Raw genomic sequence first — 72,089 nt, 5'->3', positions numbered from 1 at the left:
TGGAAAGTATCTTAGAAGAAATAATTGCTGAAAAATTCCCCAAACTGGTAGAGGAAATATTCTAACAGACCACGGAAATACACAGAACCCACAACAGAAAGGAACCAAGGAGGACAACAGCAAGACACATAATAAATAAAATGGTAAAGATCAAGGACAAAGAAAGAGTTTTAAAGGCAGCTAGAGAGATAAAGGTCACCTATAAAGGAAAACCCATCAGGCTAACATCAGACTTCTCGACAGAAACCCTACAGGCCAGAAGAGAATGGCATGATATATTTAATACAATGAAACAGAAGGGCCTTGAACCAAGGATACTGTACCCAGCACTTCTATCATTCAAATATGACGGTGGGATTAAACAATTCCCAGACAAACAAAAGCTGAGGAATTTGCTTCAGACAAACCACTTCTACAGAACATCTTACAGGGACTGCTCTAGATGTGAACACTCATAGAAAGAGCACAGCACAAAACACCCAACATATGAAGAATCGAGGAGGAGGAATAAGAAGGGAGAGAAGAAAAGAATCTCCAGAGAGTGTATATAACAGCTCAATAAGCTAGGTAAGTTAGGCAGTAAGATACTAAAGAGGCTAACCTTGAGACTTCGGTAAGCACGAATTCAAAGCCTGCAATGGCAATAAGTACATATCTTTCAATAGTTACCCTAAATGTTAATGGGCTGAATGCACAAATCAAAAGACACAGAGTAATAGAATGGATAAAAAAGCAAGACCCATCTATAGGCTGTTTACAAGAAACTCACCTCAAACCCAAAGACATGTACAGACTAAAAGTCAAGGGATGGAAAAACATATTTCAAGCAAACAACAGCAAGAAGAAATCAGGGGTTGTAGTACTAATATCAGACAAAATAGACTTCAAAACAAAGAAAGGAACTAGAGATAAAGAAGGACACTACATAATGATAAAGGGCTCTGTCCAACAAGAGGATACAACCATTCTAAATATATATGAACCCAATACAGGAGCACCAGCATATGTGAAACAAATACTAACAAAACTAAAGGGGGAAATAGACTGCAATGCATTCATTCTAGGAGACTTCAACACACCACTCACCACAAAGGATAGATCCACTGGGCAGAAAATAAGTATGGACACGGAAGCACTAAACAACACAGTAGATCAGATGGATCTAATAGACATCTATAGAACTCTACATCCAAAAGCAACAAGATATACATTCTTCTCAAGTGCACATGGAACATTTTCCAGAATAGACCACATACTATGCCACAAAAAGAGCCTCAGAAAATTGCAAAAGATTGAAATCCTACCAACCAACATTTCAGACAACAAAGGCATAAAACTAGTAATAAACTGTACAAAGAAAGCAAAGAGGCTCACAAACACATGGAGGCTTAACAACACGCTCCTAAATAACCAATGGATCAATGACCAAATCAAAATGGAGATCCAGCAATATATGGAAACAAATGACAACAACACTGAGATCCAACTTCTGTGGGATGCAGCAAAAGCAGTCTTAAGATTAAAGTATATAGCAATCCAGGCATATTAAAAATGGAAGAACAATCCCAAATGAATTGTCTAATGTCACAATTATTGAAATTGGAAAAAGAAGAACAAATAAGGCCTAAGGTCAGCAGAAGGAGGGATATAATAAAGATCAGAGAAGAAATAAATAAAATTGAGCAGAATAAAACAATAGCAAAAATCCATGAAACCGAGAGCTGGTTCTTCAGGAAAATATACAAAATAGGTATGCCTCTAGCCAGACTTATTAAGAAGAAAAGAGAGTCAACACAAATCAACAGTATCAGAAATGAGAAAGGAAAAATCACGACGGACCCACGGAAATGCAAAGAATTATTGGAGAATACTATGAAAACCTATATGCTAACAAGCTGCGAAACCTAGGAGAAATGGACAACTTCCTAAAAAAATACAACCTTCCAAGACTGACGCAGAAAGAAACAGAAAATCTAAACAGACCAATTACCAGCAACGAAATTAAAGGGGCAATCAAAAACCTAAAAAAGAACAAAACCCCTGGGCCAGATGGATTTACCTCGGAATTTTATCAGACATAAAGGGAAGACATAATACCTATTCTCCTTAGAGTTTTCCAAAAAATAGAGGAGGAAGGGATACTCCCAAACTCATTCTATGAAGCTAACATCACCCTAATACCAAAACCAGGCAAAGACCCCACCAAAAAAGAAAACTACAGACCAATATCCCTGATGAACGTAGATGCAAAAATACTCAACAAAATATTAGCAAACCGAATTCAAAAATACATCAAAAGGATCATACACCATGACCAAGTGGGATTCATCCCAGGGATGCAAGGATGGTACAACATTCGAAAGTCCATCAACATCATCCACCACATCAACATAAAGAATGACAAAAACCACATGATCATCTCCATAGATGCTGAAAAAGCATTTGACAAAGTTCAACATCCATTCATGTTAAAAACTCTCAGCAAAATGGGAATAGAGGGCAAGTACCTCAAAATAATAAAGGCCATCTATGATAAATCCACCGCCAACATTATATTGAAAAGCGTGAAGCTGGAAACATTTCCTCTGAGATCGGGAACTAGACAGGGATGCCAACTCTCTCCACTGTTATTTAACATAGTACTGGAGGTCCTAGCCACGGCAATCAGACAAAATAAAGAAATACAAGGAATCCAGATTGGTAAAGAAGAAGTTAAACTGTCACTATTTGCAGATGAAATGTTACTGTACATAAAAAACCCTAAAGACTCCACTCCAAAACTGCTAGAACTGATATCAGTACACAGCAAAGTTGCAGGATACAAAATCAACACACAGAAATTTGTAGCTTTCCTATACACTAACAATGAACCAACAGAAAGAGAAATCAGGAAAACAACTCCATTCACAATTGCATCAAAAATAATAAAATACCTAAGAATAAACCTAACCAAGGAAGTGAAAGACTTATGCTCTGAAAACTACAAGTCACTCTTAAGAGAAATTAAAGTCTACACTAACAGATGGAAAGTCATCCCATGCTCGTGGCTAGGAAGAATTATTTGGCCATACTGACCAAAGCAATATACAGATTTGATGCAATCCCTATGAAACTACAAGCAACATTCTTCAATGAACTGGAACAAATAATTCAAAAATTCATATGGAAACACCAAAGACCTTGAATAGCCAAATCAATCCAGAGAAAGAACAATAAAGTAGGGGGTATTTCACTCCCCAACATCAAGCTCTACTATAAAGCCATAGTAATCAAGACAATTTTTTACTGGCACAAGAGCAGAGCCACAGAACAATGGAACAGACTAGAGAATCCAGACATTAACCTAGACATATATGGTCAATTAATATTTGATAATGGAGCCATGGACATACAATGGCGAAATGACAGTCTCTTCAACAGATGGTGCTGGCAAAACTGGACAGCTACATGTAGGAGAATGAAACTGGACCATTGTCTAACCCCATATACAAAAGGAAACTCAAAATGGATCAATGACCTGAATGTAAGTCATGAAACCATTAAACTCTTGGAAGAAAACATAGGCAAAAACCTCTTAGACATAAACATGAGTGACCTCTTCTTGAACATATCTTTCCGGGCAAGGAAAACAACAGCAAAAATGAATAAGTGGTGCTATATTAAGCTGAAAAGCTTCTGTACAGCAAAATACACCATCAATAGAACAAAAAGGAACCCTACAGTATGGGAGAATATATTAGAAAATGACACATCCGATAAAGGCTTGACGTCCAGAATATATAAAGAGCTCACATGCCTCAACAAACAAAAAACAAATAACCCAATTAAAAAATGGGCAGAGGAACTGAAAAGACAGTTCTCCAAAAAAGAAATACAGGTGGCCAACAGACACATAAAAGATGCTCCACATCGGTAATTATCAGAGAAATGCAAATTAAAACTACAGTGAGATATCACCTCACACCAGTAAGGATGGCTGCCATCCAAAAGACAAACAACAACAAATGTTGGCGAAGCTGTGGAGAAAGGGGAACCCTCCTACACTGCTGGTAGAAATGTCAGTTAGTTCAGCCATTGTGGAAAGCAGTATGGAGGTACATCAAAATGCTCAAAACAGACCTACCATTTGACCCAGGAACTGCAATCCTAGGAATTTACCCTAAGAATGCAGCAATCAAGTATGAGAAAGATCAGTGTACCCCTATGTTTATCACAGCACTATTTACAATAGCCAGGAATTGGAAACAACCTGTATGTCCATCGATAGATGAATGGATAAAGAAGATGTGGTAAATATACACAATGGAATACTACTCAGCCATAAGAAAAGAGCAAATCCAATCATTTGCAGCAACATGGATGGAGCTGGAGGGTATTATGCTCAGTGAAACAAGCCAAGCGGAGAAAGAGCAATACTAAATGATTTCACTTATCTGTGGAATATAAGAACAAAAGAAAAACTGAAGGAACAAAACAGCAGCAGAATCACAGAACTCAAGAATGGACTAAAAGGTACCAAAGGGAAAGGGACTGGGGAGGATGGGTGGGTAGGGAGGGATAAGGAGGGGGAGAAATTGGGGGTATTAAGATTAGCATGCATAGGGGGGTGGGAGAAAAGGGAGGGCTGTACAACACAGAGAAGGCAAGTAGTGATTCTACAACATTTTGCTATGCTGATGAACAGTGACTGTAAAGGGGTTTATAGGGGAGACCTGGTATAGGGGAGAGCCTAATAAACATAATATTCATCATGTAAGTGTAGATTAGTGATACCAAATCAAAACAATACAAAACAAAATAAAAGGGCATTTCCTGTGTGGTAACCTACAATGAGTTCTACAAAAGGGTATAAAGGGCATATAAAAGTGTAGGCAAAGGGTCTGTTTGTATTTATACAGAGGATCAAAATCTAATTGGGCTACCCTGAAAATGAACTAAGATACGATATGAAAAAGAACTTCCAACATCAGCACACTCTGTAAGACTCATGCCAAAAGATGATCATCAGAAAACCCCAACAAAGATCCACGCACTGCTACAGCTGTAGATGCACTCATCCCACCAGTTCCTGATCTTGCCATGGGAATGAAGAAGGAGATATCTAAGCTGGCCTGTGCATACAGTAAAACAACAAATTTGACTGGACCTATACTGTTGGAACTCAAACAATAATTAGGAGAAGTGCAAATTGTAGTGCTCCAATGTCTTACAAATACAGACTATTTTCTGTTAAAAGAACATAAGGGATGTGAACATTCCACAGGAATGGATTGTTTTAATTTGTCTGATTTCTCTCAGACTGTTCAAGTTCAGTTGGACAATATCCACCATATCATAGATAAGTTTTCACAAATGCCTAAGGTGCCTAACTGGTTTTCTTGGTTTCACTGGAGATGGCTGGTAATTACAGGTATGCTTTGGTTATGTAACTATACTCCTATTATGTTAATGGGTGTGTGCAATTTAAGTAGTAGCTTAAAACCTATACATGCTGGAGTTACTCTACAAGAAGATATGTCAAAGAAATAGTAAATCTTCCAATGTTTTCTTCCACCTGCTACTTCTATAGCTTTCTTCTTCATTCCTAATTACAACCCTTAAATAGAATTCGTGCCTCATATCAAATTTACCGAGTATCATAACTCTTCCAACTGGTAAAGATACCTCAAGGCAAATGCTGGGCATAGAAGCTACAGGGCATAAATATGCAAAGAAATAAAAAGCTCACCATTTCATACAATAAGGCTTCTCTCTCACTTACCAACTTTACATTTCCCTGTATGGCCCCAGAAGATGACTGGTTAGCCAGAGACGGGTTAGATTCCTCAAGGGAGGAACAACCTAAGACAGGCACAGTCACAGTGGGGTCATCAGGCGAGAAATTGGGGATCAACAGAGGTGAGGCTTAGAACCTCACCCCCCCTGTTCTGAGAGAAATCTTCTTCATATGTGGATGTTTTATTGCCCTTGTCTAGCTTGGATTAACACATAGTCTACAGGCACTCACCTGATCATCTACATTTGCTCTCTTACAACACTAAACTATGTTTTCTACCTTTATCTTGTATCTACCTACCACTTCAGCATTTTATTAAAATTAGTAATAATAAAGAGAGAAATGTGGTATCCACATATAAATCAAGTGTAAAATCAAATGAGTATTCATATTTGAACTGACTGTTTATAGTTCATAATGCATGAGCAAAACCAAAGGTTTCTGTGATGGCTACCCTTGTACTGTTCACCATGTAAGAACTTATTCACTATGTAAGAATTTGTTCTCCATGTAAGAACTTGTTTGTTATGCCTCAGAAGATTGGAGACTGATGAAAATTAGGCTTGGGGTGGATTAATGATTGTGCATTGAGCATTGACTCCCCTATACAGAATTTTATTGTTGTTAACAACCTTTTGATCAATAAATATGAGAGATGCCCTCACAAAAAAATAAAAAAATAAAAAAGTACAAACTTCCAATGGTAAAATAATAAGTAACCTGGACATAACGAATATAGTCAAGATATTGTAACAGCTTGGTATGGTAATAGCTGGTACCTAGAATTGTCATGTATATAAATGTTGAATCTCTATGTTGTACACCTGAAACTAATGTAATACTGTGTGTCAACTACCCTTCAATAAAAAATAATTATCTACAAAAAAAAAATATATATATATATGTATATGCTGGGTGCAGGAAAAATATGGTGGCATGAGAAGTGAAGCAGAAACCTCCTTCCAAAACCACATATAAAACAAAATTACAGCAAATACAACAAATCCTGAAAGAGCAACCCAAAAACTGCAAAAGAGACAGTGTACAACTCGGGAAAAAGAAGACCTCAGAGAAAAGGGTAAAGTAGCAAAGCTGTGAGCTGGTGGGACCCAAGCCCTACTCCTATGCCAGCTCACAGGCAGGAGAAAGAGAAATGAAGCAGGGAGGGAGTAGAAGCCCAGGACTGTTAAGCACCCTGGAGAACTGCTCTGGGAGCATGAACCCACCTAAGATAGTGCTCTGGAGATTAGTGAGGTTAGAAATCAAAGAACAGGCAGAATACTCAGAGAGACTGAGATTCCAGCCACTTGTTGAGAAAAAGTAAGCATGACCAGAAACTCCAGGACAAAAGAAAGGTGGATACTTTGAAAGACATCCCAACAGCAGGACGGGTGTTGAAGGGGCAAAGATTACACAGAACTTGCTGCTCAGGAGAAAAGACAAATGGACAAAATTATCCTGGCACATTCCCAGCAGGTTGGGAACTTTCAGGATCTTCAGATACTCCATCCCCTTGACTGACAATGCAGATCCAAGGTCCCCCACTGTGGTATGCAGACTGCTGCTCCATCCTACTGACAGCCACTTTTCCAAACAGCTGCTGTCCCTTCCATCACGACAGGCCAAATGGAGGGTGACCCTGCCTATAGCAGATACAGGGGCATAGTGCAGAGGCTCCTTCCTGCATGCTCAGTTAACTGGCCCTGGCAGTGGAGGCATGTACTGCAACTGAGAAGCAGGAGAGCTCTTTTCTCCTGGCAGGTGCTGGTGATGTGTACCTGAAACCCATACCATTGCTTCAAGTGCAGGTCAGCTCCAGAGAATAGAGCTTATGGTACTAGAGGGTGGCTCCTACACAAAGTTATTAATCCATTGGAATCACTAGAAATATGAAACAGCAAAAAAAATTGTACAAACAAAAATTCACCAGACACCAGAAAAAGGGATAAGTGAAACCGAAATCACCAGCATTCTTTTTTTCTTTTTAAACATAGTTATGTATTTATTTGTTAAAGCAGGGCAAAGAAATCCAGTGCCTGTGAAGCAACTTTGGAATGGGTGGACATAAGCCTCTCAAAGGAGAACACATTTAAACTGATACCCGTCTGCTAAAAAGGATCAAACCAAGTTAATACTTTATGTAAGAGCATTCCAGCAGGGAAATAGCTCCGGCAATTCTGATAGGAGGAACATGGTTGATGTGTGTGAAGAGCATTAAAAAGGCAAGAATACCCAGAAAGTAATCAGAAGGAAGCCTAGAACAAGGTAAAGTCCAATAGAATTGAGGCTGGGATCCAGTAAGCCCTTGAAGGTCATGAGCATTTGAGTTAAATCCAAGGTGATGGGAAGCTATGCAAGGATTTCAGGCAGGAACTACAATATAATTACATCCTCCTCATTATTCCTGAAAGCCCAGGGCTGTGGAAGATGTCTGGTTTGTAAATTACCAAGGAGTATCAACCTATCTTTAGTTTTATACCACATAAAGTTTGACTCCCAAGGTAAAATTTGTAAACTAAATGATATTATTCTTATACTGTGACCTGGGGAGGAGGAAATATTCAGTGTATCAATTTCAAGTGCCTCTATCTGAGAAGAAAATCTAATGTACTCTAGCTGAAAGAATGGCAGAGCATCTTGTAAATATTTCTCCAGTGTATAATTCCCTACTTGGATGAGTTTTAACCTTGACTCAAACCTCAGTCCATTTTAGCCAAAGGAAAATAGAATACAAATTACAATTTCCTTTGAAAATAAAGGGAAAGTGTTATTCTACAATAAATGCAGAAGCCTGTGCTCTGTCATCGTTCTCTTACCAAGAGATCATTGTAGAATGACAGCTGTGGTAGCAGGGCATTTCTTGGTCAGTCCATGGTCTGCTGAAACAGAGCTATTAGGGAAACAAATGATTCTTTCTAGCATCTTGGCACGAGCATAGTTTTGATGCAGCTATATTATTCTGGAGCCTCCATTGGTATCCAGGGACTCTTCTCGAGTGTTTTAAAGACAAACCAGTGACAAAGGTTATCAACTAGAATCATCAAAAATCATCTACCCTCGGCTCTCATTTACCCAGCTTCAATAACGGGTATTTTGATGCATCTACCTTTATTAATTAGAATCACTTAACTGATTAAGTGTATACTAACACTGTATTAACATACTTAGCATTCCATACATCTATGATTCCTAATATTTTATGTTCAGATCACTCTTTCTTAATAAACAAATTAAGGTATCTCCATGCTCTATAATAAAGGAAAATATACTTTCAGACTCCAGTTAAATTTACTCTAAAATTATTAAATAAATATGGCTATTTTTAAATAAAAGAAATTTTCAGAATGATCTACCTTCACAATTGGGGAATTTTAGAGAGAGAGAGAAATTAGGTGTAATAGAGGCCAGGATTTATGAAATGGACCAGAAATAATAAGCTGAATTGAAGCACACAAATTTTATGTGACCAGACAACATTCTCTGTATTCACACCTCTAACCAAGGCAATGTTCCAGACAGGAGTAGGCCTGGGTCAAGCTGCCTACAGTATTTAAACCAAGCATGCCTGAGAAGCTTCTCAGAGGATATGAGCAAACATTGCATGGCATGGCAGCTGTTTAAATTAGAAAATTTCTTTTAAAAAGCAAGGAAACAAAGAGAAAACAGATTTTCTGATTCTAAATTTTTCATGATGGATTCTAGGAATATGTCCTTCAGAATACACATCCCAGGTGACTCTAAGTCAGCCTTGCCCAGTCATATCCGAGATTATCCCTCCTTTCAAAAAATGCCTATCAAAGAGATTTTTTTTTGAGAAGGCATATCTCATATTTATTGATCAAGTGGTTGTTAACAACAATAAAATTCTGTATAGGGGACTCAATGCACAGTCATTAATCAACCCCAAGCCTAATTCTCAACTGTCTCCAATCTTCTGAAGCATAATAAACAAGTCTTACATGATGAACAAATTCATACATAGTGAATAAGTTCTTACATGGTGAACAGTGCAAGGGCAGTCATATCACAGAAACGTTCGGTTTTGATCACGCATCATAAATTTAAACAATCAAGTCAGATATGATTATCCGTTTGATTTTTATACTTGATTTATATGTGAATCCCACATTTCTCCCTTATTACTATTATTATTATTTTTTAAATAAAATGCCGAAGTGGTAGGTAGATGCAAGATAAAGGTAGAAAACATAATTTAGTGCTGTAAGAGGGCAAATGTAGATGATCAGGTCTGTGCCTATAGACTAAGTATTAATCCAAGATAGACAAGGATGACAAAACATCCACGGATGCAGAAGATTTCTCTCAAAACAGCGGGGGTGAGGTTCTAAGCCTCCCCTCTGTTGGTCCCCAATTTCTCTCCTGATGGCCCCCAGGAGACTGTGCCTGTCTTATGTTTTTCCTCCCTTGAGGAATCTTACCCGTCTCTGGCTAACCAGTCATCTTCTGGGGCCATACGGGGGAATGTAAAGCTGGTAAGTGAGAGAGAAGAAATATTCTTTGAAAAGGTTAGTTTTTTACTTCTTTGCAGTTTTATGCCCTGTGGCTTCTATGCCCAGTATTTGTCTTGAGGTATCTTTACCACTTGGAAAAATTATGATACTCGGTAATTTTCTATATGAGGCACTAATTCTACTAAAGGGTTGTAATTAGGAAGGAAGAAGAAAAGCTATAGAAGTAGCAGACGGAAGAAAACATGGGAAGATTGATTATTTCTTTGACATATCTTCTTGTAGAGTAACATAAGCATGTACAGGTTTTAAACTACTAACTAAACTGCACACAACATTAACATAATAGGAATACAGCTACATAACAAAAGCCGACTTAAAATTACCAGCCATATCAAGTGAAACCAAGAAAACCAGTTAGGTACCCTAGGCATTTGTGAAAATTTATCAGTGATATGATGGATATTATCTAACTGAATTTGAATAGTTTGAGAAAAATCAGACTGATTAAAACAACACATTCCAGGGAACTGTTCACATCCCATATGTTCTTTTAGCAGTAGATAGTCTATAGTCGCATGATTTTGAAGCACTGCAACATTCACTTCTCCTAATTCTTGGTTGAGTTCCGACAGTATAGACCCAGTCAAATTTGTTGTTTTACTGTATGCACAGGCCAGCTTAGATATCTCCTTCTTCATTCCAAAGGCAAGTCCAGGAACCGGTGGGATGACTGCAGCTACAACTGCAGCAGCGCCATGATCTTTGTTGAAGTTTTTTGATGTTCATCTTCTGGAATGACACTTCCAGAGGATGGTGATGTTGGAAGTTTTTCTTCATATCGTATCTTAATTTGTTTTCTGTGTAGCCAAATTAGGCTTTGATACTCTGTATAAACAAAAACAAACCCTTTGCCCACACTTTGATATGACCTTTATACCATTGTGAAGAACCTCTTGGAGATCACCACACAGGAGCTGCTTTTTTTTTTTAAGAGAAAGGAATATTATCAGAACAATGTACTTCCATAACTGAACATCTGACACCCATTGAAAGATCAAAATTAAGGATATGTAAAGCATGCATTAATTGTTGATTTGTAGTTAGTTTTATCCTATCAGGGAGTAATCCCCCTTTTTTTTCTCTTTTTTTGTTATCATTAATCTACAATTACATGAAGAATATTATGTTCACTAGGCTCTCCCCTATACCAAGTCCCCCCAACAAACCCCTTTACAGTCATTGTCCATCAGCATAGCAAAATGTTGTAGAACCACTACTTGTATTCTACATCTTTCACAGCCCTCCCCTTTCTCCCACCACCCCCATTATGCATGCTAATCATAATACCCCCTTTCTTCTCCCGCACCTTATCCCTCCCTACCCACCCATCCTCCACAGTCCCTTTCCATTTGGTACCTTTTTTTTTAAATAATTATTTTTTATTGAAGGGTAGTTGACGCACAGTATTACATTACATTAGTTTCAAGTGTACAACACAGTGGTAGAACATTTATATACATAATTCTAGGTTCCAGCTATCAACCTACCAAGCTGTTACAATATCTTGACTATATTCCTTATGGTATACATTACATTTTGGTTACTTATTTATTTTACCATTGGAAGTCTGTCCTTTTTTTTTTTTTTTTGTGAGGGCACCTCTCATATTTATTGATCAAATGGTTGTTAACGACAATAAAATTCTGTATAGGGGAGTCAATGCTCAATTCACAATCATTAATCTACCCCAAGCATAATTTTCGTCAGTTTCCAATTTCTGAGGCATAACAAAGGAGTTCTTACATGTAGAACAAATAATTACATAATGAATAAGTTACATAGTGAACAGTACAAGGGCAGTCATCACAGAAACTTTCGGTTTTGCTCATGCATTATGAACTCTAAACAGTCAGTTCAAATATGAATAATCATTTGGTTTTTATACTTGATTTATATGTGGATACCACATTTCTCTCTTTATTATTATTATTTTTAATAAAATACTGATGTGATAGGTAGATACAAGATAAAGGTAGAAAACATAGTTTAGTGTTGTAAGAGAGCAAATGTAGATGATCAGGTGTGTGCCTGTAGACTATGTGTTAATCCAAGCTAGACAAGGGCAATAAAACATCCACGCATGCATAAGATTTCTCTCAGAACAGGAGGGGTGAGGTTCTAAGCCTCACCTCTGTTGATCCCCAATTTCTCACCTGATGGCCCCCCTGCGACTGTGCCTGTCTTAGGTTGTTCCTCCCTTGAGGAATCTTACCCGTCTCTGGCTAACCAGTCATCTTCCGGGGCCATACAGGGAAATGTGAAGTTGGTAAGTGAGAGGGAAGCCTTATTGTTTGAAAAGGTTAGCTTTTTACTTCTTTGCATATTTATGCCCTGGGGTTCTATGCCCAGCATTTGTCTTGAGGTATCTTTACCACTTGGAAGAATTATGATACTCGGTAAATTTGATATGAGGCACGAATTCTATTTAAGGGTTGTAATTAGGAAGGAAGAAGAAAAGCTATAGAAGTAGCAGGTGGAAGAAAACATGGGAAGATTGATTATTTCTTTGACATATCTTCTTGTAGAGTACTTCAGCATGTATAGGTTTTAAGCTACTACTTAAATTGTGCACACCCATTAACATAATAGGAGTATAGTTACATAACCAAAGCATATCTGTAATTACCAGCCATCTCCAGTGAAACCAAGAAAACCAGTTAGGCACCTTAGGCATTTGTGAAAACTTATCTGTGATATGGTGGATATAGTGCAACTGAACTTGAACAGTCTGAGAGAAATCAGACAAATTAAAACAACCCATTCCTGGTGACTGTTCACATGCCATATGTTCTTTTAACAGTAAATAGTCTGTAGATGTAAGACTTTGGAGCGCTACAATTTGCACTTCTCCAAATTCTTGTTTGAGTTCCAACAGTATAGATCCAGTGAAATTTGTTGTTTTACTGTATGCACAGGCCAGCTTAGATATCTCCTTCCTCATTCCCATGGCAAGTCCAGGAACTGGTGGGATGAGTGCATCTAAAGCTGTAGCAGTGCGTGGATCTTTGTTGGGGTTTTTTGATGATCATCTTCTGGCATGAGTCTTCCAGAAAGTGCAGATGTTGGAAGTGCTTTTTCATATCGTATCTTAGTTCATTTTCAGGGTAGCCCAATTAGGCTTTGATCCTCTGTATAAACACAAACAGACCCTTTGCCTACACTTTCATGTGCCCTTTATACCCTTGTGTAGAAATCGTTGGAGGTTACCACACAGGAACTGCCCCTTTTTTTTTTGCTTTGTTTTTGGTATCACTAATCTACACTTACATGACGAATATTATGTTTACTAGGCTCTCCCCTATACCAGGTCTACCCTATAAACCCCTTTACAGTCACTGTCCATCAGCATAGCAAAATGTTGTAGAATCACTACTTGCATTCTCTGTATTGTACGGCCCTCCCTTTTCTCCTAACCCCCCATGCATGTTAATCTTAATACCCCCCTACTTCTCCCCCCCTTATCCCACCCTACCCACCCATCCTCCCCAGTCCCTTTCCCTTTGGTACCTTTTAGTCCATTCTTGAGTTCTGTGATTCTGCTGCTGTTTTGTTCCTTCAGTTTTTCCTTTGTTCTTATATTCCACAGATAAGTGAAATCATTTGGTATTTCTCTTTCTCCGCTTGGCTTGTTTCACTGAGCATAATACCCTCCAGCTCCATCCATGTTGCTGCAAATGATTGGATTTGCCCTTTTCTTATGGCTGAGTAGAATTCCATTGTGTATATGTACCACATCTTCTTTATCCATTCATCTATCGATGGACATTTAGGTTGCTTCCAATTCTTGGCTATTGTAAATAGTGCTGCGATAAACATAGGGGTGCACTGATCTTTCTCATACTTGATTGCTGCATTCTTAGGGTAAATTCCTAGGAGTGAAATTCCTGGGTCAAATGGTAAGGCTGTTTTGAGCATTTTGATGTACCTCCATACTGCTTTCCACAATGGTTGAACTAACTTACATTCCCACCAGCAGTGTAGGAGGGTTCCCCTTTCCCCACAGCCTCGCCAACATTTGTTGTTGTTTGTCTTTTGGTTGGCAGCCATCCTTACTGGTGTGAGGTGATACGTCATTGTAGTTTTAATTTGCATTTCTCTGATAATTAGCGATGTGGAGCATCTTTCAATGTGTCTGTTGGATATCTGTATTTCTTTTTTGGAGAACTGTCTGTTCAGTTCCTCTGCCCATTTTTTAATTGGGTTATTTGTTTTTTGTTTGTTGAGGCATGTGAGCTCCTTATATATTCTGGACGTCAAGCCTTAATCGGATGTGTCATTTTCAAATATATTCTCCCATACTGTAGGGATCCTTCTTGTTCTATAGATCGTGTCTTTTGCTGTACGGAAGCTTTTCAGCTTAATATAGTCCCACTTACTCATTTTTGCTGTTGTTTTCCTTGCCCGGAAAGATATGTTCAAGAAGAGGTCACTCATGTTTATGTCTAAGAGGTTTTTGCCTATGTTTTCTTCCAAGAGTTTAATTGTTTCATGGCTTACATTCAGGTCTTTGATCCATTTTGAGTTTTTTTTGGTATATGGGGTTAGACAATGGTCCAGTTTCATTCTCCTACATGTAGCTGTCCAGTTTTGCCAGCACCACCTGTTGAAGAGACTGTCATTTCGCCATTGTATGTCCATGGCTCCTTTATCAAATATTAATTGACCATATATGTCTGGGTTAATGTCTGCATTCTCTAGTCTGTTCCATTGGTCTGTGGCTCTGCTCTTGTGCCAGTACCAAATTGTCTTGATTACTATGGCTTTATAGTAGAGCTTGAAGTTGGGGAGTGAGATCCCCCCTATTTAATTCTTCTTTCTCAGGATTGCTTTGGCTGTTCGGGGTCTTTGGTGTTTCCATATGAATTTTTGAATTATTTATTCCAGTTCATTGAAGAATGTTTGCTTGTAGTTTCATAGGGATTGCATCAAATCTGTATATTGCTTTGGGCAGGATGGCCATTTTGACGATACTAATTCTTCCTAGCCTAGAGCATGGGAAGAGTTTCCATCTGTTAGAGTCCCCTTTAATTTCTCTTAAGAGTGACTTGTAGTTTTCAGAGTATAAGTCTTTCACTTCTTTGGTTAGGTGTATTCCTAGGTATTTTATTATTTTTGATGCAATTGTGAATGGAGTTGTTTTCCTGATTTCTCTTTCTGTTGGTTCATTGTTAGTGTATAGGAAAGCTACAGATTTCTGTGTGTTGATTTTGTATCCTGCAACTTTGCTGTATTCCGATATCAGTTCTAGTAGTTTTGGGGTGGAGTCTTTAGGGTTTTTTATGTACAGTATCATGTCATCTGCAAATATTGACAGTTTAACTTCTTCTTTACCTATCTGGATTCCTTGTATTTCTTTATTTTGTCTGATTGCCGTGGCTAGGACCTCCAGTACTATGTTAAATAACAGTGGAGAGAGTGGGCATCCCTGTCAAGTTCCCGATCTCAGAGGAAATGCTTTCAGCTTCTCGCTGTTCAATATAATGTTGGCTGTGGGTTTATCATAGATGGCCTTTATTATGTTGAGGTACTTGCCCTCTATTCCCATTTTGCTGAGAGTTTTTTACATGAATGGATGTTGAACTTTGTCAAATGCTTTTTCAGCATCTATGGAGATGATCATGTGGTTTTTGTCATTCTTTTTGTTGATGTGGTGGATGATGTTGATGGACTTTCGAATGTTGTACCATCCTTGCATCCCTGGGATGAATCCCACTTGGTCATGGTGTATGATCCTTTTGATGTATTTTTGAATTCGGTTTGCTAATATTTTGTTGAGTATTTTTGCATCTACGTTCATCAGGGATATTGGTCTGTAGTTTTCTTTTTTGGTGGGGTCTTTGCCTGGTTTTGGTATTAGGGTGATGTTAGCTTCATAGAATGAGTTTGGGAGTATCCCTTCCTCCTCTATTTTTTGGAAAACTTTAAGGAGAATGGTTATTATGTCTTCCCTGTATGTTTGATAAAATTCCGAGGTAAATACATCTGGCCCGGGGGTTTTGTTCTTTGGTAGTTTTTTGCTTACCCTTCAGTATCGTTGCTGGTAATTGGTCTGTTTAGATTTTCTGTTTCTTCCTGGGTCAATCTTGGAAGGTTATATTTTTCTAGGAAGTTGTCCATTTCTCCTAGGTTTCGCAGCTTGTTAGCATATAGGTTTTCATAGTATTCTCCAATAATTCTTTGCATTTCCGTGGGTCCGTCGTGATTTTTCCTTTCTCGTTTCTGATAATGTTGATTTGTGCTGACTCTCTTTTCTTCTTAATAAGTCTGGCTAGAGGCTTATCTATTTTGTTTATTTTCTCGAAGTACCAGCTCTTGGTTTCATTGATTTTTGCTATTGTTTTATTCTTCTCAATTTTATTTATTTCTTCTCTGATTTTTATTATGTCCCTCCTTCTGCTGACCGAAGGCCTCATCTGTTCTTCTTTTTCCAATTTCGATAATTGTGACATTAGACCATTCATTTGGGATTGCTCTTCCTTTTTTAAATATGCTTGGATTGCTATATACTTTCCTCTTAAGACTTCTTTTGCTGTGTCCCACAGAATTTGGGGCTTAGTGTTGTTGTTGTCATTTGTTTCCATATATTGCTGGATCTCCATTTTGATTTGGTCATTGATCCAATGATTATTTAGGAGCGTGTTGTTAAGCCTCCATGTGTTTGTGAGCCTCTTTGCTTTCTTTGTACAGTTTATTTCTAGTTTTATGCCTTTGTGGTCTGAAAAGTTGGTTGGTAGGATTTCAATCTTTTGGAATTTTCTGAGGCTCTTTTTGTGTCCTAGTATGTGATCTATTCTGGAGAATGTTCCATGTGCACTTGAGAAGAATGTATATCCCGCTGCTTTTGGATGTAGAGTCCTATAGATGTCTATTAGGTCCATCTGCTCTACTGTGTTGTTCAGTGCTTCCGTGTCCTTACTTATTTTCTGCCCAGTGGATCTATCCTTTGGGTTGAGTGGTGTGTTGAAGTCTCCTAGAATGAATGCATTGCAGTCTATATCCCCCTTTAGTTCTGTTAGTATTTGTTTCACATATGCTGGTGCTCCTGTGTTGGGTGCATATATATTTAGAATGGTTATATCCTCTTGTTGGACTGAGCCCTTTATCATTATGTAGTGTCCTTCTTTATCTCTTGTTACTTTCTTTGTTTTGAAGTCTATTTTGTCTGATATTAGTACTACAACCCCTGCTTTCTTCTCACTGTCGTTTGCTTGAAATATGTTTTTCCATCCCTTGACTTTTAGTCTGTACATGTCTTTGGGTTTGAGGTGAGTTTCTTATAAGCAGCATATAGATGGGTGTTGCTTTTTTATCCATTCTGTTACTCTGTGTCTTTTGATTGGTGCATTCAACCCATTAACATTTAGGGTGACTATTGAAAGATATGTTCTTATTGCCATTGCAGGCTTTAAATTCGTGGTTACCAAACGTTCAAGGTTACCCTCTTTAGTATCTTACTGCCTAACTTAGCTCGCTTATTGAGCTGTTATATACACTGTCTGGAGATTCTTTTCTTCTCTCCCTTCTTGTTCCTGCTCCTCGATTCTTCATATGTTGGGTGTTTTGTGCTGTGCTCTTTCTAGGAGTGCTCCCATCTAGAGCAGTCCCTGTAAGATGTTCTGTAGAGGTGGTTTGTGGAAAGCAAATTCCCTCAGCTTTTGTTTGTCTGGGAATTGTTTAATCCCACCGTCATATTTGAATGATAGTCGTGCTGGATACAGTATCCTTGGTTCAAGGCCCTTCTGTTTCATTGTATTAAATATATCATGCCATTCTCTTCTTGCCTGTAGGGTTTCTGTTGAGAAATCTGTCGTTAGCCTGATGGGTTTCCCTTTTGAGGTGACCTTTTTCTCTCTAGCTGCCTTTAACACTCTTTCCTTGTCCTTGATCTTTGCCATTTTAATTATTATGTGTCTTGGTTTTGCCTTTTTGGATCCTATCTGTTGGGGGTTCTGTGTATTTCCGTGGTCTGTTCGATTACTTCCTCCCCCAGTGTGGGGAAGTTTTCAGCAATTATTTCTTCTAAGATACTTTCCATCTCTTTTCCTCTCTCTTCTTCTTCTGGGACCCCTATAATATGGATATTGTTCCTTTTGGATTGGTCACACAGTTCTCTTAATATTGTTTCATTCCTGGAGATCCTTTTGTCTCTCTCTATGTCAGCTTCTATGTGTTCCTGTTCTCTGATTTCAATTCCATCAATGGCTTCTTGCATTCTATCCATTCTGCTTCTAAACCGTTCCAGAGTTTGTTTCATTTCTGCGATCTCCTTTCTGGCATCTGTGATCTCCTTCCTGACTTCATCCCATTTCTCTTGCATATTTCTCTGCATCTCTGTCAGTATATTTATGATTCTTATTTTGCATTCTTTCTCAGGAAGACTGGTTATGTCTGTCTCCTTCTCTGGTGTTGTCTCTGTGATCTTTGTCTGCCTGTAGCTTTGCCTTTTCATGGTGAAAGGAATAGTCTGCAGAACTGGGACGAGTGACGGCTGGATGGACTTCCTTTCTTGTTGGTTTGTGGCCCTCCTCTCCTGGGAGAACAGCGACCTGTAGTGGCTTGTGCTGCGCAGCTGCGCACAACAGGGTTTCTGCTTCCTGCCCGACTGCTCTGGAGTTAATCTCCGCTTTTGCTGTGGGCGTGGCCTAGCTTGGGCAGCTACTCCAAAATGGTGGGGTCGCGTTGAAGCAGGAGCTGCTGGGAGGCTATTTATCTCCGTAAGGGGCCACCCTGCTCCCTGCAGCCCAGGGGTTAGGGTGCCCAGAGATCCCAGATTCCCTACCTCTGGATTAAGTGACCCGCCCTGCCCCTTTAAGACTTCCAAAAAGCACCCGCCAAAACAAAACAACGACCACCAAAAAAAATAATAATAATAATAATTTTAAATTAAAAAAAAATAAAAAAAGTTTTTAATTAAAAAAAAAAAAAAGGTGGTCGTTCGTTTTTCTTTATTCTCCGGTGCCAGCCTCAGGCCTCTGCTCACCGGTCTTTCTGCCCTTTTTCCCTAGTATTGGGGTCCCTATCCCTTTAAGACTTCCAAAAAGCGCTCGCCAAAACAAAACTGCAAAAAAGCAAAAAAAAATATGGTCACGCGCTTTTCTTATGTCCTCTGTCGCCCAGCCTCCAGTGCCTGATCACTGTTTTTGCTGCCCTGTTTTCCTAGTATCGAGCGCCCTGCACTGTGGCCCGGATGGCTGGGTCTGGGTGTTTGGCAGTCCTGGGCTCTGTCTCCCTCCCCCTCTGCCTGCTCTTCTCCCACCGGGAGCTGGGGGGAGGGGCGCTCAGCTCCCGCGGGGCCGGAGCTTGTATCTTACCCCCTTCGCGAGGCGCTTGGTTCTCTCAGGTGCGGATGTGGTCTGGATATTGTCCTGTGTCCTCTGGTCTTTATTCTAGGAAGGGTTGTCTTTGTTATATTTTCATAGATATATGTGGTTTTGGGAGGAGATTTCCGCTGCTCTACTCACTCCGACATCTTCGGCCCCTCTGTAATTTTTCCCTTTGGTACCTTTTAGTCCATTCTTAGATTCTGTGATTCTGCTGCTGTTTTGTTCCTTCAGGTTTCCTTTGTTCTTATACTCCACAGATGAGTGAATCATTTGGTATTTCTCTTTCTCCGCTTGTTTATTTCACTGAGCATAATACCCTCTAGCACCATCCATGTTGTTGCAAATGGTAGGATTTGTTTACTTCTTATGGCTTAATAATGTTCCATTGTGTATATGTACCATATCTTCTTTTTCCATTCATCTGCTGATGGACACTTAAGTTGCTTCCAATTCTTGGGTATTGTAAATAGTGCTGTGATAAACATAGGGGTGCATATGTTTTTTGAAACTTGAGTTCTACATTCTTAGGGTAATTCCTAGGAGTGGAATTACTGGGTCAAATGGTAAGTCTACTTGAAGCATTTTGAGGAACCACCATACTGCTTTCCACAATGGTTGAACTAATTTACATTCCCACCAACAGTGTAGGAGGGTTTCCCTTTCTCCACAATCTCATCAAAATTTGCAGTTGTTTGTCTTTTCGATGATGGCGATCCTTACTGGTGTGAGGTGATATCTCATTGTGGTTTTAATTTGCATATCTGTGATGATTAGCAATGTGTAGCATCTTTTCATGTGCCTGTTGGCCATCTGAATTTCTTATTTGCAGAACTGTCTATTCAGCTCCTCTGCCTATTTTTTAATTGAATTCCGTGCTTTTGTTTGTTGAGGTGTGTGACCTCTTTATATATTTTGAATTTCAATCCTTTATCAGATCTCTCATTTATGAATATATTCTCCCATACTGTAGGGTACCTTTTTGTTTTATTGATGGTGTCTTTTGCTGTACAGAAGCTTTTCAGCTTAATATAGTCCCACCTGTTCATTTTTGCTTTTGTTTCCTTGACCGGGTAGATATGTTCAAGAAGAGGTCACTCATGTTTATGTCTAAGAGATTTTTGCCTATGTTTATTTCTAAGAGTTTTATGATTTCATGACTTACATATAGGTATTTGATCCATTTCGAATACACTTTAGTGTGTGCTGTTAGACAGTGGTCCCTTTCCATTCTCTTACATGTATCTGTCTAGTTTTGCCAGCACCATCTGTTCAACAGACGGTCATTTCCCCAGTGTATGTCCATGGCTCCTTTACCAAATATTAATTGAACATATATGTTTGGGTTAATGTCTGGGGTCTCTAATCTGTTCCATTGGTCTGTGGCTCTGTTCTTGTGCCAGTACCAAATTTTCTTGATTACTATGGCTTTGTAGTAGTGCTTGAAGATGGGGAGTGAGACCACCCACCCTATTATATTCTTTCTTCTCAGGATTGCTTTGGCTATTCGCGGACTTTGGTGTTTCCATATGAATTTTTGAACTATTTGATCCAGTTCATTGAAGAATGTTCCTGGTAATTTGATAGTGCTTTCATCAAATCTGTATATTGCTTTGTGCAGGATGGCCATTTTGACGATATTAATTCTTCCTAGCCTAGAGCATGGGATGAGTTTCCATTTATTAGTGTCCTCTTTAATTTCTCTTAAGAGTGTCTTGTAGTTTTCAGGGTATAGGTCTTTCACTGCTTTGGTTAGGTTTATTCCTAGGTATTTTATTTTTTTGATGCAATTGTGAATGGAGTTGTTTTCCTGATTTCTCTTTCTATTGGCTCATTGTTAGTGTATAGGAAAGCCACAGAATTCTGTGTGTTAATTTTGTATCCTGCAATTTTGCTGTATTCCACTATCAGTTCTGGTAGTTTTGGAGTGGAGTCTTCTTTGGAGTTAACTTCTTCTTTACCAATCTGGATTCTTTTATTTCTTTGTTTTGTCTAATTGCTGTGGCTAGGACCTCAAGTACTAAGTTAAATAACAGTGGGGCGAGTGGGCATCCCTGTCTTGTTTCCGATCTCAGAGGAACAGCTTTCAGCTTCTCGCTGTTCAGTATGATGTTGGCTGTAAGTTTATCATATATGGCCTTTGTTATGTTGAGGTACTTTCCTTCTATACCCATTTTGCTGAGAGTTTTTATCATGAATGGGTGTTGAATATTGTCAAATGCTTTTTCAGCATCTATGGAGATGATCATATGTTTTTTCTCCTTCTTTTGGTTGATGTGGAGGATGATGTTGATGGATTTCCGAATTTTGTTCTGTCCTTGCATCCCTGGGATGAATCCAACTTGGTCATGGTGTATGATCCTTTTGATATATTTCTGAATATGGTCTGCTAATATTTTATTGAGTATTTTTGCACCTACATTCATCAGGGATATTGGTCTGTAATGTTCTTTTTTGTTGGGGTCTTTGCCCGGTTTTGGTATTAGGGTGATGTTGGCTTCAAAGAATGAGATTGGGAATATTCCCTCCTCTTCTATTGTTTGGAAAACGTTAAGGAGAGTAGGTCTTATGTCTTCTCTGTATTTGTGATACAATTCCGAGGTAAATCCGTCTGGCCCGGGGGTGTTGTTCTTGGGCAGTTTTTTGATTACCGTTTCAATTCCTTTGCTCGTAATAGTTTTGTTTAAATTTTGTGTTTCTTCCTTGTTCAGTCTTGGAAGGTTGTATTTTACTAGGAAGTTGTCCATTTCTTCTAGGTTTTCCAGCTTGTTAGCATATAGGTTTTCATAGTAGTCTTTAACAATTCTTTGTATTTCTGTGGAATCTCTCATGATTTTTCCATTCTCGTTTCTCATACTGTTGATGTGTGTTGATTCCCTTTTTCTCTTAATAAGTCTGTGTGGAGGCTTATCTATTTTGTTTATTTTCTCAAAGAATCAGCTCTTGGTTTCATTGATTTTTTCTATTGTTTTATTCTTCTCAAGTTTGTGTATTTCTTCTCTAATCTTTATTATGTCCCTCCTTCTCCTGACTTTAGGCCTCATTTGTTCTTCTTTTTCCAGTTTTGATCATTGTGATGTTAGACTATTCATTTGTGATTGTTCTTCCTTCTTTAAGTGTGCCAGGATGGCTATATACTTTCCTCTTAAGAGTGCTTTCACTGCGTCCCACAGAAGTTGGGACTTTTTGTTGTTGTTTCATATATTTCTGTACATTCCTTGATCTCTATTTTAATTGGTTCATTGATCCATTGATTATTTAGAAGCATGTTGTTTAGCCTCCATGTGTTTGTGAGACTTTTTGTTTTCTTTGTAGAATTTATTTCTAGTTTTATACCTTTGTGGTCTGAAAAGTTGGTTGGTAGAATTTCAGTCTTTTGGAAATTACTGAGGCTCTTTTTGTGAGCTAATATGTGATCTATTCTGGAGAATGTTCCATGTGCACTTGAGAAGAATGTGTATCCTGTTTCTTTTGGATGTGGAGTTCTATACATGTCTATTAGATCTATCTGTTGTAGTGTGTTGTTCAGTGCCTCCGTGTCCTTTCTTATTTTCTGCCCAGTGGATCTATCCTTTTGGGTGAGTGGTGGGTTGAAGTCAACTAAAATGAATGCATTGCATTCTATTTCCTCTTTTAGTTCTGTTAGTATTTGTTTCACATATACTGGTGCTCCTGTGTTGGGTGCATATATATTTAGAATGGTTATATCCTCTTGTTGGACTGAGCCCTTTATAATTACGTAATGTCCTTCTTTATCTCTTGTTACTTTCTTTGTTTTGAAGTCTATTTTGTCTGATACTAGTACTGCTACACCTGCTTTTTCCTCCCTGTTGTTTGCATGAAATATCTTTTTCCATCCCTTGACTTTTAGTCTGCGCATGTCTTTTTGTTTGAGGTGAGTTTCTTGTAAGCAGCATATAGATGGGCGTTGCTTTTTTATCCATTCTGTTACTCTGTGTCTTTTGTTGGGTGCATTCAGTCCATTTACAGTTAGGGTGACTATAGAAAGATATGTACTTATTGCCATTGCAGGCTTTAGATTCGTGGTTACCAAAAGTTCAAGGTTAGCTTCTTTAGTATCTTACTGCCTAACTTAGCTCGTTTATTGAGCTGTTATATACACTGTCTGGATATTCTTTTCTTCTCTCCCTTCTTATTTCTCCTTTTCCATTCTTTATATGTTGGTTGTTTTATTCTGGGCTCTTTCGTGTTTCCTTTAACTGCTTTTAGTGTGTAGTTTATTTTATTTTTTGCCTTTAGTTAGTATTTGGTTTGTCTGCTTTCTTTGCTGTGATTTTATTTTCTCTGGTGACCTCTGTTTAGTCTTAGGAGTGATCCCGTCCAGAACATTCCCTCTAAAATACCCTGTTGAGGTGGTTTGTGGGAAGCAAATTCCCTCAACTTTTGCTTGTCTGGGAATTGTTTAATCCTTCCTTCATATTTAAATGATAATCGTGCTGGATACAGTATCCTTGCATCAAGGTCCTTCTGTTTCATTGCATTAAATATATCATGCCATTCTCTTCTGGCCTGTAAGCTTTCTGTTGAGAAGTCTGATGATAGCCTGATGGGTTTTCCTTTAGAGGTGACCTTTTTCTCTCTAGCTGCCTTTAAAACTCTTTTCTTGTCCTTGATCTTTCCCTTTTTCATTATTATGTGTCTTGGTGTTGTCCTCCTTTGGTCCTATCTGTTGGGATTTCTGTGTATTTCCTTGGTCTGTTCTATTATTTTCTCCTCCAGATTGGCGATGTTTTCAGCAATTATTTCTTCAAAGACACGTTCTATCCCTTTTTTCCTCTCTTCTTCTTCTGGTACCCCTATAATACGGATATTGTTTCTTTTGGATTGGTAACACAGTTCTCTTAATATTGTTTCATTCCTGGAGATCCTTTTATCTCTCTCTGTGTCTGCTTCTAAACGTTCCCGTTCTCTGGTATCTATTCCATCAATGGCCTCTTCCATCTTATCCATTCTGCTTATAAATCCTTTCAGAGATTTTTTCACTTCTGTAATCTCTTTCCCGGCATCTGTAATCTCCCTCCGGACTTAATCCCTTAGCTCTTGTATATTCCTCTGCATCTCCATCAGCATGTTTATGATTTTTATTTTGAATTCTTTTTCAGGAAGACTGGTTAGGTTTGTCTCCTTCTCTGTTGTTTTCTCTGTGATCTTTGTCTGCCTGTAATTTTGCCTTTTCATGGTGATAGAGAAAGAATTTCGCTTCTTGTTGGTTTGTGGCCTTACTTTCCTGGGAGAAGAGCGACCTCTAGTGGCTTGTGCTGGGCAGCTGCACACAGAAAGGGCTTCTGATTCTTGCCTGGCTGCAATGGAGCTTATCTCCGCTGTTGCTGTGGTCATGGCCTGCCTTGAGCCGCTGCTCCGATATGGTGGAGCCACGTTGGAGGGGGAATGGCCTGGAGGCTATTTATCTCCGTGAGGGGCCTCCGTGCTCCCTGCTGCCAAGGGGGTTAGATAGCCCAGAGATCCCCAGATTCCCTGCTGCTGGACTAAGTGTCCCAGGACACTTCCATTTGGCAGTGAGGTCCCAGTCTCTTGAAGACTTCCAAAGAGCACTCACTTTTCTTTGTCCCGGTTGGAACGTCTGCAGGGACCCACTCACAGTTCTTACTGTCCTGTTGCCCTAGTATCCAACACCCCACCAATGCACTGTGTCTGTGCTCAGGTGTGGATGGCTGGGGCTGGGTATTTAGCAGTCCTGGGATCCCTCTCCCTCCCTACTTCGACTCCTCTCCTCCTGCCGGGAGCTGGCGTGCGGGACACTCGGCTCCGGCCGGTCTGGGGCTTGTAACTTACCCCCTTCGTGAGGCACTGGGTTCTTGTATGTGTGGATGTGGTCTGACTCTTGTCCTGTGTCTCTTGGTGTCTCTTTTAGGAAGAGATTTCTTTGTTGTATTTTCAAAAATATATGTGGTTTTGGGAGGAGATTTCCACTGCTCTACTCATGCCGCCATCTTGGCTCCGCCCACGTCAAAGAGATTTTTATTATTTATCCTAATCTAGATACTTTCTGGTTATCAATGCTTTGCTCTATGTCTAGTATAGTCTGCTATAGATTTCCTAAAAATCATGTGTTTTGGAATTTCCCATAAATATTCTTTTTATTTACTTATTTTGGTAGCATTTATCTACAATTACATGAAGAACATTATGTTTACTAGGCTCCCCGCTTCACCAAGTCCCCCCTATGTACCTTTTCACTGTCACTGTCCATCTGCGTAGTAAGATGCTGTAAAATCTCTACTTGTCTTATCTGTGTTGCACAGCCCTCCCCGTGCCCCCAATGCACTATACATGCTAATCATAATGCCCTCTTTCTCCTTCCCCCCCTTATCCCTCCCTTCCCACCCATCCTCCCCAGTCCCTTTCCCTTTGGTAACTGTTAGTCCATTCTCGGGTTCTGTGATTCTGCTGCTGTTTTGTTCCTTCAGTTTTCCTTTATTCTTATACTCCACATATGAGTGAAATCATTTGGTACTTGTCTTTCTCTGCCTGGCTTATTTCACGGAGCATAATACCCTCTAGCTCCATCCATGTTGTTGCGAATGGTAGGATCTGTTTTTTTCTAGTGGCTGAGTAGTATTCCATTGTGTATATGTACCACTTCTTATTTATCCACTCGTCTACTGATGGACATTTAGGTTGCTTCAATTTCTTGGCTCTTGTAAATAGTGCAGCGATAAACATAGGGGTGCATCTGTCTTTTTCAAACTGGAGTGCTGCATTCTTAGGGTAAATTCCTTGAAGTGGAATTCCTGCGTCAAATGGTATTTCTATTTTGAGCATTCTGAGGAACCTCCATACTGCTTTTCACAAAGGTTGATCTAATTTACATTCCCACCAGCAGTGTAGGAGGGTTTCCCTATCTCCACAACCTCGTCAACATTTGTAGTTGTTTGTCTTTTCGATGATGGCGATCCTCACTGGTTTGAGGGGATATCTCATTGTGGTTTTAATTTGCATATCTCTGATGATTAGCAATGTGGAGCATCTTTTCATGTGCCTGTTGGCCATCTGAATTTCTTATTTGGAGAACTGTCTATTCAGCTCCTCTGCCGAAGATTTAATTGGATTCCTTGCTTTTTGTTTGTTGAGGTGTGTGACCTCTTTATATATTTTGGATGTCAATCCTTTATCGGATCTGTCATTTATGGATATATTCTCCCATACTGTAGGGTACCTTTTTGTTCTATTGATGGTCTCTTCTGCTGTACAGAAGCTTTTCAGCTTAATATAGTCCCTCTTGTTCATTTTTGCTTTTGTTTTCCTTGCCCGGGGAGATATGTTCAAGAAGCGGTCACTCATGTTTATGTCTAAGAGATTTTGCCTATGTTTATTTCTAAGAGTTTTATGGTTTCATGACTTACATTTAGGTATTTGATCCATTTCGAGTATACTTTAGTGTATGTGGTTAGACAGCGGTCCTGTTCCATTCTCTTACATGTATCTGTCCAGTTTTGCCAGGACCATCTGTTAACTAGACTGTCATTTCCCCAGTGTATGTCCATGGCTCCTTTACCAAATATTAATTGACCATATATGTTTGGGTTAATGTCTGGGGTCTCTAATCTGTTCCACTGGTCTGTGGCTCTGTTCTTGTGCCAGTACCAAATTGTCTTGATTACTATGGCTATGTAGTAGAGCTTGAAGTTGGGGAGTGATATCCCCCCCCTTTTATTCTTTCTTCTCAGGATTGTTTTGGCTATTCGGGGACTTTGGTGTTTCCATATGAATTTTTGAACTATTTGTTCCAGTTCATTGAAGAATGTTCCTGGTAATTTGATAGTGCTTTCATCAAATCTGTATATTGCTTTGGGCAGGATGGCCATTTTGACGATATTAATTTTTCCTAGCCTAGAGCATGGGATGAGATTCCATTTATTAGTGTCCTCTTTAATTTCTCTTAAGAGTGTCTTGTAGTTTTCAGGGTATAGGTCTTTCACTTCTTTGGTTTGGTTTATTTCTAGGTATTTTGTTCTTTTTGATGCAATTGAGAAAGGAGTTGTTTTCCTGATTTCTCGTTCTATTGGTTCATTGTTAGTGTATAGGAAAGCCACAGAATTCTGTGTGTTAATTTTGTATCCTGCAACTTTGCTGTTTTCCACTATCAGTTCTAGTAGTTTTGGAGTGGAGTCTTCTTTGGAGATAGCTTCTTCTTTACCAAACTGGATTCCTTGTATTTCTTTATTTTGTCTAATTGCCATGGCTAGAACCTCCAGTAATAAGTTAAATAACAGTGGGGCGAGTGGGCATCCCTGTCTTATTTCCGATCTCAGAGGAAAAGCTATCAGCCTCTCGCTGTTCAGTATGATGTTGGCTGTATGTTTATCATATATGGCCTTTGTTATGTTGAGGTACTTTCCCTCTATACCCATTTTGCTGAGAGTTTTTATCATGAATGGGTGTTGGATTTTGTCAAGTGCTTTTTCAGCATCTATGGAGATGATCATGTGGTTTTTGTCCTTCTTTTTGTTGATGTGGTGGATGATGTTGATGGGTTTCCGAATGTTGTACCATCCTTGCATCCCTGGGCTGAATCCAACTTGTTCATGGTGTATGATCCTTTTCATATATTTTTGAATTCGTTTTGCTAATATTTTATTGAGTATTTCTGCACCTACATTCATCACGGATATTGGTCTGTAATTTTCTTTTATGGTGGGGTCTTTGCCTGGTTTTGGTATTAGGGTGATGTTGGATTCACAGAATGAGATTGGGAGTATTCCCCCCTCTTCTATTGTTTGGAAAACGTTAAGGAGAGTAGGTCTTATGTCTTCTCTGTATTTGTGATACAATTCCGAGGTAAATCCGTCTGGCCCGGGAGTGTTGTTCTTGGGCAGTTTTTTGATTACCGTTTCAATTCCTTTGCTCGTAATTGGTTTGTTTAACTTTTGTGTTTCTTCCTTGTTCATTCTTGGAAGCTTGTATTTTTCTAGGAAGTTGTCCATTTCTTCTAGGTTTTCCAGCTTGTTAGCATATAGGTTTTCATAGTAGTCTTTAACAATTCTTTGTATTTCTGTGGAATCTCTCGTGATTTTTCCATTCTCGTTTCTCATTCTGATGATGTGTGTTGATTCCCTTTTTCTCTTAATAAGTCTGTGTAGAGGCTTATCTATTTTGTTTATTTTCTCAAAGTACCAGCTCTTGGTTTCATTGATTTTTTCTATTGTTTTATTCTTCTCAAGTTTGTGTATTTCTTCTCTAATCTTTATTATGTCCCTCCTTCTCCTGACTTTAGGCCTCATTTGTTCTTCTTTTTCCAGTTTCGATAATTGTGATGTTAGACTATTCATTTGGGATTGTTCTTCCTTCTTTAAGTGTGCCAGGATGGCTATATACTTTCCTCTTAAGAGTGCTTTCACTGCGTCCCACAGAAGTTGGGACTTTTTGTTGTTGTTTCATTTATTTCTGTACATTCATTGATCTCTATTTTAATTGGTTCGTTGATCCATTGACTATTTAGAAACATGTTGTTTAGCCTCCATGTGTTTGTGAGATTTTTTGTTTTCTTTGTAGAATTTATTTCTCGTTTTATACCTTTGTGGTCTGAAAAGTTGGTTGGTAGAATTTCAGTCTTTTGGAAATTACTGAGGCTCTTTTTGTGAGCTAGTATGTGATCTATTCTGGAGAATGTTCCATGTGCACTTGAGAAGAATGTGTATCCTGTTCCTTTTGGATGTGGAGTTCTATACATGTCTAATAGATCTATCTGTTGTAGTGTGTTGTTCAGTGCCTCCGTGTCCTTTCTTATTTTCTGCCCAGTGGATCTATCCTTTTGGGTGAGTGGTGGGTTGAAGTCTCCTAAAATGAATGCATTGCATTCTATTTCCTCTTTTAGTTCTGTTAGTATTTGTTTCACATATGCTGGTGCTCCTGTGTTGGGTGCATATATATTTAGAATGGTTATATCCTCTTTTTGGACCGAGCCCTTTATAATTACGTAATGTCCTTCTTTATCTCTTGTTACTTTCTTTGTTTCGAAGTCTATTTTGTCTGATACTAGTACTGCTACACCTGTTTTTTTCTCCCTGTTGTTTGCAAGAAATATCTTTTTCCATCCCTTGACTTTTAGTCTGTGCATGTCTTGGTGTTTGAGGTGAGTTTCTTGTAAGCAGCATGTATATGGGTGTTGCTTTTTTATCCATTCTGTTACTCTGTGTCTTTTGATGTTAGCATTCAGTCCATTTACAGTTAGGGTGACTATTGAAAGATATGTACTTATTGCCATTGCAGGCTTTAGATTCGTGGTTCCCAAAGGTTCAAGGTTAGCTTCTTTAGTATCTTACTGCCTAACTTAGATCGCTTATTGAGCTGTTATATACACTGTCTGGGGATTCTTTTCTTCTCTCCCTTCTTATTTCTCTTTTTCCATTCTTTATATGTTGGTTGCTTTATTCTGTGCTCTTTCGTGTTTCCTTTAACTGCTTTTAGTGGGTAGTTGATTTTATTTTTTGCCTTTAGTTAGTATTTGGTTGGTCTGCTTTCTTTGCTGTGATTTTATTTTCTCTGGTGACCTCTGTTTTGTCTTTGGAGTGATCCCGTCTAGAACATTCCCTCTAAAATACCCTGTAGAGGTGGTTTGTGGGAATCAAATTCCCTCAACTTTTGCTTGTCTGGGAATTGTTTAATCCTTTCTTCATATTTAAATGATAATCGTGCTGGATACAGTATCCCTGGATCAAGGCCCTTCTGTTTCATTGCATTAAATATATCATGCCATTCTCTTCTGGCCTGTAAAATTTCTGTTGAGAAGTCTGATGGTAGCCTGATGTGTTTTCCTTTAGAGGTGACCTTTTTCTCTCTAGCTGCCTTTAAAACTCTTTTCTTGACCTTGATCTTTCCCTTTTTCATTATTATGTGTCTTGGTGTTGTCCTCCCTGGGTCCTATCTGTTGGGAGTTCTGTGTATTTCCGTGGTCTGTTCTACTATTTTCTCCTCCAGATTAGCCAAGTTTTCAGCAATTATTTCTTCAAAGACACTTTCTATCCCTTTTTCTCTCTCTTCTTCTTCTGGTACCCCTATAATACGGATATTGTTCCTTTTGGATTGGTCACACTGTTCTCTTAATATTGTTTCATTCCTGGAGATCCTTTAATCTCTCTCTGTGTATGCTTCTATGCGTTCCTGTTCTCTGGTTTCTATTCCATCAATGGCCTCTTCCATCTTATCCATTCTGCTTATAAATCCTTCCAGAGATTGTTTCACTTCTGTAATCTCTTTGCCGGCATCTGTATTCTCCCTCCGGACTTCATCCCTTAGCTCTTGTATATTCCTCTGCATCTCCATCAGCATTTTTATGATTTTTATTTTGAATTCTTTTTCAGGAAGACTGGTTAGTTCTGTCTCCTTCTCTGGTGTTGTCTCTGTGATCTTTGTCTGCCTGTAATTTTGCCTTTTCATGGTTATAGAGAGAGTGTGCAGAGCTGACCCGAGTGACGGCTGGAAGAAATTCGCTTCTTGTTGGTTTGTGGCCTTCCTTTCCTGGAAGAAGAGCGACCTCCAGTGGCTAGTGCTGGGCAACTGCACACAGAAAGGGCTTTTGATCCTTGCCTGCCTGCTATGGAGCTTATCTCCGCTGTTGCTGTGGTCATGGCCTGCATCGGGCTGCTTCTGTGATTTGGTGGAGCCACGTTGGAGGGGGAATGGCCTGGAGGCTATTTATATCCGTGAGGGGCCTCCGTTCTCCCTGCTGCCCAGGGGGTTAGAGTGTCCAGCGATCCCCAGATTCCCTGCTGCTGGACTATGTGTCCCAGGACACTTTCATCTGGCAGTGAGGTCCCTGTCCCTTTAAGACTTCCAAAGAGCACTCGCTTTTCTTTTCCCCAGGTGGAACGTCGGCAGGGACCCACTCACAGGTCTTACTGTCCTGTTGCCCTTGTATCCAACACCCCACCAACGCAATGTGTCTGTGCTCTGGTGCGGACGGCCGGGGCTGGGTATTTAGCAGTCCTGGGATCCCTCTCCCTCCCTACTTTGACTCCTCTCTTCCCGCCGGGAGCTGGGGTGAGGGACGCTCGGCCCCGGCCGGTCTGGGGCTTGTAACTTACCCCCTTCGCAAGGCACTGGGTTCTTGTAGGTGTGGCTGTGGTCTGACTCTTGTCCTGTGTCTCCTGGTGTCTCTTTTAGGAAGAGTTTTCTTTGTTGTATTTTCAAAAATATATGTGGTTTTGGGAGGAGATTTACACTGCTCTACTCATGCCGCCATCTTGGCTCAGGCCCCTTCAAAGAGATTTTTATTATTTATCCTAATCTAGATACTTTCTGGTTATCAATGCTTTGCTCTATGTCTAGTGTAGTCTGCTTTAGATTTCCTAAAAATCAAGTGTTTTCGAATTTACCATAAATATTCTTTTCATTTACTTATTTTGGTAGCATTTATCTACAATTACATGAAGAACATTATGTTTACTAGGCTCCCCGCTTCACCAAGTCCCCCCCACATACCTTTTCACTGTCACTGTCCATCTGCGTAGTAAGATGCTGTAAAATCGCTACTTGTCTTCTCTGTGTTGCACAGCCCTCCCCGTGCCCCCAATGCCCTATATATGCTAATCATAATGCCCTCTTTCTCCTTCCCCCCTTATCCCTCCCTTCCCACCCATCCTCCCCAGTCCCTTTCCCTTTGGTAACTGTTAATCCATTCTCGGGTTCTGTGATTCTGCTGCTGTTTTGTTCCTTCAGTTTTCCTTTATTCTTATACTCCACATATGAGTGAAATCATTTGGTACTTGTCTTTCTCTGCCTGGCTTATTTCACGGAGCATAATACCCTCTAGCTCCATCCATGTTGTTGCGAATGGTAGGATCTGTTTTTTTCTAGTGGCTGAGTAGTATTCCATTGTGTATATGTACCACTTCTTATTTATCCACTCGTCTACTGATGGACATTTAGGTTGCTTCAATTTCTTGGCTCTTGTAAATAGTGCAGCGATAAACATAGGGGTGCATCTGTCTTTTTCAAACTGGAGTGCTGCATTCTTAGGGTAAATTCGTTGAAGTGGAATTCTTGCGTCAAATGGTATTTCTATTTTGAGCATTCTGAGGAACCTCCATACTGCTTTTCACAAAGGTTGATCTAATTTACATTCCCACCAGCAGTGTAGGAGGGTTTCCCTATCTCCACAACCTCGTCAACATTTGTAGTTGTTTGTCTTTTCGATGATGGCGATCCTCACTGGAGTGAGGGGATATCTCATTGTGGTTTTAATTTGCATATCTCTGATGATTAGCAATGTGGAGCATCTTTTCATGTGCCTGTTGGCCATCTGAATTTCTTATTTGGAGAACTGTCTATTCAGCTCCTCTGCCGAAGATTTAATTGGATTCCTTGCTTTTTGTTTGTTGAGGTGTGTGACCTCTTTATATATTTTGGATGTCAATCCTTTATCGGATCTGTCATTTATGGATATATTCTCCCATACTGTAGGGTACCTTTTTGTTCTATTGATGGTGTCTTTTGCTGTACAGAAGCTTTTCAGCTTAATATAGTCCCACTTGTTCATTTTTGCTTTAGTTTTCCTTGCCCGGGGAGATATGTTCAAGAAGCGGTCACTCATGTTTATGTCTAAGAGATTTTGCCTATGTTTATTTCTAAGAGTTTTATGGTTTCATGACTTACATTTAGGTATTTGATCCATTTCGAGTATACTTTAGTGTATGTGGTTAGACAGCGGTCCTGTTCCATTCTCTTACATGTATCTGTCCAGTTTTGCCAGGACCATCTGTTAAACAGACTGTCATTTCCCCAGTGTATGTCCATGGCTCCTTTACCAAATATTAATTGACCATATATGTTTGGGTTAATGTCTGGGGTCTCTAATCTGTTCCACTGGTCTGTGGCTCTGTTCTTGTGCCAGTACCAAATTGTCTTGATTACTATGGCTATGTAGTAGAGCTTGAAGTTGGGGAGTGATATCCCCCCCCTTTTATTCTTTCTTCTCAGGATTGTTTTGGCTATTCGGGGACTTTGGTGTTTCCATATGAATTTTTGAACTATTTGTTCCAGTTCATTGAAGAATGTTCCTGGTAATTTGATAGTGCTTTCATCAAATCTGTATATTGCTTTGGGCAGGATGGCCATTTTGACGATATTAATTCTTCCTAGCCTAGAGCATGGGATGAGATTCCATTTATTAGTGTCCTCTTTAATTTCTCTTAAGAGTGTCTTGTAGTTTTCAGGGTATAGGTCTTTCACTTCTTTGGTTTGGTTTATTTCTAGGTATTTTGTTCTTTTTGATGCAATTGAGAAAGGAGTTGTTTTCCTGATTTCTCGTTCTATTGGTTCATTGTTAGTGTATAGGAAAGCCACAGAATTCTGTGTGTTAATTTTGTATCCTGCAACTTTGCTGTTTTCCACTATCAGTTCTAGTAGTTTTGGAGTGGAGTCTTCTTTGGAGATAGCTTCTTCTTTAACAAACTGGATTCCTTGTATTTCTTTATTTTGTCTAATTGCCATGGCTAGAACCTCCAGTAATAAGTTAAATAACAGTGGGGCGAGTGGGCATCCCTGTCTTGTTTCCGATCTCAGAGGAAAAGCTATCAGCCTCTCGCTGTTCAGTATGATGTTGGCTGTATGTTTATCATATATGGCCTTTGTTATGTTGAGGTACTTTCCTTCTATACCCATTTTGCTGAGAGTTTTTATCATGAATGGGTGTTGAATTTTGTCAAATGCTTTTTCAGCATCTATGGAGATGATCATATGTTTTTTCTCCTTCTTTTGGTTGATGTGGAGGATGATGTTGATGGATTTCCGAATTTTGTTCTGTCCTTGCATCCCTGGGATGAATCCAACTTGGTCATGGTGTATGATCCTTTGATATATTTTTGAATTCGGTTTGCTAATATTTTATTGAGTATTTTTGCACCTACATTCATCAGGGATATTGGTCTGTAATTTTCTTTTTTGTTGGGGTCTTTGCCTGGTTTTGGTTTTAGGGTGATGTTGGCTTCATAGAATGAGATTGGGAGTATTCCCTCCTCTTCTATTGTTTGGAAAACGTTAAGGAGAGTAGGTCTTATGTCTTCTCTGTATTTGTGATACAATTCCGAGGTAAATCCGTCTGGCCCGGGGGTGTTGTTCTTGGGCAGTTTTTTGATTACCGTTTCAATTCCATTGCTCGTAATTAGTTTGTTTAACTTTTGTGTTTCTTCCTTGTTCAGTCTTGGAAGGTTGTATTTTTCAAGAATTTGTCCATTTCTTTTAGGTTTTCCAGCTTGTTAGCATATAGGTTTTCATAGTAGTCTTTAACAATTCTTTGTATTTCTGTGGAATCTCTCGTGATTTTTCCATTCTCGTTTCTCATTCTGATGATGTGTGTTGATTCCCTTTTTCTCTTAATAAGTCTGTGTAGAGGCTTATCTATTTTGTTTATTTTCTCAAAGTACCAGCTCTTGGTTTCATTGATTTTTTCTATTGTTTTATTCTTCTCAAGTTTGTGTATTTCTTCTCTAATCTTTATTATGTCCCTCCTTCTCCTGACTTTAGGCCTCATTTGTTCTTCTTTTTCCAGTTTCGATAATTGTGATGTTAGACTATTCATTTGGGATTGTTCTTCCTTCTTTAAGTGTGCCAGGATGGCTATATACTTTCCTCTTAAGACTGCTTTCACTGCGTCCCACAGAAGTTGGGACTTTTTGTTGTTGTTTCATTTATTTCTGTACATTCATTGATCTCTATTTTAATTGGTTCGTTGATCCATTGACTATTTAGAAGCATGTTGTTTAGCCTCCATGTGTTTGTGAGACTTTTTGTTTTCTTTGTAGAATTTATTTCTCGTTTTATACCTTTGTGGTCTGAAAAGTTGGTTGGTAGAATTTCAGTCTTTTGGAAATTACTGAGGCTCTTTTTGTGAGCTAGTATGTGATCTATTCTGGAGAATGTTCCATGTGCACTTGAGAAGAATGTGTATCCTGTTCCTTTTGGATGTGGAGTTCTATACATGTCTAATAGATCTATCTGTTGTAGTGTGTTGTTCAGTGCCTCCGTGTCCTTTCTTATTTTCTGCCCAGTGGATCTATCCTTTTGGGTGAGTGGTGGGTTGAAGTCTCCTAAAATGAATGCATTGCATTCTATTTCCTCTTTTAGTTCTGTTAGTATTTGTTTCACATATGCTGGTGCTCCTGTGTTGGGTGCATATATATTTAGAATGGTTATATCCTCTTTTTGGACCGAGCCCTTTATAATTACGTAATGTCCTTCTTTATCTCTTGTTACTTTCTTTGTTTCGAAGTCTATTTTGTCTGATACTAGTACTGCTACACCTGTTTTTTTCTCCCTGTTGTTTGCATGAAATATCTTTTTCCATCCCTTGACTTTTAGTCTGTGCATGTCTTGGTGTTTGAGGTGAGTTTCTTGTAAGCAGCATGTATATGGGTGTTGCTTTTTTATCCATTCTGTTACTCTGTGTCTTTTGATGTTAGCATTCAGTCCATTTACAGTTAGGGTGACTATTGAAAGATATGTACTTATTGCCATTGCAGGCTTTAGATTCGTGGTTCCCAAAGGTTCAAGGTTAGCTTCTTTAGTATCTTACTGCCTAACTTAGATCGCTTATTGAGCTGTTATATACACTGTCTGGGGATTCTTTTCTTCTCTCCCTTCTTATTTCTCTTTTTCCATTCTTTATATGTTGGTTGCTTTATTCTGTGCTCTTTCGTGTTTCCTTTAACTGCTTTTAGTGGGTAGTTGATTTTATTTTTTGCCTTTAGTTAGTATTTGGTTGGTCTGCTTTCTTTGCTGTGATTTTATTTTCTCTGGTGACCTCTGTTTTGTCTTTGGAGTGATCCCGTCTAGAACATTCCCTCTAAAATACCCTGTAGAGGTGGTTTGTGGGAATCAAATTCCCTCAACTTTTGCTTGTCTGGGAATTGTTTAATCCTTTCTTCATATTTAAATGATAATCGGGCTGGATACAGTATCCCTGGATCAAGGCCCTTCTGTTTCATTGCGTTAAATATATCATGCCATTCTCTTCTGGCCTGTAAAATTTCTGTTGAGAAGTCTGATGGTAGCCTGATGTGTTTTCCTTTAGAGGTGACCTTTTTCTCTCTAGCTGCCTTTAAAACTCTTTTCTTGACCTTGATCTTTCCCTTTTTCATTATTATGTGTCTTGGTGTTGTCCTACCTGGGTCCTGTCTGTTGGGAGTTCTGTGTATTTCCGTGGTCTGTTCTACTATTTTCTCCTCCAGATTGGCCAAGTTTTCAGCAATTATTTCTTCAAAGACACTTTCTATCCCTTTTTCTCTCTCTTCTTCTTCTGGTACCCCTATAATACGGATATTGTTCCTTTTGGATTGGTCACACTGTTCTCTTAATATTGTTTCATTCCTGGAGATCCTTTAATCTCTCTCTGTGTATGCTTCTATGCGTTCCTGTTCTCTGGTTTCTATTCCATCAATGGCCTCTTCCATCTTATCCATTCTGCTTATAAATCCTTCCAGAGATTGTTTCACTTCTGTAATCTCTTTGCCGGCATCTGTATTCTCCCTCCGGACTTCATCCCTTAGCTCTTGTATATTCCTCTGCATCTCTATCAGCATTTTTATGATTTTTATTTTGAATTGTTTTTCAGGAACACTGGTTAGTTCTGTCTCCTTCTCTGGTGTTGTCTCTGTGATCTTTGTCTGCCTGTAATTTTGCCTTTTCATGGTTATAGAGAGAGTTTGCAGAGCTGACCCGAGTGACGGCTGGAAGAAATTCACTTCTTGTTGGTTTGTGGCCTTCCTTTCCTGGGAGAAGAGCGACCTCCAGTGGCTTGTGCTGGGCAACTGCACACAGAAAGGGCTTTTGATCCTTGCCTGCCTGCTATGGAGCTTATCTCCGCTGTTGCTGTGGTCATGGCCTGCAGCGGGCTGCTTCTGTGATTTGGTGGAGCCACGTTGGAGGGGGAATGGCCTGGAGGCTATTTATATCCGTGAGGGGCCTCCGTTCTCCCTGCTGCCCAGGGGGTTAGAGTGTCCAGAGATCCCCAGATTCCCTGCTGCTGGACTATGTGTCCCAGGACACTTTCATCTGGCAGTGAGGTCCCTGTCCCTTTAAGACTTCCAAAGAGCACTCGCTTTTCTTTTCCCCAGGTGGAACGTCGGCAGGGACCCACTCACAGGTCTTACTGTCCTGTTGCCCTTGTATCCAACACCCCACCAACGCAATGTGTCTGTGCTCTGGTGCTGATGTCCAGGGCTGGGTATTTAGCAGTCCTGGGATCCCTCTCCCTCCCTACTTTGACTCCTCTCTTCCCGCCGGGACCTGGGGTGAGGGACGCTCGGCCCTGGCCGGTCTGGGGCTTGTAACTTACCCCCTTCGCACGGCACTGGGTTCTTGTAGGTGTGGCTGTGGTCTGACTCTTGTCCTGTGTCTCCTGGTGTCTCTTTTAGGAAGAGTTTTCTTTGTTGTATTTTCAAAAATATATGTGGTTTTGGGAGGAGATTTCCACTGCTCTACTCATGCCGCCATCTTGGCTCAGGCCCCTTCAAAGAGATTTTTATTATTTATCCTAATCTAGATACTTTCTGGTCATCAATGCTTTGCTCTATGTCTAGTGTAGTCTGCTTTAGATTTCCTAAACATCAAGTGTTTTCGAATTTACCATAAATATTCTTTTCATTTACTTATTTTGGTAGCATTTATCTACAATTACATGAAGAACATTATGTTTACTAGGCTCCCCGCTTCACCAAGTCCCCCCCACATACCTTTTCACTGTCACTGTCCATCTGCGTAGTAAGATGCTGTAAAATCTCTACTTGTCTTCTCTGTGTTGCACAGCCCTCCCCGTGCCCCCAATGCACTATACATGCTAATCATAATGCCCTCTTTCTCCTTCCCCCCCTTATCCCTCCCTTCCCACCCATCCTCCCCAGTCCCTTTCCCTTTGGTAACTGTTAATCCATTCTCGGGTTCTGTGATTCTGCTGCTGTTTTGTTCCTTCAGTTTTCCTTTATTCTTATACTCCACATATGAGTGAAATCATTTGGTACTTGTCTTTCTCTGCCTGGCTTATTTCACGGAGCATAATACCCTCTAGCTCCATCCATGTTGTTGCGAATGGTAGGATCTGTTTTTTTCTAGTGGCTGAGTAGTATTCCATTGTGTATATGTACCACTTCTTATTTATCCACTCGTCTACTGATGGACATTTAGGTTGCTTCAATTTCTTGGCTCTTGTAAATAGTGCAGCGATAAACATAGGGGTGCATCTGTCTTTTTCAAACTGGAGTGCTGCATTCTTAGGGTAAATTCGTTGAAGTGGAATTCCTGCGTCAAATGGTATTTCTATTTTGAGCATTCTGAGGAACCTCCATACTGCTTTTCACAAAGGTTGATCTAATTTACATTCCCACCAGCAGTGTAGGAGGGTTTCCCTATCTCCACAACCTCGTCAACATTTGTAGTTGTTTGTCTTTTCGATGATGGCGATCCTCACTGGAGTGAGGGGATATCTCATTGTGGTTTTAATTTGCATATCTCTGATGATTAGCAATGTGGAGCATCTTTTCATGTGCCTGTTGGCCATCTGAATTTCTTATTTGGAGAACTGTCTATTCAGCTCCTCTGCCGAAGATTTAATTGGATTCCTTGCTTTTTGTTTGTTGAGGTGTGTGACCTCTTTATATATTTTGGATGTCAATCCTTTATCGGATCTGTCATTTATGGATATATTCTCCCATACTGTAGGGTACCTTTTTGTTCTATTGATGGTGTCTTTTGCTGTACAGAAGCTTTTCAGCTTAATATAGTCCCACTTGTTCATTTTTGCTTTAGTTTTCCTTGCCCGGGGAGATATGTTCAAGAAGCGGTCACTCATGTTTATGTCTAAGAGATTTTGCCTATGTTTATTTCTAAGAGTTTTATGGTTTCATGACTTACATTTAGGTATTTTATCCATTTCGAGTATACTTTAGTGTATGTGGTTAGACAGCGGTCCTGTTCCATTTCTTACATGTATCTGTCCAGTTTTGCCAGGACCATCTGTTAAACAGACTGTCATTTCCCCAGTGTATGTCCATGGCTACTTTACCAAATATTAATTGACCATATATGTTTGGGTTAATGTCTGGGGTCTCTAATCTGTTCCACTGGTCTGTGGCTCTGTTCTTGTGCCAGTACCAAATTGTCTTGATTACTATGGCTATGTAGTAGAGCTTGAAGTTGGGGAGTGATATCCCCCCCCCTTTTATTCTTTCTTCTCAGGATTGTTTTGGCTATTCGGGGACTTTGGTGTTTCCATATGAATTTTTGAACTATTTGTTCCAGTTCATTGAAGAATGTTCCTGGTAATTTGATAGTGCTTTCATCAAATCTGTATATTGCTTTGGGCAGGATGGCCATTTTGACGATATTAATTTTTCCTAGCCTATAGCATGGGATGAGATTCCATTTATTAGTGTCCTCTTTAATTTCTCTTAAGAGTGTCTTGTAGTTTTCAGGGTATAGGTCTTTCACTTCTTTGGTTTGGTTTATTTCTAGGTATTTTGTTCTTTTTGATGCAATTGAGAAAGTAGTTGTTTTCCTGATTTCTCGTTCTATTGGTTCATTGTTAGTGTATAGGAAAGCCACAGAATTCTGTGTGTTAATTTTGTATCCTGCAACTTTGCTGTTTTCCACTATCAGTTCTAGTAGTTTTGGAGTGGAGTCTTCTTTGGAGATAGCTTCTTCTTTACCAATCTGCATTCCTTGTATTTCTTTATTTTGTCTAATTGCCATGGCTAGAACCTCCAGTAATAAGTTAAATAACAGTGGGGCGAGTGGGCATCCCTGTCTTGTTTCCGATCGCAGAGGAAAAGCTATCAGCCTCTCGCTGTTCAGTATGATGTTGGCTGTATGTTTATCATATATGGCCTTTGTTATGTTGAGGTACTTTCCTTCTATACCCATTTTGCTGAGAGTTTTTATCATGAATGGGTGTTGAATTTTGTCAAATGCTTTTTCAGCATCTATGGAGATGATCATATGTTTTTTATCCTTCTTTTGGTTGATGTGGAGGATGATGTTGATGGATTTCCGAATTTTGTTCTGTCCTTGCATCCCTGGGATGAATCCAACTTGGTCATGGTGTATGATCCTTTGATATATTTTTGAATTCGGTTTGCTAATATTTTATTGAGTATTTTTGCACCTACATTCATCAGGGATATTGGTCTGTAATTTTCTTTTTTGTTGGGGTCTTTGCCTGGTTTTGGTTTTAGGGTGATGTTGGCTTCATAGAATGAGATTGGGAGTATTCCCTCCTCTTCTATTGTTTGGAAAACGTTAAGGAGAGTAGGTCTTATGTCTTCTCTGTACTTGTGATACAATTCCGAGGTAAATCCGTCTGGCCTGGGGGTGTTGTTCTTGGGCAGTTTTTTGATTACCGTTTCAATTCCTTTGCTCGTAATTGGTTTGTTTAACTTTTGTGTTTCTTCCTTGTTCAGTCTTGGAAGGTTGTATTTTTCAAGAATTTGTCCATTTCTTCTAGGTTTTCCAGCTTGTTAGCATATAGGTTTTCATAGTAGTCTTTAACAATTCTTTGTATTTCTGTGGAATCTCTCGTGATTTTTCCATTCTCGTTTCTCATTCTGATGATGTGTGTTGATTCCCTTTTTCTCTTAATAAGTCTGTGTAGAGGCTTATCTATTTTGTTTATTTTCTCAAAGTACCAGCTCTTGGTTTCATTGATTTTTTCTATTGTTTTATTCTTCTCAAGTTTGTGTATTTCTTCTCTAATCTTTATTATGTCCCTCCTTCTCCTGACTTTAGGCCTCATTTGTTCTTCTTTTTCCAGTTTCGATAATTGTGATGTTAGACTATTCATTTGGGATTGTTCTTCCTTCTTTAAGTGTGCCAGGATGGCTATATACTTTCCTTTTAAGACTGCTTTCACTGAGTCCCACAGAAGTTGGGACTTTTTGTTGTTGTTTCATTTATTTCTGTACATTCATTGATCTCTATTTTAATTGGTTCGTTGATCCATTGACTATTTAGAAGCATGTTGTTTAGCCTCCATGTGTTTGTGAGACTTTTTGTTTTCTTTGTAGAATTTATTTCTCGTTTTATACCTTTGTGGTCTGAAAAGTTGGTTGGTAGAATTTCAGTCTTTTGGAAATTACTGAGGCTCTTTTTGTGAGCTAGTATGTGATCTATTCTGGAGAATGTTCCATGTGCACTTGAGAAGAATGTGTATCCTGTTTCTTTTGGATGTGGAGTTCTATACATGTCTAATAGATCTATCTGTTGTAGTGTGTTATTCAGTGCCTCCGTGTCCTTTCTTATTTTCTGCCCAGTGGATCTATCCTTTTGGGTGAGTGGTGGGTTGAAGTCTCCTAAAATGAATGCATTGCATTCTATTTCCTCTTTTAGTTCTGTTAGTATTTGTTTCACATATGCTGGTGCTCCTGTGTTGGGTGCATATATATTTAGAATGGTTATATCCTATTTTTGGACCGAGCCCTTTATAATTACGTAATGTCCTTCTTTATCTCTTGTTACTTTCTTTGTTTTGAAGTCTATTTTGTCTGATACTAGTACTGCTACACCTGTTTTTTTCTCCCTGTTGTTTGCAAGAAATATCTTTTTCCATCCCTTGACTTTTAGTCTGTGCATGTCTTGGTGTTTGAGGTGAGTTTCTTGTAAGCAGCATGTATATGGGTGTTGCTTTTTTATCCATTCTGTTACTCTGTGTCTTTTGATGTTAGCATTCAGTCCATTTACAGTTAGGGTGACTATTGAAAGATATGTACTTATTGCCATTGCAGGCTTTAGATTCGTGGTTCCCAAAGGTTCAAGGTTAGCTTCTTTAGTATCTTACTGCCTAACTTAGATCGCTTATTGAGCTGTTATATACACTGTCTGGGGATTCTTTTCTTCTCTCCCTTCTTATTTCTCTTTTTCCATTCTTTATATGTTGGTTGCTTTATTCTGTGCTCTTTCGTGTTTCCTTTAACTGCTTTTAGTGGGTAGTTGATTTGATTTTTTGCCTTTAGTTAGTATTTGGTTGGTCTGCTTTCTTTGCTGTGATTTTATTTTCTCTGGTGACCTCTGTTTTGTCTTTGGAGTGATCCCGTCTAGAACATTCCCTCTAAAATACCCTGTAGAGGTGGTTTGTGGGAATCAAATTCCCTCAACTTTTGCTTGTCTGGGAATTGTTTAATCCTTTCTTCATATTTAAATGATAATCGGGCTGGATACAGTATCCCTGGATCAAGGCCCTTCTGTTTCATTGCGTTAAATATATCATGCCATTCTCTTCTGGCCTGTAAAATTTCTGTTGAGAAGTCTGATGGTAGCCTGATGTGTTTTCCTTTAGAGGTGACCTTTTTCTCTCTAGCTGCCTTTAAAACTCTTTTCTTGACCTTGATCTTTCCCTTTTTCATTATTATGTGTCTTGGTGTTGTCCTCCCTGGGTCCTATCTGTTGGGAGTTCTGTGTATTTCCGTGGTCTGTTCTACTATTTTCTCCTCCAGATTGGCCAAGTTTTCAGCAATTATTTCTTCAAAGACACTTTCTATCCCTTTTTCTCTCTCTTCTTCTTCTGGTACCCCTATAATACGGATATTGTTCCTTTTGGATTGGTCACACTGTTCTCTTAATATTGTTTCATTCCTGGAGATCCTTTAATCTCTCTCTGTGTATGCTTCTATGCGTTCCTGTTCTCTGGTTTCTATTCCATCAATGGCCTCTTCCATCTTATCCATTCTGCTTATAAATCCTTCCAGAGATTGTTTCACTTCTGTAATCTCTTTGCCGGCATCTGTATTCTCCCTCCGGACTTCATCCCTTAGCTCTTGTATATTCCTCTGCATCTCCATCAGCATTTTTATGATTTTTATTTTGAATTCTTTTTCAGGAAGACTGGTTAGTTCTGTCTCCTTCTCTGGTGTTGTCTCTGTGATCTTTGTCTGCCTGTAATTTTGCCTTTTCATGGTTATAGAGAGAGTTTGCAGAGCTGACCCGAGTGACGGCTGGAAGAAATTCGCTTCTTGTTGGTTTGTGGCCTTCCTTTCCTGGGAGAAGATCGACCTCCAGTGGCTTGTGCTGGTTAACTGCACACAGAAAGGGCTTTTGATCCTTGCCTGCCTGCTATTTAGCTTATCTCCGCTGTTGCTGTGGTCATGGCCTGCATCGGGCTGCTTCTGTGATTTGGTGGAGCCACGTTGGAGGGGGAATGGCCTGGAGGCTATTTATATCCGTGAGGGGCCTCCGTTCTCCCTGCTGCCCAGGGGGTTAGAGTGTCCAGCGATCCCCAGATTCCCTGCTGCTGGACTATGTGTCCCAGGACACTTTCATCTGGCAGTGAGGTCCCTGTCCCTTTAAGACTTCCAAAGAGCACTCGCTTTTCTTTTCCCCAGGTGGAACGTCGGCAGGGACCCACTCACAGGTCTTACTGTCCTGTTGCCCTTGTATCCAACACCCCACCAACGCAATGTGTCTGTGCTCTGGTGCGGATGGCCGGGGCTGGGTATTTAGCAGTCCTGGGATCCCTCTCCCTCCCTACTTTGACTCCTCTCTTCCCGCCGGGAGCTGGGGTGAGGGACGCTCGGCCCCGGCCGGTCTGGGGCTTGTAACTTACCCCCTTCGCAAGGCACTGGGTTCTTGTAGGTGTGGCTGTGGTCTGACTCTTGTCCTGTGTCTCCTGGTGTCTCTTTTAGGAAGAGTTTTCTTTGTTGTATTTTCAAAAATATATGTGGTTTTGGGAGGAGATTTCCACTGCTCTACTCATGCCGCCATCTTGGCTCAGGCCCCTTCAAAGAGATTTTTATTATTTATCCTAATCTAGATACTTTCTGGTCATCAATGCTTTGCTCTATGTCTAGTGTAGTCTGCTTTAGATTTCCTAAAAATCAAGTGTTTTCGAATTTACCGTAAATATTCTTTTCATTTACTTATTTTGGTAGCATTTATCTACAATTACATGAAGAACATTATGTTTACTAGGCTCCCCGCTTCACCAAGTCCCCCCCACATACCTTTTCACTGTCACTGTCCATCTGCGTAGTAAGATGCTGTAAAATCTCTACTTGTCTTCTCTGTGTTGCACAGCCCTCCCCATGCGCCCAATGCACTATACATGCTTATCATAATGCCCTCTTTCTCCTTCCCCCCCTTGTCCCTCCCTTCCCACCCATCCTCCCCAGTCCCTTTCCCTTTGGTAACTGTTAGTCCATTCTCGGGTTCTGTGATTCTGCTGCTGTTTTGTTCCTTCAGTTTTCCTTTATTCTTATACTCCACATATGAGTGAAATCATTTGGTACTTGTCTTTCTCTGCCTGGCTTATTTCACGGAGCATAATACCCTCTAGCTCCATCCATGTTGTTGCGAATGGTAGGATCTGTTTTTTTCTAGTGGCTGAGTAGTATTCCATTGTGTATATGTACCACTTCTTATTTATCCACTCGTCTACTGATGGACATTTAGGTTGCTTCAATTTCTTGGCTCTTGTAAATAGTGCAGCGATAAACATAGGGGTGCATCTGTCTTTTTCAAACTGGAGTGCTGCATTCTTAGGGTAAATTCGTTGAAGTGGAATTCCTGCGTCAAATGGTATTTCTATTTTGAGCATTCTGAGGAACCTCCATACTGCTTTTCACAAAGGTTGATCTAATTTACATTCCCACCAGCAGTGTAGGAGGGTTTCCCTATCTCCACAACCTCGTCAACATTTGTAGTTGTTTGTCTTTTCGATGATGGCGATCCTCACTGGAGTGAGGGGATATCTCATTGTGGTTTTAATTTGCATATCTCTGATGATTAGCAATGTGGAGCATCTTTTCATGTGCCTGTTGGCCATCTGAATTTCTTATTTGGAGAACTGTCTATTCAGCTCCTCTGCCGAAGATTTAATTGGATTCCTTGCTTTTTGTTTGTTGAGGTGTGTGACCTCTTTATATATTTTGGATGTCAATCCTTTATCGGATCTGTCATTTATGGATATATTCTCCCATACTGTAGGGTACCTTTTTGTTCTATTGATGGTGTCTTTTGCTGTACAGAAGCTTTTCAGCTTAATATAGTCCCACTTGTTCATTTTTGCTTTAGTTTTCCTTGCCCGGGGAGATATGTTCAAGAAGCGGTCACTCATGTTTATGTCTAAGAGATTTTGCCTATGTTTATTTCTAAGAGTTTTATGGTTTCATGACTTACATTTAGGTATTTGATCCTTTTCGAGTATACTTTAGTGTATGTGGTTAGACAGCGGTCCTGTTCCATTCTCTTACATGTATCTGTCCAGTTTTGCCAGGACCATCTGTTAAACAGACTGTCATTTCCCCAGTGTATGTCCATGGCTCCTTTACCAAATATTAATTGACCATATATGTTTGGGTTAATGTCTGGGGTCTCTAATCTGTTCCACTGGTCTGTGGCTCTGTTCTTGTGCCAGTACCAAATTGTCTTGATTACTATGGCTATGTAGTAGAGCTTGAAGTTGGGGAGTGATATCCCCCCCCCTTTTATTCTTTCTTCTCAGGATTGTTTTGGCTATTCGGGGACTTTGGTGTTTCCATATGAATTTTTGAACTATTTGTTCCAGTTCATTGAAGAATGTTCCTGGTAATTTGATAGTGCTTTCATCAAATCTGTATATTGCTTTGGGCAGGATGGCCATTTTGACGATATTAATTCTTCCTAGCCTAGAGCATGGGATGAGATTCCATTTATTAGTGTCCTCTTTAATTTCTCTTAAGAGTGTCTTGTAGTTTTCAGGGTATAGGTCTTTCACTTCTTTGGTTTGGTTTATTTCTAGGTATTTTGTTCTTTTTGATGCAATTGAGAAAGGAGTTGTTTTCCTGATTTCTCGTTCTATTGGTTCATTGTTAGTGTATAGGAAAGCCACAGAATTCTGTGTGTTAATTTTGTATCCTGCAACTTTGCTGTTTTCCACTATCAGTTCTAGTAGTTTTGGAGTGGAGTCTTCTTTGGAGATAGCTTCTTCTTTACCAATCTGCATTCCTTGTATTTCTTTATTTTGTCTAATTGCCATGGCTAGAACCTCCAGTAATAAGTTAAATAACAGTGGGGCGAGTGGGCATCCCTGTCTTGTTTCCGATCTCAGAGGAAAAGCTATCAGCCTCTCGCTGTTCAGTATGATGTTGGCTGTATGTTTATCATATATGGCCTTTGTTATGTTGAGGTACTTTCCTTCTATACCCATTTTGCTGAGAGTTTTTATCATGAATGGGTGTTGAATTTTGTCAAATGCTTTTTCAGCATCTATGGAGATGATCATATGTTTTTTATCCTTCTTTTGGTTGATGTGGAGGATGATGTTGATGGATTTCCGAATTTTGTTCTGTCCTTGCATCCCTGGGATGAATCCAACTTGGTCATGGTGTATGATCCTTTGATATATTTTTGAATTCATTTTGCTAATATTTTATTGAGTATTTTTGCACCTACATTCATCAGGGATATTGGTCTGTAATTTTCTTTTTTGTTGGGGTCTTTGCCTGGTTTTGGATTTAGGGTGATGTTGGCTTCATAGAATGAGATTGGGAGTATTCCCTCCTCTTCTATTGTTTGGAAAACGTTAAGGAGAGTAGGTCTTATGTCTTCTCTGTATTTGTGATACAATTCCGAGGTAAATCCGTCTGGCCCGGGGGTGTTGTTCTTGGGCAGTTTTTTGATTACCGTTTCAATTTCTTTGCTCGTAATTGGTTTGTTTAACTTTTGTGTTTCTTCCTTGTTCAGTCTTGGAAGGTTGTATTTTTCAAGAATTTGTCCATTTCTTCTAGGTTTTCCAGCTTGTTAGCATATAGGTTTTCATAGTAGTCTTTAACAATTCTTTGTATTTCTGTGGAATCTCTCGTGATTTTTCCATTCTCGTTTCTCATTCTGATGATGTGTGTTGATTCCCTTTTTCTCTTAATAAGTCTGTGTAGAGGCTTATCTATTTTGTTTATTTTCTCAAAGTACCAGCTCTTGGTTTCATTGATTTTTTCTATTGTTTTATTCTTCTCAAGTTTGTGTATTTCTTCTCTAATCTTTATTATGTCCCTCCTTCTCCTGACTTTAGGCCTCATTTGTTCTTCTTTTTCCAGTTTCGATAATTGTGATGTTAGACTATTCATTTGGGATTGTTCTTCCTTCTTTAAGTGTGCCAGGATGGCTATATACTTTCCTCTTAAGACTGCTTTCACTGAGTCCCACAGAAGTTGGGACTTTTTGTTGTTGTTTCATTTATTTCTGTACATTCATTGATCTCTATTTTAATTGGTTCGTTGATCCATTGACTATTTAGAAGCATGTTGTTTAGCCTCCATGTGTTTGTGAGACTTTTTGTTTTCTTTGTAGAATTTATTTCTCGTTTTATACCTTTGTGGTCTGAAAAGTTGGTTGGTAGAATTTCAGTCTTTTGGAAATTACTGAGGCTCTTTTTGTGAGCTAGTATGTGATCTATTCTGGTGAATGTTCCATGTGCACTTGAGAAGAATGTGTATCCTGTTTCTTTTGGATGTGGAGTTCTATACATGTCTAATAGATCTATCTGTTGTAGTGTGTTATTCAGTGCCTCCGTGTCCTTTCTTATATTCTGCCCAGTGGATCTATCCTTTAGGGTGAGTGGTGGGTTGAAGTCTCCTAAAATGAATGCATTGCATTCTATTTCCTCTTTTAGTTCTGTTAGTATTTGTTTCACATATGCTGGTGCTCCTGTGTTGGGTGCATATATATTTAGAATGGTTATATCCTCTTGTTGGACCGAGCCCTTTATAATTACGTAATGTCCTTCTTTATCTCTTGTTACTTTCTTTGTTTCGAAGTCTATTTTGTCTGATACTAGTACTGCTACACCTGTTTTTTTCTCCCTGTTGTTTGCATGAAATATCTTTTTCCATCCCTTGACTTTTAGTCTGTGCATGTCTTGGTGTTTGAGGTGAGTTTCTTGTAAGCAGCATGTATATGGGTGTTGCTTTTTTATCCATTCTGTTACTCTGTGTCTTTTGATGTTAGCATTCAGTCCATTTACAGTTAGGGTGACTATTGAAAGATATGTACTTATTGCCATTGCAGGCTTTAGATTCGTGGTTCCCAAAGGTTCAAGGTTAGCTTCTTTAGTATCTTACTGCCTAACTTAGATCGCTTATTGAGCTGTTATATACACTGTCTGGGGATTCTTTTCTTCTCTCCCTTCTTATTTCTCTTTTTCCATTCTTTATATGTTGGTTGCTTTATTCTGTGCTCTTTCGTGTTTCCTTTAACTGCTTTTAGTGGGTAGTTGATTTGATTTTTTGCCTTTAGTTAGTATTTGGTTGGTCTGCTTTCTTTGCTGTGATTTTATTTTCTCTGGTGACCTCTGTTTTGTCTTTGGAGTGATCCCGTCTAGAACATTCCCTCTAAAATACCCTGTAGAGGTGGTTTGTGGGAATCAAATTCCCTCAACTTTTGCTTGTCTGGGAATTGTTTAATCCTTTCTTCATATTTAAATGATAATCGTGCTGGATACAGTATCCCTGGATCAAGGCCCTTCTGTTTCATTGCATTAAATATATCATGCCATTCTCTTCTGGCCTGTAAAATTTCTGTTGAGAAGTCTGATGGTAGCCTGATGTGTTTTCCTTTAGAGGTGACCTTTTTCTCTCTAGCTGCCTTTAAAACTCTTTTCTTGACCTTGATCTTTCCCTTTTTCATTATTATGTGTCTTGGTGTTGTCCTCCCTGGGTCCTATCTGTTGGGAGTTCTGTGTATTTCCGTGGTCTGTTCTACTATTTTCTCCTCCAGATTGGCCAAGTTTTCAGCAATTATTTCTTCAAAGACACTTTCTATCCCTTTTTCTCTCTCTTCTTCTTCTGGTACCCCTATAATACGGATATTGTTCCTTTTGGATTGGTCACACTGTTCTCTTAATATTGTTTCATTCCTGGAGATCCTTTAATCTCTCTCTCTGTATGCTTCTATGCGTTCCTGTTCTCTGGTTTCTATTCCATCAATGGCCTCTTCCATCTTATCCATTCTGCTTATAAATCCTTCCAGAGATTGTTTCACTTCTGTAATCTCTTTGCCGGCATCTGTATTCTCCCTCCGGACTTCATCCCTTAGCTCTTGTATATTCCTCTGCATCTCCATCAGCATTTTTATGATTTTTATTTTGAATTGTTTTTCAGGAACACTGGTTAGTTCTGTCTCCTTCTCTGGTGTTGTCTCTGTGATCTTTGTCTGCCTGTAATTTTGCCTTTTCATGGTTATAGAGAGAGTTTGCAGAGCTGACCCGAGTAACGGCTGGAAGAAATTCGCTTCTTGTTGGTTTGTGGCCTTCCTTTCCTGGGAGAAGAGCGACCTCCAGTGGCTTGTGCTGGGCAACTGCACACAGAAAGGGCTTTTGATCCTTGCCTGCCTGCTATGGAGCTTATCTCCGCTGTTGCTGTGGTCATGGCCTGCAACGGGCTGCTTCTGTGATTTGGTGGAGCCACGTTGGAGGGGGAATGGCCTGGAGGCTATTTATATCCGTGAGGGGCCTCCGTTCTCCCTGCTGCCCAGGGGGTTAGAGTGTCCAGAGATCCCCAGATTCCCTGCTGCTGGACTATGTGTCCCAGGACACTTTCATCTGGCAGTGAGGTCCCTGTCCCTTTAAGACTTCCAAAGAGCACTCGCTTTTCTTTTCCCCAGGTGGAACGTCGGCAGGGACCCACTCACAGGTCTTACTGTCCTTCTGCCCTTGTATCCAACACCCCACCAACGCAATGTGTCTGTGCTCTGGTGCGGATGGCCAGGGCTGGGTATTTAGCAGTCCTGGGATCCCTCTCCCTCCCTACTTTGACTCCTCTCTTCCCGCCGGGAGCTGGGGTGAGGGACGCTCGGCCCCGGCCGGTCTGGGGCTTGTAACTTACCCCCTTCGCAAGGCACTGGGTTCTTGTAGGTGTGGCTGTGGTCTGACTCTTGTCCTGTGTCTCCTGGTGTCTCTTTTAGGAAGAGTTTTCTTTGTTGTATTTTCAAAAATATATGTGGTTTTGGGAGGAGATTTCCACTGCTCTACTCATGCCGCCATCTTGGCTCAGGCCCCTTCAAAGAGATTTTTATTATTTATCCTAATCTAGATACTTTCTGGTCATCAATGCTTTGCTCTATGTCTAGTGTAGTCTGCTTTAGATTTCCTAAAAATCAAGTGTTTTCGAATTTACCGTAAATATTCTTTTCATTTACTTATTTTGGTAGCATTTATCTACAATTACATGAAGAACATTATGTTTACTAGGCTCCCCGCTTCACCAAGTCCCCCACACATACCTTTTCACTGTCACTGTCCATCTGCGTAGTAAGATGCTGTAAAATCGCTACTTGTCTTCTCTGTGTTGCACAGCCCTCCCCGTGCCCCCAACGCACTATACATGCTAATCATAATGCCCTCTTTCTCCTTCTCCCCCTTATCCCTCCCTTCCCACTCATCCACCCCAGTCCCTTTCCCTTTGGTAACTGTTAGTCCATTCTCGGGTTCTGTGATTCTGCTGCTGTTTTGTTCCTTCAGTTTTCCTTTATTCTTATACTCCACATATGAGTGAAATCATTTGGTACTTGTCTTTCTCTGCCTGGCTTATTTCACGGAGCATAATACCCTCTAGCTCCATCCATGTTGTTGCGAATGGTAGGATCTGTTTTTTTCTAGTGGCTGAGTAGTATTCCATTGTGTATATGTACCACTTCTTATTTATCCACTCGTCTACTGATGGACATTTAGGTTGCTTCAATTTCTTGGCTCTTGTAAATAGTGCAGCGATAAACATAGGGGTGCATCTGTCTTTTTCAAACTGGAGTGCTGCATTCTTAGGGTAAATTCGTTGAAGTGGAATTCCTGCGTCAAATGGTATTTCTATTTTGAGCATTCTGAGGAACCTCCATACTGCTTTTCACAAAGGTTGATCTAATTTACATTCCCACCAGCAGTGTAGGAGGGTTTCCCTATCTCCACAACCTCGTCAACATTTGTAGTTGTTTGTCTTTTCGATGATGGCGATCCTCACTGAAGTGAGGGGATATCTCATTGTGGTTTTAATTTGCATATCTCTGATGATTAGCAATGTGGAGCATCTTTTCATGTGCCTGTTGGCCATCTGAATTTCTTATTTGGAGAACTGTCTATTCAGCTCCTCTGCCGAAGATTTAATTGGATTCCTTGCTTTTTGTTTGTTGAGGTGTGTGACCTCTTTATATATTTTGGATGTCAATCCTTTATCGGATCTGTCATTTATGGATATATTCTCCCATACTGTAGGGTACCTTTTTGTTCTATTGATGGTGTCTTTTGCTGTACAGAAGCTTTTCAGCTTAATATAGTCCCACTTGTTCATTTTTGCTTTAGTTTTCCTTGCCCGGGGAGATATGTTCAAGAAGCGGTCACTCATGTTTATGTCTAAGAGATTTTGCCTATGTTTATTTCTAAGAGTTTTATGGTTTCATGACTTACATTTAGGTATTTGATCCTTTTCGAGTATACTTTAGTGTATGTGGTTAGACAGCGGTCCTGTTCCATTCTCTTACATGTATCTGTCCAGTTTTGCCAGGACCATCTGTTAAACAGACTGTCATTTCCCCAGTGTATGTCCATGGCTCCTTTACCAAATATTAATTGACCATATATGTTTGGGTTAATGTCTGGGGTCTCTAATCTGTTCCACTGGTCTGTGGCTCTGTTCTTGTGCCAGTACCAAATTGTCTTGATTACTATGGCTATGTAGTAGAGCTTGAAGTTGGGGAGTGATATCCCCCCCCCTTTTATTCTTTCTTCTCAGGATTGTTTTGGCTATTCGGGGACTTTGGTGTTTCCATATGAATTTTTGAACTATTTGTTCCAGTTCATTGAAGAATGTTCCTGGTAATTTGATAGTGCTTTCATCAAATCTGTATATTGCTTTGGGCAGGATGGCCATTTTGACGATATTAATTCTTCCTAGCCTAGAGCATGGGATGAGATTCCATTTATTAGTGTCCTCTTTAATTTCTCTTAAGAGTGTCTTGTAGTTTTCAGGGTATAGGTCTTTCACTTCTTTGGTTTGGTTTATTTCTAGGTATTTTGTTCTTTTTGATGCAATTGAGAAAGGAGTTGTTTTCCTGATTTCTCGTTCTATTGGTTCATTGTTAGTGTATAGGAAAGCCACAGAATTCTGTGTGTTAATTTTGTATCCTGCAACTTTGCTGTTTTCCACTATCAGTTCTAGTAGTTTTGGAGTGGAGTCTTCTTTGGAGATAGCTTCTTCTTTACCAATCTGCATTCCTTGTATTTCTTTATTTTGTCTAATTGCCATGGCTAGAACCTCCAGTAATAAGTTAAATAACAGTGGGGCGAGTGGGCATCCCTGTCTTGTTTCCGATCGCAGAGGAAAAGCTATCAGCCTCTCGCTGTTCAGTATGATGTTGGCTGTATGTTTATCATATATGGCCTTTGTTATGTTGAGGTACTTTCCTTCTATACCCATTTTGCTGAGAGTTTTTATCATGAATGGGTGTTGAATTTTGTCAAATGCTTTTTCAGCATCTATGGAGATGATCATATGTTTTTTATCCTTCTTTTGGTTGATGTGGAGGATGATGTTGATGGATTTCCGAATTTTGTTCTGTCCTTGCATCCCTGGGATGAATCCAACTTGGTCATGGTGTATGATCCTTTGATATATTTTTGAATTCATTTTGCTAATATTTTATTGAGTATTTTTGCACCTACATTCATCAGGGATATTGGTCTGTAATTTTCTTTTTTGTTGGGGTCTTTGCCTGGTTTTGGATTTAGGGTGATGTTGGCTTCATAGAATGAGATTGGGAGTATTCCCTCCTCTTCTATTGTTTGGAAAACGTTAAGGAGAGTAGGTCTTATGTCTTCTCTGTATTTGTGATACAATTCCGAGGTAAATCCGTCTGGCCCGGGGGTGTTGTTCTTGGGCAGTTTTTTGATTACCGTTTCAATTTCTTTGCTCGTAATTGGTTTGTTTAACTTTTGTGTTTCTTCCTTGTTCAGTCTTGGAAGGTTGTATTTTTCAAGAATTTGTCCATTTCTTCTAGGTTTTCCAGCTTGTTAGCATATAGGTTTTCATAGTAGTCTTTAACAATTCTTTGTATTTCTGTGGAATCTCTCGTGATTTTTCCATTCTCGTTTCTCATTCTGATGATGTGTGTTGATTCCCTTTTTCTCTTAATAAGTCTGTGTAGAGGCTTATCTATTTTGTTTATTTTCTCAAAGTACCAGCTCTTGGTTTCATTGATTTTTTCTATTGTTTTATTCTTCTCAAGTTTGTGTATTTCTTCTCTAATCTTTATTATGTCCCTCCTTCTCCTGACTTTAGGCCTCATTTGTTCTTCTTTTTCCAGTTTCGATAATTGTGATGTTAGACTATTCATTTGGGATTGTTCTTCCTTCTTTAAGTGTGCCAGGATGGCTATATACTTTCCTCTTAAGACTGCTTTCACTGAGTCCCACAGAAGTTGGGACTTTTTGTTGTTGTTTCATTTATTTCTGTACATTCATTGATCTCTATTTTAATTGGTTCGTTGATCCATTGACTATTTAGAAGCATGTTGTTTAGCCTCCATGTGTTTGTGAGACTTTTTGTTTTCTTTGTAGAATTTATTTCTCGTTTTATACCTTTGTGGTCTGAAAAGTTGGTTGGTAGAATTTCAGTCTTTTGGAAATTACTGAGGCTCTTTTTGTGAGCTAGTATGTGATCTATTCTGGTGAATGTTCCATGTGCACTTGAGAAGAATGTGTATCCTGTTTCTTTTGGATGTGGAGTTCTATACATGTCTAATAGATCTATCTGTTGTAGTGTGTTATTCAGTGCCTCCGTGTCCTTTCTTATATTCTGCCCAGTGGATCTATCCTTTAGGGTGAGTGGTGGGTTGAAGTCTCCTAAAATGAATGCATTGCATTCTATTTCCTCTTTTAGTTCTGTTAGTATTTGTTTCACATATGCTGGTGCTCCTGTGTTGGGTGCATATATATTTAGAATGGTTATATCCTCTTGTTGGACCGAGCCCTTTATAATTACGTAATGTCCTTCTTTATCTCTTGTTACTTTCTTTGTTTCGAAGTCTATTTTGTCTGATACTAGTACTGCTACACCTGTTTTTTTCTCCCTGTTGTTTGCATGAAATATCTTTTTCCATCCCTTGACTTTTAGTCTGTGCATGTCTTGGTGTTTGAGGTGAGTTTCTTGTAAGCAGCATGTATATGGGTGTTGCTTTTTTATCCATTCTGTTACTCTGTGTCTTTTGATGTTAGCATTCAGTCCATTTACAGTTAGGGTGACTATTGAAAGATATGTACTTATTGCCATTGCAGGCTTTAGATTCGTGGTTCCCAAAGGTTCAAGGTTAGCTTCTTTAGTATCTTACTGCCTAACTTAGATCGCTTATTGAGCTGTTATATACACTGTCTGGGGATTCTTTTCTTCTCTCCCTTCTTATTTCTCTTTTTCCATTCTTTATATGTTGGTTGCTTTATTCTGTGCTCTTTCGTGTTTCCTTTAACTGCTTTTAGTGGGTAGTTGATTTGATTTTTTGCCTTTAGTTAGTATTTGGTTGGTCTGCTTTCTTTGCTGTGATTTTATTTTCTCTGGTGACCTCTGTTTTGTCTTTGGAGTGATCCCGTCTAGAACATTCCCTCTAAAATACCCTGTAGAGGTGGTTTGTGGGAATCAAATTCCCTCAACTTTTGCTTGTCTGGGAATTGTTTAATCCTTTCTTCATATTTAAATGATAATCGTGCTGGATACAGTATCCCTGGATCAAGGCCCTTCTGTTTCATTGCATTAAATATATCATGCCATTCTCTTCTGGCCTGTAAAATTTCTGTTGAGAAGTCTGATGGTAGCCTGATGTGTTTTCCTTTAGAGGTGACCTTTTTCTCTCTAGCTGCCTTTAAAACTCTTTTCTTGACCTTGATCTTTCCCTTTTTCATTATTATGTGTCTTGGTGTTGTCCTCCCTGGGTCCTATCTGTTGGGAGTTCTGTGTATTTCCGTGGTCTGTTCTACTATTTTCTCCTCCAGATTGGCCAAGTTTTCAGCAATTATTTCTTCAAAGACACTTTCTATCCCTTTTTCTCTCTCTTCTTCTTCTGGTACCCCTATAATACGGATATTGTTCCTTTTGGATTGGTCACACTGTTCTCTTAATATTGTTTCATTCCTGGAGATCCTTTAATCTCTCTCTCTGTATGCTTCTATGCGTTCCTGTTCTCTGGTTTCTATTCCATCAATGGCCTCTTCCATCTTATCCATTCTGCTTATAAATCCTTCCAGAGATTGTTTCACTTCTGTAATCTCTTTGCCGGCATCTGTATTCTCCCTCCGGACTTCATCCCTTAGCTCTTGTATATTCCTCTGCATCTCCATCAGCATTTTTATGATTTTTATTTTGAATTGTTTTTCAGGAACACTGGTTAGTTCTGTCTCCTTCTCTGGTGTTGTCTCTGTGATCTTTGTCTGCCTGTAATTTTGCCTTTTCATGGTTATAGAGAGAGTTTGCAGAGCTGACCCGAGTAACGGCTGGAAGAAATTCGCTTCTTGTTGGTTTGTGGCCTTCCTTTCCTGGGAGAAGAGCGACCTCCAGTGGCTTGTGCTGGGCAACTGCACACAGAAAGGGCTTTTGATCCTTGCCTGCCTGCTATGGAGCTTATCTCCGCTGTTGCTGTGGTCATGGCCTGCAACGGGCTGCTTCTGTGATTTGGTGGAGCCACGTTGGAGGGGGAATGGCCTGGAGGCTATTTATATCCGTGAGGGGCCTCCGTTCTCCCTGCTGCCCAGGGGGTTAGAGTGTCCAGAGATCCCCAGATTCCCTGCTGCTGGACTATGTGTCCCAGGACACTTTCATCTGGCAGTGAGGTCCCTGTCCCTTTAAGACTTCCAAAGAGCACTCGCTTTTCTTTTCCCCAGGTGGAACGTCGGCAGGGACCCACTCACAGGTCTTACTGTCCTTCTGCCCTTGTATCCAACACCCCACCAACGCAATGTGTCTGTGCTCTGGTGCGGATGGCCAGGGCTGGGTATTTAGCAGTCCTGGGATCCCTCTCCCTCCCTACTTTGACTCCTCTCTTCCCGCCGGGAGCTGGGGTGAGGGACGCTCGGCCCCGGCCGGTCTGGGGCTTGTAACTTACCCCCTTCGCAAGGCACTGGGTTCTTGTAGGTGTGGCTGTGGTCTGACTCTTGTCCTGTGTCTCCTGGTGTCTCTTTTAGGAAGAGTTTTCTTTGTTGTATTTTCAAAAATATATGTGGTTTTGGGAGGAGATTTCCACTGCTCTACTCATGCCGCCATCTTGGCTCAGGCCCCTTCAAAGAGATTTTTATTATTTATCCTAATCTAGATACTTTCTGGTCATCAATGCTTTGCTCTATGTCTAGTGTAGTCTGCTTTAGATTTCCTAAAAATCAAGTGTTTTCGAATTTACCGTAAATATTCTTTTCATTTACTTATTTTGGTAGCATTTATCTACAATTACATGAAGAACATTATGTTTACTAGGCTCCCCGCTTCACCAAGTCCCCCACACATACCTTTTCACTGTCACTGTCCATCTGCGTAGTAAGATGCTGTAAAATCGCTACTTGTCTTCTCTGTGTTGCACAGCCCTCCCCGTGCCCCCAACGCACTATACATGCTAATCATAATGCCCTCTTTCTCCTTCTCCCCCTTATCCCTCCCTTCCCACTCATCCACCCCAGTCCCTTTCCCTTTGGTAACTGTTAGTCCATTCTCGGGTTCTGTGATTCTGCTGCTGTTTTGTTCCTTCAGTTTTCCTTTATTCTTATACTCCACATATGAGTGAAATCATTTGGTACTTGTCTTTCTCTGCCTGGCTTATTTCACGGAGCATAATACCCTCTAGCTCCATCCATGTTGTTGCGAATGGTAGGATCTGTTTTTTTCTAGTGGCTGAGTAGTATTCCATTGTGTATATGTACCACTTCTTATTTATCCACTCGTCTACTGATGGACATTTAGGTTGCTTCAATTTCTTGGCTCTTGTAAATAGTGCAGCGATAAACATAGGGGTGCATCTGTCTTTTTCAAACTGGAGTGCTGCATTCTTAGGGTAAATTCGTTGAAGTGGAATTCCTGCGTCAAATGGTATTTCTATTTTGAGCATTCTGAGGAACCTCCATACTGCTTTTCACAAAGGTTGATCTAATTTACATTCCCACCAGCAGTGTAGGAGGGTTTCCCTATCTCCACAACCTCGTCAACATTTGTAGTTGTTTGTCTTTTCGATGATGGCGATCCTCACTGGAGTGAGGGGATATCTCATTGTGGTTTTAATTTGCATATCTCTGATGATTAGCAATGTGGAGCATCTTTTCATGTGCCTGTTGGCCATCTGAATTTCTTATTTGGAGAACTGTCTATTCAGCTCCTCTGCCGAAGATTTAATTGGATTCCTTGCTTTTTGTTTGTTGAGGTGTGTGACCTCTTTATATATTTTGGATGTCAATCCTTTATCGGATCTGTCATTTATGGATATATTCTCCCATACTGTAGGGTACCTTTTTGTTCTATTGATGGTGTCTTTTGCTGTACAGAAGCTTTTCAGCTTAATATAGTCCCACTTGTTCATTTTTGCTTTAGTTTTCCTTGCCCGGGGAGATATGTTCAAGAAGCGGTCACTCATGTTTATGTCTAATAGATTTTGCCTATGTTTATTTCTAAGAGTTTTATGGTTTCATGACTTACATTTAGGTATTTGATCCATTTCGAGTATACTTTAGTGTATGTGGTTAGACAGCGGTCCTGTTCCATTCTCTTACATGTATCTGTCCAGTTTTGCCAGGACCATCTGTTAACTAGACTGTCATTTCCCCAGTGTATGTCCATGGCTCCTTTACCAAATATTAATTGACCATATATGTTTGGGTTAATGTCTGGGGTCTCTAATCTGTTCCACTGGTCTGTGGCTCTGTTCTTGTGCCAGTACCAAATTGTCTTGGTTACTATGGCTATGTAGTAGAGCTTGAAGTTGGGGAGTGATATCCCCCCCCTTTTATTCTTTCTTCTCAGGATTGTTTTGGCTATTCGGGGACTTTAGTGTTTCCATATGAATTTTTTTTTTTTTTTTTTAATAATTATTTTTTATTGAAGGGTAGTTGACACACAGTATTACATTACATGAGTTTCAAGTGTACAACACAGTGGTAGAACATTTATATACATAATTCTAGGTTCCAGCTATCACCCTACCAGGCTGTTACAATATCTTGACTATATTCCTTATGCTATACATTACATCCCGGTTACTAATTTATTTTACCATTGGAAGTCTGTCCTTTTTTTTTTTTTTTTTTTGTGAGGGCATCTCTCATATTTATTGATCAAATGGTTGTTAACGACAATAAAATTCTGTATAGGGGAGTCAATGCTCAATGCACAATCATTATTCCACCCCAAGCCTAATTTTTGTCAGTCTCCAATCTTCTGAGGCATAACAAACAAGTTTTTACATGTAGAACAAATTCTTACATAATGAATAAGTTACATAGTGAACAGTACAAGGGCAGTCATCACAGAAACTTTCGGTTTTGCTCATGTATTATGAACTATAAACAGTCAGTTCAAATATGAATACTCATTTGGTTTTTATACTTGATTTATATGTGGATACCACATTTCTCTCTTTATTATTATTATTTTTAATAAAATGCTGAAGTGGTAGGTAGATACAAGATAAAGGTAGAAAACATAGTTTAGTGTTGTAAGAGAGCACATGTAGATGATCAGGTGTGTGCCTGTAGACTATGTGTTAATCCAAGCTAGACCAGGGCAATAAAACATCCACGTATGCAGAAGATTTCTCTCAGAACGGGGGGGTGAGGTTCTAAGCCTCACCTCTGTTGATCCCCAATTTCTCACCTGATGGCCCCCCTGCGACTGTGCCTGTCTTAGGTTGTTCCTCCCTTGAGGAATCTTACCCGTCTCTGGCTAACCAGTCATCTTCCGGGGCCATACAGGGAAATGTGAAGTTGGTAAGTGAGAGAGAAGCCTTATTGTTTGAAAAGGTTAGCTTTTTACTTCTTTGCATATTTATGCCCTGTGGCTTCTATGCCCAGCATTTGTCTTGAGGTATCTTTACCACTTGGAAGAATTATGATACTCGGTAAATTTGATATGAGGCACGAATTCTATTTAAGGGTTGTAATTAGGAAGGAAGAAGAAAAGCTATAGAAGTAGCAGGCGGAAGAAAACATGGGAAGATTGATTATTTCTTTGATATATCTTCTTGTAGAGTAACTTTAGCATGTATAGGTTTTAAGCTACTACTTAAATTGCACACACACATTAACATAATAGGAGTATAGTTACATAACCAAAGCATATCTGTAATTACCAGCCATCTGCAGTGTAACCAAGAAAACCAGTTAGGCACCTTAGGCATTTGTGAAAACTTATCTGTGATATGGTGGATATAGTGCAACTGAACTTGAACAGTCTGAGAGAAATCAGACAAATTAAAACAACCCATTCCTGGGGACTGTTCACATGCCATATGTTCTTTTAACAATAAATAGTTTGTAGTTGTAAGACTTTGGAGCGCTACAATTTGCACTTCTCCAAATTCTTGGTTGAGTTCCAACAGTATAGATCCAGTCCAATTTTGTTGTTTTACTGTATGCACAGGCCAGCTTAGATATCTCCTTCCTCATTCCCATGGAAGGTCCAGGAACTGGTGGGATGAGTGCATCTACAGCTGTAGCAGTGCGTGGATCTTTGTTGGGGTTTTTTGATGATCATCTTCTGGCATGAGTCTTCCAGAGGGTGCAGATGTTGGAAGTTCTTTTTCATATCGTATCTTAGTTCATTTTCGGGGTAGCCCAATTAGGCTTTGATCCTCTGTATAAACACAACCATATGAATTTTTGAACTATTTGTTCCAGTTCATTGAAGAATGTTCCTGGTAATTTGATAGTGCTTTCATCAAATCTGTATATTGCTTTGGGCAGGATGGCCATTTTGTCGATATTAATTCTTCCTAGCCTAGAGCATGGGATGAGATTCCATTTATTAGTGTCCTCTTTAATTTCTCTTAAGAGTGTCTTGTAGTTTTCAGGGTATAGGTCTTTCACTTCTTTGGTTTGCTTTATTTCTAGGTATTTTGTTCTTTTTGATGCAATTGAGAAAGGAGTTGTTTTCCTGATTTCTCGTTCTATTGGTTCATTGTTAGTGTATAGGAAAGCCACAGAATTCTGTGTGTTAATTTTGTATCCTGCAACTTTGCTGTTTTCCACTATCAGTTCTAGTAGTTTTGGAGTGGAGTCTTCTTTGGAGATAGCTTCTTCTTTACCAATCTGCATTCCTTGTATTTCTTTATTTTGTCTAATTGCCATGGCTAGAACCTCCAGTAATAAGTTAAATAACAGTGGGGCGAGTGGGCATCCCTGTCTTGTTTCCGATCTCAGAGGAAAAGCTATCAGCCTCTCGCTGTTCAGTATGATGTTGGCTGTATGTTCATCATATATGGCCTTTGTTATGTTGAGGTACTTTCCTTCTATACCCATTTTGCTGAGAGTTTTTATCATGAATGGGTGTTGAATTTTGTCAAATGCTTTTTCAGCATCTATGGAGATGATCATATGTTTTTTCTCCTTTTTTTTGTTGATGTGGAGGATGATGTTGATGGATTTCCGAATTTTGTACTGTCCTTGCATCCCTGGGATGAATCCAACTTGGTCATGGTGTATGATCCTTTGATATATTTTTGAATTCGGTTTGCTAATATTTTATTGAGTATTTTTGCACCTACATTCATCAGGGATATTGGTCTGTAATTTTCATTTTTGTTGTGGTCTTTGCCTGGTTTTGGTTTTAGGGTGATGTTGGCTTCATAGAATGAGATTGGGAGTATTCCCTCCTCTTCTCTTGTTTGGAAAACGTTAAGGAGAGTAGGTCTTATGTCTTCTCTGTATTTGTGATACAATTCCGAGGTAAATCCATCTGGCCCTGGGGTGTTGTTCTTGGGCAGTTTTTTGATTACCGTTTCAATTCCTTTGCTCGTAATTGGTTTGTTTAACTTTTGTGTTTCTTCCTTGTTCAGTATTGGAAGGTTGTATTTTACAAGAATTTGTCCATTTCTTCTAGGTTTTCCAGCTTGTTAGCATACAGGTTTTCATAGTAGTCTTTAACAATTCTTTGTATTTCTGTGGAATCTCTCGTGATTTTTCCATTCTCGTTTCTCATTCTGATGATGTATGTTGATTCCCTTTTTCTCTTAATAAGTCTGTGTAGAGGCTTATCTATTTTGTTTATTTTCTCAAAGTACCAGCTCTTGGTTTCATTGATTTTTTCTATTGTTTTATTCTTCTCAAGTTTGTGTATTTCTTCTCTAATCTTTATTATGTCCCTCCTTCTCCTGACTTTAGGCCTCATTTGTTCTTCTTTTTCCAGTTTCGATAATTGTGATGTTAGACTATTCATTTGGGATTGTTCTTCCTTCTTTAAGTGTGCCAGGATGGCTATATACTTTCCTCTTAAGACTGCTTTCACTGCGTCCCACAGAAGTTGGGACTATTTGTTGTTGTTTCATTTATTTCTGTACATTCATTGATCTCTATTTTAATTGTTTCGTTGATCCATTGACTATTTAGAAACATGTTGTTTAGCCTCCATGTGTTTGTGAGACTTTTTGTTTTCTTTGTAGAATTTATTTCTCGTTTTATACCTTTGTGGTCTGAAAAGTTGGTTGGTATAATTTCAGTCTTTTGGAAATTACTGAGGCTCTTTTTGTGAGCTAGTATGTGATCTATTCTGGAGAATGTTCCATGTGCACTTGAGAAGAATGTGTATCCTGTTTCTTTTGGATGTGGAGTTCTATACATGTCTATTAAATCTATCTGTTGTCGTGTGTTGTTCAGTGCCTCCGTGTCCTTTCTTATTTTCTGCCCAGTGGATCTATCCTTTTGGGTGAGTGGTGGGTTGAAGTCTCCTAAAATGAATGCATTGCATTCTATTTCCTCTTTTAGTTCTGTTAGTATTTGTTTCACATATGCTGTTGCTCCTGTGTTTGGTGCATATATATTTAGAATGGTTATATCCTCTTGTTGGACCGAGCCCTTTATAATTATGTAATGTCCTTCTTTATCTCTTGTTACTTTCTTTGTTTTGAAGTCTATTTTGTCTGATACTAGTACTGCTACACCTGTTTTTTTCTCCCTGTTGTTTGCATGAAATATCTTTTTCCATCCCTTGACTTTTAGTCTGTGCATGTCTTGGTGTTTGAGGTGAGTTTCTTGTAAGCAGCATGTATATGGGTGTTGCTTTTTTATCCATTCTGTTACTCTGTGTCTTTTGATGTTAGCATTCAGTCCATTTACAGTTAGGGTGACTATTGAAAGATATGTACTTATTGCCATTGCAGGCTTTAGATTCGTGGTGCCCAAAGGTTCAAGGTTAGCTTCTTTAGTATCTTACTGCCTAACTTAGATCGCTTATTGAGCTGTTATATACACTGTCTGGGGATTCTTTTCTTCTCTCCCTTCTTATTTCTCTTTTTCCATTCTTTATATGTTGGTTGCTTTATTCTGTGCTCTTTCGTGTTTCCTTTAACTGCTTTTAGTGGGTAGTTGATTTGATTTTTTGCCTTTAGTTAGTATTTGGTTGGTCTGCTTTCTTTGCTGTGATTTTATTTTCTCTGGTGACCTCTGTTTTGTCTTTGGAGTGATCCCGTCTAGAACATTCCCTCTAAAATACCCTGTAGAGGTGGTTTGTGGGAATCAAATTCCCTCAACTTTTGCTTGTCTGGGAATTGTTTAATCCTTTCTTCATATTTAAATGATAATTGTGCTGGATACAGTATCCCTGGATCAAGGCCCTTCTGTTTCATTGCATTAAATATATCATGCCATTCTCTTCTGGCCTGTAAAATTTCTGTTGAGAAGTCTGATGGTAGCCTGATGTGTTTTCCTTTAGAGGTGACCTTTTTCTCTCTAGCTGCCTTTAAAACTCTTTTCTTGACCTTGATCTTTCCCTTTTTCATTATTATGTGTCTTGGTGTTGTCCTCCCTGGGTCCTATCTGTTGGGAGTTCTGTGTATTTCCGTGGTCTGTTCTACTATTTTCTCCTCCAGATTGGCCAAGTTTTCAGCAATTATTTCTTCAAAGACACTTTCTATCCCTTTTTCTCTCTCTTCTTCTTCTGGTACCCCTATAATACGGATATTGTTCCTTTTGGATTGGTCACACTGTTCTCTTAATATTGTTTCATTCCTGGAGATCCTTTAATCTCTCTCTGTGTATGCTTCTATGCGTTCCTGTTCTCTGGTTTCTATTCCATCAATGGCCTCTTCCATCTTATCCATTCTGCTTATAAATCCTTCCAGAGATTGTTTCACTTCTGTAATCTCTTTGCCGGCATCTGTATTCTCCCTCCGGACTTCATCCCTTAGCTCTTGTATATTCCTCTGCATCTCCATCAGCATTTTTATGATTTTTATTTTGAATTGTTTTTCAGGAACACTGGTTAGTTCTGTCTCCTTCTCTGGTGTTGTCTCTGTGATCTTTGTCTGCCTGTAATTTTGCCTTTTCATGGTTATAGAGAGAGTTTGCAGAGCTGACCCGAGTGACGGCTGGAAGAAATTCGCTTCTTGTTGGTTTGTGGCCTTCCTTTCCTGGGAGAAGAGCTACCTCCAGTGGCTTGTGCTGGGCAACTGCACACAGAAAGGGCTTTTGATCCTTGCCTGCCTCCTATGGAGCTTATCTCCGCTGTTGCTGTGGTCATGGCCTGCATCGGGCTGCTTCTGTGATTTGGTGGAGCCACGTTGGAGGGGGAATGGCCTGGAGGCTATTTATATCCGTGAGGGGCCTCCGTTCTCCCTGCTGCCCAGGGGGTTAGAGTGTCCAGCGATCCCCAGATTCCCTGCTGCTGGACTATGTGTCCCAGGACACTTTCATCTGGCAGTGAGGTCCCTGTCCCTTTAAGACTTCCAAAGAGCACTCGCTTTTCTTTTCCCCAGGTGGAACGTCGGCAGGGACCCACTCACAGGTCTTACTGTCCTGTTGCCCTTGTATCCAACACCCCACCAACGCAATGTGTCTGTGCTCTGGTGCGGATGGCCGGGGCTGGGTATTTAGCAGTCCTGGGATCCCTCTCCCTCCCTACTTTGACTCCTCTCTTCCCGCCGGGAGCTGGGGTGAGGGACGCTCGGCCCCGGCCGGTCTGGGGCTTGTAACTTACCCCCTTCGCAAGGCACTGGGTTCTTGTAGGTGTGGCTGTGGTCTGACTCTTGTCCTGTGTCTCCTGGTGTCTCTTTTAGGAAGAGTTTTCTTTGTTGTATTTTCAAAAATATATGTGGTTTTGGGAGGAGATTTCCACTGCTCTACTCATGCCGCCATCTTGGCTCAGGCCCCTTCAAAGAGATTTTTATTATTTATCCTAATCTAGATACTTTCTGGTCATCAATGCTTTGCTCTATGTCTAGTGTAGTCTGCTTTAGATTTCCTAAAAATCAAGTGTTTTCGAATTTACCGTAAATATTCTTTTCATTTACTTATTTTGGTAGCATTTATCTACAATTACATGAAGAACATTATGTTTACTAGGCTCCCCGCTTCACCAAGTCCCCCCCACATACCTTTTCACTGTCACTGTCCATCTGCGTAGTAAGATGCTGTAAAATCTCTACTTGTCTTCTCTGTGTTGCACAGCCCTCCCCATGCGCCCAATGCACTATACATGCTAATCATAATGCCCTCTTTCTCCTTCCCCCCCTTATCCCTCCCTTCCCACCCATCCTCCCCAGTCCCTTTCCCTTTGGTAACTGTTAGTCCATTCTCGGGTTCTGTGATTCTGCTGCTGTTTTGTTCCTTCAGTTTTCCTTTATTCTTATACTCCACATATGAGTGAAATCATTTGGTACTTGTCTTTCTCTGCCTGGCTTATTTCACGGAGCATAATACCCTCTAGCTCCATCCATGTTGTTGCGAATGGTAGGATCTGTTTTTTTCTAGTGGCTGAGTAGTATTCCATTGTGTATATGTACCACTTCTTATTTATCCACTCGTCTACTGATGGACATTTAGGTTGCTTCAATTTCTTGGCTCTTGTAAATAGTGCAGCGATAAACATAGGGGTGCATCTGTCTTTTTCAAACTGGAGTGCTGCATTCTTAGGGTAAATTCGTTGAAGTGGAATTCCTGCGTCAAATGGTATTTCTATTTTGAGCATTCTGAGGAACCTCCATACTGCTTTTCACTAAGGTTGATCTAATTTACATTCCCACCAGCAGTGTAGGAGGGTTTCCCTATCTCCACAACCTCGTCAACATTTGTAGTTGTTTGTCTTTTCGATGATGGCGATCCTCACTGGAGTGAGGGGATATCTCATTGTGGTTTTAATTTGCATATCTCTGATGATTAGCAATGTGGAGCATCTTTTCATGTGCCTGTTGGCCATCTGAATTTCTTATTTGGAGAACTGTCTATTCAGCTCCACTGCCGAAGATTTAATTGGATTCCTTGCTTTTTGTTTGTTGAGGTGTGTGACCTCTTTATATATTTTGGATGTCAATCCTTTATCGGATCTGTCATTTATGGATATATTCTCCCATACTGTAGGGTACCTTTTTGTTCTATTGATGGTGTCTTTTGCTGTACAGAAGCTTTTCAGCTTAATATAGTCCCACTTCTTCATTTTTGCTTTAGTTTTCCTTGCCCGGGGAGATATGTTCAAGAAGCGGTCACTCATGTTTATGTCTAAGAGATTTTGCCTATGTTTATTTCTAAGAGTTTTATGGTTTCATGACTTACATTTAGGTATTTGATCCATTTCGAGTATACTTTAGTGTATGTGGTTAGACAGCGGTCCTGTTCCATTCTCTTACATGTATCTGTCCAGTTTTGCCAGGACCATCTGTTAAACAGACTGTCATTTCCCCAGTGTATGTCCATGGCTCCTTTACCAAATATTAATTGACCATATATGTTTGGGTTAATGTCTGGGGTCTCTAATCTGTTCCACTGGTCTGTGGCTCTGTTCTTGTGCCAGTACCAAATTGTCTTGATTACTATGGCTATGTAGTAGAGCTTGAAGTTGGGGAGTGATATCCCCCCCCCTTTTATTCTTTCTTCTCAGGATTGTTTTGGCTATTCGGGGACTTTGGTGTTTCCATATGAATTTTTGAACTATTTGTTCCAGTTCATTGAAGAATGTTCCTGGTAATTTGATAGTGCTTTCATCAAATCTGTATATTGCTTTGGGCAGGATGGCCATTTTGACGATATTAATTCTTCCTAGCCTAGAGCATGGGATGAGATTCCATTTATTAGTGTCCTCTTTAATTTCTCTTAAGAGTGTCTTGTAGTTTTCAGGGTATAGGTCTTTCACTTCTTTGGTTTGGTTTATTTCTAGGTATTTTGTTCTTTTTGATGCAATTGAGAAAGGAGTTGTTTTCCTGATTTCTCGTTCTATTGGTTCATTGTTAGTGTATAGGAAAGCCACAGAATTCTGTGTGTTAATTTTGTATCCTGCAACTTTGCTGTTTTCCACTATCAGTTCTAGTAGTTTTGGAGTGGAGTCTTCTTTGGAGATAGCTTCTTCTTTACCAATCTGCATTCCTTGTATTTCTTTATTTTGTCTAATTGCCATGGCTAGAACCTCCAGTAATAAGTTAAATAACAGTGGGGCGAGTGGGCATCCCTGTCTTGTTTCCGATCTCAGAGGAAAAGCTATCAGCCTCTCGCTGTTCAGTATGATGTTGGCTGTATGTTTATCATATAAGGCCTTTGTTATGTTGAGGTACTTTCCTTCTATACCCATTTTGCTGAGAGTTTTTATCATGAATGGGTGTTGAATTTTGTCAAATGCTTTTTCAGCATCTATGGAGATGATCATATGTTTTTTCTCCTTCTTTTGGTTGATGTGGAGGATGATGTTGATGGATTTCCGAATTTTGTTCTGTCCTTGCATCCCTGGGATGAATCCAACTTGGTCATGGTGTATGATCCTTTGATATATTTTTGAATTCAGTTTGCTAATATTTTATTGAGTATTTTTGCACCTACATTCATCAGGGATATTGGTCTGTAATTTTCTTTTTTGTTGGGGTCTTTGCCTGGTTTTGGTTTTAGGGTGATGTTGGCTTCATAGAATGAGATTGGGAGTATTCCCTCCTCTTCTATTGTTTGGAAAACGTTAAGGAGAGTAGGTCTTATGTCTTCTCTGTATTTGTGATACAATTCCGAGGTAAATCCGTCTGGCCCAGGGTTGTTGTTCTTGGGCAGTTTTTTGATTACCGTTTCAATTCCTTTGCTCGTAATTGGTTTGTTTACCTTTTGTGTTTCTTCCTTGTTCAGTCTTGGAAGGTTGTATTTTTCAAGAATTTGTCCATTTCTTCTAGGTTTTCCAGCTTGTTAGCATATAGGTTTTCATAGTAGTCTTTAACAATTCTTTGTATTTCTGTGGAATCTCTCGTGATTTTTCCATTCTCGTTTCTCATTCTGATGATGTGTGTTGATTCCCTTTTTCTCTTAATAAGTCTGTGTAGAGGCTTATCTATTTTGTTTATTTTCTCAAAGTACCAGCTCTTGGTTTCATTGATTTTTTCTATTGTTTTATTCTTCTCAAGTTTGTGTATTTCTTCTCTAATCTTTATTATGTCCCTCCTTCTCCTGACTTTGGGCCTCATTTTATTCTTCTTTTTCCAGTTTCGATAATTGTGATGTTAGACTATTCATTTGGGATTGTTCTTCCTTCTTTAAGTGTGCCAGGATGGCTATATACTTTCCTCTTAAGAATGCTTTCACTGAGTCCCACAGAAGTTGGGACTTTTTGTTGTTGTTTCATTTATTTCTGTACATTCATTGATCTCTATTTTAATTGGTTCGTTGATCCATTGACTATTTAGAAGCATGTTGTTTAGCCTCCATGTGTTTGTGAGACTTTTTGTTTTCTTTGTAGAATTTATTTCTCGTTTTATACCTTTGTGGTCTGAAAAGTTGGTTGGTAGAATTTCAGTCTTTTGGAAATTACTGAGGCTCTTTTTGTGAGCTAGTATGTGATCTATTCTGGAGAATGTTCCATGTGCACTTGAGAAGAATGTGTATCCTGTTTCTTTTGGATGTGGAGTTCTATACATGTCAAATAGATCTATCTGTTGTAGTGTGTTATTCAGTGCCTCCGTGTCCTTTCTTATTTTCTGCCCAGTGGATCTATCCTTTAGGGTGAGTGGTGGGTTGAAGTCTCCTAAAATGAATGCATTGCATTCTATTTCCTCTTTTAGTTCTGTTAGTATTTGTTTCACATATGCTGGTGCTCCTGTGTTGGGTGCATATATATTTAGAATGGTTATATCCTCTTGTTGGACCGAGCCCTTTATAATTACGTAATGTCCTTCTTTATCTCTTGTTACTTTCTTTGTTTCGAAATCTATTTTGTCTGATACTAGTACTGCTACACCTGTTTTTTTCTCCCTGTTGTTTGCATGAAATATCTTTTTCCATCCCTTGACTTTTAGTCTGTGCATGTCTTGGTGTTTGAGGTGAGTTTCTTGTAAGCAGCATGTATATGGGTGTTGCTTTTTTATCCATTCTGTTACTCTGTGTCTTTTGATGTTAGCATTCAGTCCATTTACAGTTAGGGTGACTATTGAAAGATATGTACTTATTGCCATTGCAGGCTTTAGATTCGTGGTTCCCAAAGGTTCAAGGTTAGCTTCTTTAGTATCTTACTGCCTAACTTAGATCGCTTATTGAGCTGTTATATACACTGTCTGGGGATTCTTTTCTTCTCTCCCTTCTTATTTCTCTTTTTCCATTCTTTATATGTTGGTTGCTTTATTCTGTGCTCTTTCGTGTTTCCTTTAACTGCTTTTAGTGGGTAGTTGATTTTATTTTTTGCCTTTAGTTAGTATTTGGTTGGTCTGCTTTCTTTGCTGTGATTTTATTTTCTCTGGTGACCTCTGTTTTGTCTTTGGAGTGATCCCGTCTAGAACATTCCCTCTAAAATACCCTGTAGAGGTGGTTTGTGGGAATCAAATTCCCTCAACTTTTGCTTGTCTGGGAATTGTTTAATCCTTTCTTCATATTTAAATGATAATTGTGCTGGATACAGTATCCCTGGATCAAGGCCCTTCTGTTTCATTGCATTAAATATATCATGCCATTCTCTTCTGGCCTGTAAAATTTCTGTTGAGAAGTCTGATGGTAGCCTGATGTGTTTTCCTTTAGAGGTGACCTTTTTCTCTCTAGCTGCCTTTAAAACTCTTTTCTTGACCTTGATCTTTCCCTTTTTCATTATTATGTGTCTTGGTGTTGTCCTCCCTGGGTCCTATCTGTTGGGAGTTCTGTGTATTTCCGTGGTCTGTTCTACTATTTTCTCCTCCAGATTGGCCAAGTTTTCAGCAATTATTTCTTCAAAGACACTTTCTATCCCTTTTTCTCTCTCTTCTTCTTCTGGTACCCCTATAATACGGATATTGTTCCTTTTGGATTGGTCACACTGTTCTCTTAATATTGTTTCATTCCTGGAGATCCTTTAATCTCTCTCTCTGTATGCTTCTATGCGTTCCTGTTCTCTGGTTTCTATTCCATCAATGGCCTCTTCCATCTTATCCATTCTGCTTATAAATCCTTCCAGAGATTGTTTCACTTCTGTAATCTCTTTGCCGGCATCTGTATTCTCCCTCCGGACTTCATCCCTTAGCTCTTGTATATTCCTCTGCATCTCCATCAGCATTTTTATGATTTTTATTTTGAATTGTTTTTCAGGAACACTGGTTAGTTCTGTCTCCTTCTCTGGTGTTGTCTCTGTGATCTTTGTCTGCCTGTAATTTTGCCTTTTCATGGTTATAGAGAGAGTTTGCAGAGCTGACCCGAGTGACGGCTGGAAGAAATTCGCTTCTTGTTGGTTTGTGGCCTTCCTTTCCTGGGAGAAGAGCGACCTCCAGTGGCTTGTGCTGGGCAACTGCACACAGAAAGGGCTTTTGATCCTTGCCTGCCTCCTATGGAGCTTATCTCCGCTGTTGCTGTGGTCATGGCCTGCATCGGGCTGCTTCTGTGATTTGGTGGAGCCACGTTGGAGGGGGAATGGCCTGGAGGCTATTTATATCCGTGAGGGGCCTCCGTTCTCCCTGCTGCCCAGGGGGTTAGAGTGTCCAGCGATCCCCAGATTCCCTGCTGCTGGACTATGTGTCCCAGGACACTTTCATCTGGCAGTGAGGTCCCTGTCCCTTTAAGACTTCCAAAGAGCACTCGCTTTTCTTTTCCCCAGGTGGAACGTCGGCAGGGACCCACTCACAGGTCTTACTGTCCTGTTGCCCTTGTATCCAACACCCCACCAACGCAATGTGTCTGTGCTCTGGTGCGGATGGCCGGGGCTGGGTATTTAGCAGTCCTGGGATCCCTCTCCCTCCCTACTTTGACTCCTCTCTTCCCGCCGGGAGCTGGGGTGAGGGACGCTCGGCCCCGGCCGGTCTGGGGCTTGTAACTTACCCCCTTCGCAAGGCACTGGGTTCTTGTAGGTGTGGCTGTGGTCTGACTCTTGTCCTGTGTCTCCTGGTGTCTCTTTTAGGAAGAGTTTTCTTTGTTGTATTTTCAAAAATATATGTGGTTTTGGGAGGAGATTTCCACTGCTCTACTCATGCCGCCATCTAGGCTCAGGCCCCTTCAAAGAGATTTTTATTATTTATCCTAATCTAGATACTTTCTGGTCATCAATGCTTTGCTCTATGTCTAGTGTAGTCTGCTTTAGATTTCCTAAAAATCAAGTGTTTTCGAATTTACCGTAAATATTCTTTTCATTTACTTATTTTGGTAGCATTTATCTACAATTACATGAAGAACATTATGTTTACTAGGCTCCCCGCTTCACCAAGTCCCCCCCACATACCTTTTCACTGTCACTGTCCATCTGCGTAGTAAGATGCTGTAAAATCTCTACTTGTCTTCTCTGTGTTGCACAGCCCTCCCCATGCGCCCAATGCACTATACATGCTAATCATAATGCCCTCTTTCTCCTTCCCCCCCTTATCCCTCCCTTCCCACCCATCCTCCCCAGTCCCTTTCCCTTTGGTAACTGTTAGTCCATTCTCGGGTTCTGTGATTCTGCTGCTGTTTTGTTCCTTCAGTTTTCCTTTATTCTTATACTCCACATATGAGTGAAATCATTTGGTACTTGTCTTTCTCTGCCTGGCTTATTTCACGGAGCATAATACCCTCTAGCTCCATCCATGTTGTTGCGAATGGTAGGATCTGTTTTTTTCTAGTGGCTGAGTAGTATTCCATTGTGTATATGTACCACTTCTTATTTATCCACTCGTCTACTGATGGACATTTAGGTTGCTTCAATTTCTTGGCTCTTGTAAATAGTGCAGCGATAAACATAGGGGTGCATCTGTCTTTTTCAAACTGGAGTGCTGCATTCTTAGGGTAAATTCGTTGAAGTGGAATTCCTGCGTCAAATGGTATTTCTATTTTGAGCATTCTGAGGAACCTCCATACTGCTTTTCACAAAGGTTGATCTAATTTACATTCCCACCAGCAGTGTAGGAGGGTTTCCCTATCTCCACAACCTCGTCAACATT

This window comes from Manis pentadactyla, chromosome X, assembly GCF_030020395.1.
Source record: "Manis pentadactyla isolate mManPen7 chromosome X, mManPen7.hap1, whole genome shotgun sequence".
NCBI classification, from domain to species: Eukaryota; Metazoa; Chordata; class Mammalia; order Pholidota; family Manidae; genus Manis; species Manis pentadactyla.
The sequence above is the reverse complement of the archived record's forward strand: the minus strand, read 5'-3'. Positions refer to the sequence as shown.